General features: G+C 37.7%; 1 protein-coding gene across 1 annotated transcript; it reads left to right on the top strand.

Moving 5' to 3' along the window:
• The first annotated feature begins 19,215 nt into the window (after nucleotides 1-19,215).
• NAMPT (nicotinamide phosphoribosyltransferase) lies at nucleotides 19,216-57,548 on the top strand. The gene is made up of 11 exons (XM_043872262.1): nucleotides 19,216-19,605; nucleotides 29,251-29,407; nucleotides 30,930-31,033; nucleotides 33,076-33,204; nucleotides 38,104-38,262; nucleotides 38,742-38,878; nucleotides 42,228-42,453; nucleotides 43,963-44,082; nucleotides 47,664-47,804; nucleotides 50,364-50,498; nucleotides 54,628-57,548. Exons 1-11 carry the CDS (start codon nucleotides 19,549-19,551, stop codon nucleotides 54,736-54,738), a joined length of 1,476 nt encoding a protein of 491 aa, XP_043728197.1. The 5' UTR covers nucleotides 19,216-19,548; the 3' UTR covers nucleotides 54,739-57,548.
• Nucleotides 57,549-72,089: the final 14,541 nt, after the last annotated feature.

The following is a 72,089-nucleotide window of genomic DNA, read 5'->3' as shown; positions in this document are numbered from 1 at the left end:
GACTTACCTTATTGCTGTGAGGCTGTCACGGCTAACGCCATAGCAGGCAGCCTAGATTAGGAGTAGGCCTGGTTTCCCGGTGTAACATAATTATCAGGCCTCCTGGAGCCAGCCAATCAACATATGCCTAGCCAGAGAAAAGGGAACCTATCAGGGGAAAGCTGAAAGCCCCACGTTGGGCCAACAAAAATTACCTTGCAACTGTGTAACCAATCAGCTTGCGCCAACTACCCACTGTGTAACCAATCCGATTGCGCCAACTACCTGCTGCTTATTTTGACCTAATAAATACCGGAGAGAACTGGGGCTCGGGGCCTTTCGTCCTCACACACCTGGTGAGGGCGGGAGGCCCTGGCTTGAGTCAGTAATAAATTCCCCTATTGCGAGTTGCGTTGTTTCGAGGAGTCTTCTTTCCCGACCGGGACTCGGACTATGGGCAGAACAATTGCTATGGTCTGGAATGGGACCTACAGTATCCCTGAAGTATGCTATACTAGATTTAACAAGATTGACCCTCAGTTGACTGTTAAAGCTGGGTGATGGGAGCATCAAGTTTCGTTATGTCATCCTCTCTACTTTTTTATGTTTGAATTTCCCCATAATACAAAAGTTATTTTTTAAAAAACCCAACTATGAAAATGCACCAGGCCAAGTCCTTTCACAGAAGAATTCTAACAGGAAACTATTATGTTTTATAAACTTTCGAGAACATCAGAAAAGATGCAAAGCTTCTGAACTCCTTCTTGGAGACAAGTATAACTCTAATATAAGAAGCAGACAAGGATATAGTATTAAAAAAGAAAACTCTAGGCTAATATCATTCCTGAACATACAGGTGAAAGTCATGTATAGTGAAAGAATATACATGTATAAGAGTAGCAAATTGAATATGACAATGTATGAAAGAATAATGCAGCATGAACAAGGCAGGGTTTATTCTAGGTAAACATGGTCAGTTCAACATTGAGAAATCACTCTGTGTAATTTATAGCACTGAAAGATTAAAGGAGAAAATAGTATTTTAGCAAAGTCAATGCTCATTCATGTTAAAAAAAAAAAAAGTTTATAGCAAACCAGAACATAAGAATCAACTTACACTTTTTACCCTAGATACTTCTGAATTCTATAAATGTTTAAGATAACTTATATGTTCAATACTTGTTTGATTTTAAAAAGTTTGTCATGCACAAAAGTTACATGATCAAATTTATGACATAATTTTCCAGCGCTCCACTTTTATATTTCTAGCAACACAGCCTTTGTTGCAAGACCAAAAATAATATGAACTTCAATTAGATAAATAAGTATGATCTGTATAAATTTATTTCCTATTTTATTTTTAACACACATCCATATACTAATTAGAATTCAAGGACCATGGGACATGTACGTCCTCCCAGATTATGTAAGTCATCATGTTTCAGTAGATTCACACACATCATTAATTAGTTTGAATGATTTCATTGAGAAGAACCTTGTGAATTCTTAGTAGTAAATGTAATGGTTCTGGCACACAGCTTTAAAGTCATTCTTAAAACTTAAATGTTGTTGGCTCATGAAGGACTACACTTCAATAACAAGAATGTGGAAGTAGAATATGGAAAAAGTCATCTTCTGAAAGTGAAAATAGAATGTTATTATAGCACAATAGCTGAAGAGACAGCTTACAAATGTGCTGTTAGTAGAATTGGAAAATGACCAATCTCTGTGTCAGGAAGACATGGTTCAAATGCCACTAATGTAAAATGAAACTGTCCTTTCTCTCCAGCAGCATTGTAGCTTGCCTGGCACATTGAAATGGTACCTGTGGAATTTGTCACTGTTTTCTGATTCTCTCCAAGAGGAGACTGTGTTGATTCTAGAAAACCAAATGCTCTAATCTGGATAAATAAATATCCCCAGAATAAAGAAAGCTACTGTCCCAGACTTAGATGACTTAATGGAGACATCTTTTGAGAGCTTCTAACACTCTGTGTCCTATTCTGTATCAATATTATAAATATGTAAGCTGGTATTCAGAGGGAACTTACTGTGCTGATAACAGGATCCCATTGTCAAGTCAGGTTTATTTCATATGGTACTTTATTAAATTTTCCCTTGAGGAGACCAATCTATTGTTTGTCAGTTTAGTTAGTGTTTCACAGTCCTCTGTAGGTTGATCATCTTTGAGCAGCCTGATGGTACTATTGCTGGACCAGCTCTAGTGTTAACCCCATACCTGTAAGCTATTTTTCACATGAAGAAAATAGTAGCTTCTCTTTTGCCTCTCTTTTCATTTGCAATAGATATATATTCTCAAAATAAAAAAATCAATAATAAATATCCAGCTTACTAATATTTATTTAAGCCTTTGACTGTGTGGAGCACAATAAACTGGAAAATTCTGAAAGAGATGGGAGTACCAGACCACCTGACCTGCCTCTTGAAAAATCTGTATGCAGATCAGGAAGCAACAGTTAGAACTGGACGTGGAGCAACGGACTAGTTCCAAATAGGAAAAGGAGTACGTCAAGGCTGTATATTGTCACCCTGCTTATTTAACTTATATGCAGAGTACATCATGAGAAACGCTGGGCTGGAGGAAGCACAAGTTGGAATCAAGATTGCCAGGAGAAATATCAATAGCCTCAGATATGCAGATGACACCACCCTTATGGCAGAAAGTGAAGAAGAACTAAAGAGTCTCTTGATGAAAGTGAAAGAAGAGAGTGAAAATGTTGGGTTAAAGCTCAACATTCAGAAAACTAAGATCATGACATCTGGTCCCATCACTTCATGGGAAATAGATGGGGAAACAGTGGAAACAGTGGCTGACTTTATTTTTCTGGGCTCCAAAATCACTGCAGATGGTGATTGCAGCCATGAAATTAAAAGACGTTTACTCCTTGGAAGGAAAGTTATGACCAACCTAGACAGCATATTAAAAAGCAGAGACGTTACTTTGCCAACAAAGGTCCGTCTAGTCAAGGCTATGGTTTTTCCAGTAGTCGTGTACGGATGTGAGAGTTGGACTATAAAGAAAGCTGAGCGCTAAAGAATTGATGCTTTGAACTGTGGTGTTGGAGAAGACTCTTGAGAGTCCCTTGGGCTGCAAGGAGATCTAACCAGTCCATCCTAAAGGAGATCAGTCCTGAGTGTTTATTGGAAGGACTGATGTTGAAGCTGAAACTCCAATACTTTGGCCACCTGATGCGAAGAGCTGACTCATTTGAAAAGACCCTGATGCTGGGGAAGATTGAAGGCAGGAGAAGAAGGGGATGACACAGGGTGAGATGGTTGGGTGGCATCACCGACTTAATGGACATGAGTTTGAGTCAACTCCGGGAGTTGGTAATGGACAGGCAGGCCTGGCATGCTACAGTCCATACCGTTGCAAAGAGTCAGACACAACTGAGCAACTGAACTAAACTGAACTGAATATTTACTTAGTGTTTGGCCATTTTCTCAAAATGCATTTTATTTCTTCAGGTATCCCAATAAATGGACAACACCAAAAGGACAAAATTATAAGAGACAACTTTGTAAGAATGGAAAGAAATTGTTCCATTTGAAAAAATGATTTGTCTATTCCCAATGGTTTGATTTGTGTAGACTTCATCCCAAGTTATCCTGTGACTGTAGAAACAGAGGATCAGAACTTACTCTGAGGACAGGAAACCAGACAGGATGAAGCTAGGGAAACTGAAACCTATGAAGACTGATCTGAAACAAATGGCCAGGAAATCTCAGAAACAAAACTGAAGAGTGGATAGCAACACAATTTTTTTCTAATTATGGAAGTATTTGGGGACCAGGTATCCTTGCAGGCATCAGGACACAGGAAGGAGAAATCCAGATAGTAGTCAAAACTCAGTATCAAGAAGGTCATCTCATAATTGTCTGTGTGTGCTAGTCACTCAGTTGTGTCCAACTCTTTGCAACCCTATGGACTACAGCCCACCAGACTCCTCTGTCCATGGGATTTTCCAGGCAAGAATACTGGAGTGGGTTGCTATTCCCTTCTCTAGGGGATCTTCCTGACCCAGGGATCAAACCCAGGTCTCCTGCATTGCAGACAGATTCTTTACCATCTGAACTACCAGGGAAGCCCCATAATTGTCTAATCTCAAGCTTAAACTGCCCAAATTGAACTCATTAATTTGATACCCAAAACTCTTTTTCTGAAGTTGTCCACAGTTCCTTAATGGAACCACCCAGCAGCGAAAGCCAAAGTCTAAGAAAATCATCACTGATGCTACTCTTCTCCATGCAACCCTTAAGAATCTCCTCCTCTCTTGCACACACATCTTATGTCTGGACAAGGCCTGTTAACTCTATTTCCAGATATCTCTGATCTCCCCATTTCTTTCTCTTTCCACTCCTGTCACCTTAGTCCAAGCTATTAATACTCCCACCTCTCACATAGACCACAGTGGTTGTTTAGCTGGGTTCCCCACTTACTCTCTTACCCCTTACAGTCGATTCTGCATATAGCAACCATTCAATGCCAAGTTGATGAGCAGAGTTGAAACAGCCAGTTGAGACCGTAGGATCAAAGCCTCATGTCAAGGATGACAAAGCAAATAGACAGAGCATGAATTCCTAAACCATTACCTAATTTCAGCACTGCTTATTCTCAGAGAAAGAAGTAAACTTAAATATTATTTAGGCCATTGTATTTTTGTTTGTTTGCTTCTTATTACAGTCAACTAAGCTGACTGCATCCTAATACAGATTTTATGTGAAAAAATGTACTTGAACATAGGACACAGTTTTAAGAGAGGTAATGTCTGTCCAGTGTTTCTCTGTCTTCCATGGTGGCCCCTGTACATGGCGTACCATCAGCCCACAGGGGACTGTAGCCTGTGTATCCTGGGTTCTAAGAACAGCAGGTAAGCAGTGATTCACGGTGAGATGTTAGAAGAGCAAGGCCAAAGTACAGTTTCTGAAGGGACATGAAATGTACTTCAGAAGGAGGGAAAAATAGTTCTTGGGTTTCCCCCTAATATTGTTTGCCCCTAGTAGGCAGAGATTCTATCATATAATTCTCTGTAAGCCCAACAAGATCTTAAGTATAGTTACGAAATGTTAAATGTATGCTCAAGAAATATTAATGAAATTGAATAAAAGCCTTTCTAAGATGCAGACAAACCTTTGAGCCCAGGCTGAGCTTGGCCTCCCTCTTTGTCAGTGAAAATTATGAGTATTTAACTCAATTATAATTCCTATATTTAATATTAAACCTCTAGGCAAAAGGTATTGCATCTTTCTATATAGCAGCTAGAATAGTACTACAAGAAATGCAGTGCTTAATAAATGTTTTGGAATGATAGTGCTAACAATTTATTGCGCAGAAGCTCTTAATTTTTTGAAGTCTCAGCATTAATGCATTGAAAAGCATCTAGATGGTACCTGAAAGCTATTATTGACAATATAACAGCCAATACTGTGTTAGATTCAGAATAATGATACAGTGAGCATGTAAGGTAAGTGTAAAATTGGAGAGTAGATGAATAAATGTAGGTGAGAGAAGTCATTGTATAGTGATTACTCCTCATAGATATTAATGATCACTATGGAAAAAAGTATAAACATTTTTGCTGTGCTTTGATCAGTTTTGTCCCACTCTTTCCAACCCCATGGACTGTAGCCTCTGCCAGGCTCCTCTGTCCATAGAATTCTCCAGGCAAGAATACTAGAGAGGGTTGCCATTTCCTACTCCAGGGATCTTCTTCTATCACGGATCAAACCTTCATCTCTTAAGCCTCCTACATTAGCAGATGGATTCTTTACCACTGTGCCACTTTTGCTACCCCACAATTTTTATGAGATTGCAAAGGAAGTAAACATGGCCTTTTTTTTTGGCTTAAAGTAGCAAAGTTGGGGATGGTGGGGGAAGGATGGGAGGAAAGGTGGCAGAAACAGGACTTTAACCTGCATATCCTGTTCAGGTTGATTCTGAGTACCAGGAAGGCAACTAGGAATTCTTTTTACTTAAGATTGCCTCGAGCTATTGGAAGAAATTATGAAGAGAACTTTGGGAATGATAGAACTACCTGGAATGCTGACATTATTACCCCCTATTAAGAAAAGAGACAGAAGGGGCCAAGTCTAGGTACAAATTCCTTCATGCAGACAGAGAATGAATTCTCTCTGATACAGGAGCCCCCTGAGGTACCTGATACGAAGATTATCATCTTCACTCATGCAACGGTCATTTAAAAAAAAAATTATTGGCATGTAGTTGATATATGATGTTGTGTTAGGTTCAGGTGTACAACAGAGTGATTCAGTTATACATATAAATAAATTTATCCATTCTGTTTTCAGATTCTTTTCTCATATAGGTTATCACAGAACATTGAGTAGGGTTTCCTGTGCTATGGAGTAGGTCCTTGTTGCCTATCTGTCTTATATATAGTAGTGTGTGTATGTTAACCCCAAGCTCCTGACTTATTCCTCCCCCACTACATTTCCCCTTTGGTAACCATACGTTTGTTTTTGATACTTGTAAATCTGTTTCTGTTTTGTAAATAAGTTCATTTGTACCATTTTTAAAATTAGATTTCACATATGAGTGATATCATATGCTATTTGTCTTTCTCTTTCTGACTCATTTCACTTAGTCTGATAATCTCCAGGTCCATCCATTTGCTACAAATGGCATTATTTCTCTCTTATTATGGCTGAGTAATATACCATTGTATATGTGTACCACATCTTCTTCAGTCATCTGTTGATGGACAGTTAGGTTCCTTCCCTTTCTGGGCTATTGTGATCAGTGCTACAATGAACATTGGGGTGCACATATCTTTTCTATTATGGTTTTCTCCAGAAAGCAACACTTAGAACTGGACATGGAACAACAGACTGGTTCTAAATAGGAAAAGGAGTATGTCAAGGCTGTATATTGTCACCCTGCTTATTTAACTTATATGCAGAATACATCATGAGAAATGCTGGGCTGGAGGAAGCACAAGCTGGAATCAAGATTGCCAGGAGAAATATCAATAGCCTCGGATATGCGGATGACACCACCCTTATGGCAGAAAGTGAAGAAGAACTAAAGAGCCTCTTGATGAAAGTGAAAGAGGAGAGTGAAAATGTTGGCTTAAAGCTCAACATTCAGAAAACTAAGATCATGACATCTGGTCCCATCACTTCATGGGAAATAGATGGGGAAACAGTGGAAACAGTGGCTGACTTTATTTTTCTGGGTTCCAAAATCACTGCAGATGGTGATTGCAGCCATGAAATTAAAAGACGTTTACTCCTTGGAAGAAACGTTATGACCATCCTAGACAGCATATTAAAAAACAGAGATATTACTTTGCCAACAAAGGTCCATCTAGTCAAGGCTATGATTTTTCCAGTAGTCATGTATGGATGTGAGAATTGGACTAAAAAGAAAGCTGAGTGTCGAAGAATTGATGCTTTTGAACTGTGGTGTTGGAGAAGACTCTTGAGAGTCCCTTGGGCTGCAAGGAGATCCAACCAGTCCATCCTAAAGGAGATCAGTCCTGAGTGTTCATTGGAAGGACTGATGTTGAAGCTGAAACTCCAATACTTTGGCCACCTGATGCGAAGAGCTGACTCATTTGAAAAGACCCTGATGCTGGGAAAGATTGAGGGCAGGAGGAGAAGGGGATGACAGAGGATGAGATGGTTGGATGGCATCACCAACTCAATGGACATGAGTTTGAGTCAACTCCAGCAGTTGGCGGTGGACAGGGAGGCCTGGCATGCTGCAGTCCATAGGGTCGCAAAGAGTCGGACTCAACTGAGTGACTGAACTGAACTGAACTTTCTCCAGATATATGCCCAGGAGTGGGATTGCTGGATCATATGATAGTTCCATTTCTAACCCCCTTCTTCCTTGATGGTGGAGCTTTCTTCCTATCCAGAAACTGAATATGCCAACATTCTTACCTTTTTATTCTCCCTTGCAGCTAGAGCCTGGGCATATATACAACTCTGGCCAGGAAGGCCCACAGAACGTCTTTTGGAGGTTTCTGGGAAAGGTTTTCCCATCTAATAAGAGAGAGGTGCACACGAAACAAAACCCCATTTTCTCTTCTTCCTTCTGCATGTTTTTGAGTGAGGTCATGATAATTAGAGCTATGGCAATCATCACGTGAACTTGTGTGACACAAACACTTCTTTAATAACATTGAGGATAATGGGGATGGGGAGAAAGAGCTAGAAATCTCTATATTTTTGAGTTACTGAACCCACTCTAAAAAATCCTACCCCAAGACTTCCTGTTGCAGATGAAATTAAACCCCTATTTCTTTTTTTTTTGTTTGTTTGTTTTTTTTTATTGTTGTTTTTTTTTAAACCCCTATTTCTTAAGCCACCTTTAAAGCAATTGTGTGACTCCTGCAACCGAAAGTACCCTACCTGAGAAGGTGAGGGGAGGTCTTTTTATTAAAACAGGATGGTACCATGCCAGCATCCTCTAGGTAAACCCTTGGAAAGTTGTTCCAAGTACTGAGATGAGAGGATGATGAAAGCCAGAATTCTTTTTAAAGGCATATTACAAGTTGTAATCATTAGTGGACCATAGCCTAACCCCATACTACCATTTATGGAAGTACAAAGCCATCACATGAGCACAACTACAGGACATGTGGCTGCAGAAGGGCAACAAGCAGGCTGGAAGAGGCTACTATTCATCAGAGCAAAGAGTAGAGAGAATGACCCCCAAACCCAAGAGTGATCAGTACACTGAAATGAGTCTCTTAGAAACCTTGGGAAGGGAGGAGCTGGGATAATTTGGAAGGGGAAGAGAAGACTGTAAATGGTAAACCATTTTGTTTCTTAAGTTGTTGATTATCCCACAAGGTTGGTGTGACTTGGAAAAACAAAAGGAAATCTAGAACAATGACTTCTCATACAAGTGTCCATTGTATCATAGGTGTGGCTCGGCAGAACAGAACATTTAAAAGTCTTGGCAAGAGCCATAGGCTTTAATTAAATTGGATTACTTTAATTAAATAACATAGAGACATGCTGCTCAGTTTTCAGGGTGGCACCCCTGTTCATTCTTACTGAGTCTAGATGAATTTGAAGAGCAGATCAATTTCCTTTTATGCAACTGAGAGTATGAAATATCTGTGGGGAATTCAGTCCATGTACCCAATTCAGAATTTTAGGTTTTAGAGCATATCACAACGAAAAATGGGGACAGACTCTTTGGGACTGATATTTGGCCCCAGGATTAACATCCTGGACAGTTCATTTAGCTCTTTAGTTCAAAGAGCCTCTTGATGAAAGTGAAAGAGAGTGAAAAAACTGTCTTAAAATTCAACATTAAGAAAACTAAAATCACGGCATCCAGTCCAATCACTTCATGGCAAATAGATGGGGAAACAATGGAAACAGTGACAGACTTTATTTTCTTGGGCTCCAAAATACTGCAGATGGTGACTGCAGCCATGAAATTAAAAGACATTTGCTGCCTCAAAGAAAAGGTATGACAAACCTAGACAGCGTATTAAAAAGCAGAGACATTACTTTTTCATTAAAGGCCCATCTAGTCAAAGCTATGGTTTTTCCAGTAGTCATGTATGGACGTGAGAGTTGGACCCTAAAGAAAGCTGAGCACCAAAGAATTGATGCTTTTGAACTGTGGTGTTGAAGAAAACTCTTGAGAGTCACTTGGATTGGAAGGAGATCAAATCAGTCAATCCTAAAGGAAATCAGTCTTGAATATTCATTGGAAGGACTGATGCTGAAGCTGAAACTCCAATACTTTGGCCACCTGATGCAAAAAACTAACTCATTGGAAAAGACTGTGATGCTGGAAAGATTGAAGGCAGGAGGAGAAGGGGATGACAGAGGATGAGATGGTTGGATGGCATCTCTGAATCGATGGACACGAGCTTGAGTAAGCTCTGGGAGTTGGTGATGGACAGGGAAGCCTGGTGTGCTGCAGTCCATGGGGTCACAAAGAGTCAGACACGACTGAGCAACTGAACTGAACTAAACATCCTGGACAAAGATGGAGTCCAAAATGTTTCCTAGCCTCTGATTAACGGGTGCTGTAGGTGAATGGAAAATTCACCATTGGGAAAGAAAGAGGTAACTAGTCCAGACTCAGATAAACTTTAAGGTAGATAACAGGTGGTTTCTTCCTGTTCCAAGGCAGATGGAACTGTGAGATAATAGATTCGGACTTTCTTTGGAGAAAACACTCTCATTCTGGTGTCATGGGGAAAAACAAGAGGGATAATGGTTAAATGAAGAAAAGAAACTACATCTGTTTTTACTGGTGTTACTAGCCAACATTTGTGAAATATAACCATTGGGTCTCACAGTGTATCTGGCTGAGCTCTCAGTGCCACGTAGACTAAACAAGGTAGAGATGGGAGGTGTAGATCTCTTTTTCTGGAAAAGGAAGTTGGTCTTGTTGGTTTAGTTTTAAAATGGAAGGTACTGAATTAGGTTTGTATGCTAAGAAGTCAGCAGAAAGGAGGCATTTGAAAGTTTAGAAGAGAGAAAGGGTGATGACTAACAGGAATGGGACCTAAGGAGATGGGGGGCAGGGTGGTGAGGGGGAAGGGGTTGGGTCCAGAGCACAGGTTAGGGAGATTCACCTGGGGTAGGAGAGGCACCTCTTTCCTTGAGCCTAGAGAAAAAAGAAAAGATGTGTGGAAGTTTATATCTGTCAGGATCAACCTAGTTATGCTTCAGTAACAGCCTCCAAAATCATCACGGGTTTACAAAGAGAAAATGACTTCTCACTCCCACTACATATCCAGAACCTGTTCGCTCTGATTTGGTTCTGTGTCACTCACATTTCAGGATTTAGGCTTATGGCTCAGTGCCTGTCTAGAATCCTGCAGTATTTATGGCAGAAAGAAAAGAGAGAATGGCAACTACATCTGAGTTCTTAAAGCTTCTGCAGGGAAGTGGTGCACATCAACTCAGTCCACATTTCATGGCTAAAAACTCCTTTGGTCACGACTGAGTTTAATAGGATGAGAACAAAGAAGAGGGACTTTAAATAAGGGTGAACAATGCAATAACAAGAGGCTTTGAACATGGGCAAGTGATATAATCTACCACCCCATCCATCCTGCTTTTGTTGGTAATAGAAATAGCTCCATTCAGTCAGTAACTATTTACTAAATCCCTGCTATGTGCCTGGCACTACACATGGCTCTGAGAATAGAACTCTAAAATAAAACAGACCTCTTCTCTTAAAAGCTGTTATAGTCTAGGGGGTTCCTACTGATGGCTTGGTTTTTCTTACATAGGGAACTCTATCATCTGCTGAGAGGGAGAGAGTTGTTTGGGGTTAAGGAGTTTGAGGAGAGAGGTAAACATTTCCAAAAATGCTGAGCAAAATGGGAAAGAATGCTGAATGGGGGGAATAAAAGGATTGTCAGGCAGCATCACATTGTCCTGTCCTGTTCATAGATTCATGGTGGTGTGATGTTTCCTACTGGTGCTCAGCAGCCTGAATACTCTAAGGGCAAAAACAGTAAGGTTCTGGGGGCCAGCTAGGAAATAAGGGAACCGGAGATGATATTGACAGTAGAAGGAATGGGCCAGATAAGGAGGAAAGTGAAGTCCTTTGGGGCAAATGCTGGGCAACAAAGCTCTAGGAGGAGGATTAGTGAGTGAACTAGAAAGGCAAGATATACTGACAGAGGAAACAAGGCTACAACTTAAGCTTTCACAGGTGGAGCTGTTCTTGGTACAGAAAAATTCCAGGGTGTGGACATTGGGTTGGGGCCAATTGATTTTTTTTTTTTTTTACATTTTAGTGTGATGGCTAAATGGGCCTCTTTTTTTTTTTTCAATTGGAGTATAGTTACTTTGCAATGTTGTGTTAGTTTCTGCTGTTCAGCAAAGTGACTCAGCAATGGGGCTGGTTGATCTTTATCCAGGCCTTCATTGTTCCCCAGAAATTGTTCCTGCACTTAAGAGTCATATCCATATGCAATTTTATCTTGATGTAACAATCCAATGCTTAATATACTGGGGATAATGAATTAACTACCTATATCATTTTATTTTCCCAACTCCAGAACCCAGTCATTTCATAGCTGCTTTGGAAAAGAACAAAGGAAAATGTGACATTTCCTTTTGAAGTCTTCATACTTCTTCGTACATAACTATGTATACATGCTGTGCTTAGTCACTCAGTCGTGTCCGACTCTTTGTGACCCCATGGACTGTAGCCTGCCAGGCTCATCTGTCCATGGGGATTGTCCAGGCAAGAATACTGGAGTGGGTTGCCATGCCCTCCTCCAGGAGATCTTCCCAACCCAGGGATCAAACTCAAGTCTCCAGCATTGCAGGCCGATGCCTAACCAATTGAGCCACCAGGGAAGCCTAGTGTTTATATATTCTTATTTAATTTAATCCTATTGGAACTGATTCCTTCTCCTGCTTCCTACTCAATAGCAAAAAACTTCCTTTGACATCAAGTTTCTATAAATGTTCAGCAAATTCAACAACTATCCTTTCTTTTTTTTAAAAAAAGTTTTTATTGGAGTAGAGCTGATTTACGATATTGTGTTAGCCTCAGGTGTACAGCGAAGTGAATCAGTTATCCATATACACATATTCACTCTTTTTTAGATTCTTTCCCCATATAGGTCATTACAGAGTATTGACTAGAGTTCTCTGTATTACACAGTAGGCCTTTATTAGTTATCTATTTTATCTATAGTAGTATGACTATGTCTATTCCAAACTCCCAATTTATCCCTCCCTCCTCCTTTTCCCCCAGTTACCATAAGTTTATTTTCTAAGTCTGTGACTCTATTGCTGTTTTGTAAATAGATTTCTTTGTACAAATTTTTTTAAGAAACCACATATAAGTGATATCATATGTTATTTGTGTTTGTCTGACTTCCTTCACTCAATATGATAATATCTAGGTCCTTCCATGTTGCTGCAAGTGGCATTATTTCATTCTTTTTTATGACTGAGTAATGTTTGATTGTATGTGTGTACCACATCTTCTTCATCCATTCCTCTGTCCGTGGACATTTAGGTTGCTTCTATGTCTTGGCTATTATAAATAGTGCAGCAATGAATATTGAGGTACATGTATCCTTTCAAATTATGGATTTCTTCAGGTATATGCCCAAGATTGAGATTGCTAGATCATATGGCAGTTCTTTATGTAGTTTTTTAAGGAATATTCATACTGTTTTCCTTAGTGGTTGTACCAATTTACATTCCCATCAACACTGTAGGAGAGTTCCCTTTTCTTTACCCTCTCCAGCATTTATTGTTCATAGATATTTTTGATGATGGCCATTCTAACTGGTAATAAGGTGGTACTTTATTGTAATTTTGATTTGCATTTCTCTAATAATTAGTGGTGCTGAGCTTTTTGGCTTTTTTTTTTTTTTTGAGCTTTCATGGGCTTTTTGGCCATCTGTATGTCTTCTTTGGAGAAATGTCTACTTAGGTCTTCTGCCCATTTTTTGATTGGGTTGTTTGTTTTTTTTATTGAGCTGCATAAGATGTATAGTTTGGAGATGAATACTCTTTGTCACTTCATTTGTAAATATTTTCTCCCATTCTGTGGGTTGTCTTTTTATTTTATGGTTTCCTTTGTTGTACAAAACTTTTTAAGTTTAATTAGGTTCCATTTGTTTATTTTTGGTTTTATTTTTATTGTTCTAGGAGGTGGATCAAAAATGATATTGCTGCAATTTACATCAGAGAGTATTATATTTTTTCCTCTAGGAGTTTGATAGTGTCCAGTATTACATTTAGGTCTTTAATACATTTTGTGTTTATTTTTGTCTATGGTGTTAGAGAATGTTCTACTTTCATTCTTCTTAATGTAGCTATCCATTTCTCCCAGCACCACTTATTGAAGAGACTGTTTTTTTCTGCATTCTATATTCTCACTTCCTTTGTCATAGATTAGTTGACCATAGGTGCATGGATTTATCTCTGGATTTTCTCTCCTGTTACATTGGTCTATGTTTCTGTTTTTGTGCCAGTACCATAATGTTTTGATTACTATAGCTTTGTAACATAGTCTGAAATTGGGATACCTGATTCCTCCCACTCTGTTTTTCTTTTCAAGATTGCTTCGGCTATTTGAGTCTTTTGTGTTTCCATACAAATTCTGAAATTTTTTTGTCCTAGCAACTATCCTTTCTCTAAGGAGAGCAAAATGGTGCTTATCTCCCAATTCTGTAAAGTAAAATGGGAACATGGAAATAGAAACATAAGAAAACAAAATGGGAAAAAGAGAGAGGAAATATTTTAAATGACTTGAACAAAACCTGTCTTTAGTTTTCTTGAAGTACAACTTATATACAATAAAATTCATCACTTTTATGATGAATTCAATTAATTCACCACAGAATTCAATTAATTCTGACATATGTAAACCATTATATAATTATTACCACACATGTCATTTCCTTCACCCCAAAAAGTTTCCTTATGCCCCTTTGCAGTTGACTTCCTTAGCCTCAGGCTCTGACAAGAACTGATCTGCTCTCTTTCACACTAGTTTTGCCTTTCCTTGAGTTTTATATAAATGGAATCATATAGCATGTAGCCTTTCAAATTTAACTTCAAGAAAACCTTATATATGAAAACAGCTGATAGGTTAAGAAAGGCAAGAAAAACAACAAATTTCACCAGTCCAAGTGCCTATTGACTTTAGCTTCATCCTAAGTAATAATTTCCAAGAAACAAATTGATTTATACTAGTACTATTACTATGTACTAGTTATATTTTGCTAAAACTCATTAAAGATAAATACATAATAACTGACATAAAAATGCATATCTGATTACCACTAATATGCACCTCATATTGCCATCAGTGATAAACCTTTCTTAGGAAAGTGCTGCATGGAAGGATCTCAACAGTCTAATTCTAACAGTCTTATTCTCTCAATCACTGATTTTGGCCATTGAGTCTGAAAGTGACCATCAGCAAAATTTATAAATAGTTATGATATCCAAATTCACACACGTAGTATTATAACATGTACACATTTTCCTTACTTTGTCCAGGCAAATAGTTGGTTACAAGAGTGTAGTACAGTCAGATCACAAGCATACAATAGAAAGTATACCAGAACACTTTGTAATGGAAGGTCTATGAACAATCCATGTATGTGTGTTAATTCTTCTTGTACGTGACTTACACTTACTCTTAACATTTCTATCCTTGTAGACTAAGACTCAGCAGCTTTGTGTGTGTCTTTATGTGATTGTAGCAGATCCAACAAACAGTCATTAAAGAGTGCTTCAGGAGTTGACAGCACTGATAATCAGATTCATGAAAACCCATGTGTTTCTGTAGATAATGCATTTTCCTTATGAAATTAGAACTCTGAGGTGTCCCCAAAGGGCCACAGAAGTTTGAATAAGAAAAGGTCTAAGTTTAATTTAAAATTTCATCTTTAACATTTTTAACAACTGTTGTGGCTTGTAAGGCTGGAGAAAGTTATGAAGCGTGACAGATAACCATTGTCAGGAGTTCCAGGTGAGTGCATCCCACACCTACTTCTCCACTGTTTTACTTAGGTGAACTCAGGTCTGATTAGAATACCTGAGGCAACTTTGAAATACACAAGTGTGCCAAGGCTGAATGGAGGGGTGTGTGGAAATAGGAGGGGTGCAGGAACACCCACCTTGATCAAATGCATGAGTTGCAGGCTTTTATAACATTTAGAAGGAAATAAACAAGGAGCTGGATGCCCAATTTAACCTGCTTCGACTAGCTATTTGGTAGGAATAGTAGATTAATCCTGGGTTTTGAACAAAGTCAGGGGCCCATTTGAGTCTTTGTTTTTATCATTATTTGTCATGTTGTGGAGACCTATGAGAAACAGTTTTTCAGATCTCCTATGCTACTTGTTTTGATTTAGGTCTTACCTGAATGGTCTAGTGGTTTTCCCCACTTTCTTCAATTTAAGTTTGAATTTGGCAATAAGGAGTTCATGATCTGAGCCACAGTCAGCTTCCAGTCTTGTTTTTGCTGACTGTATAGAGCTTCTCCATCTTTGGCTGCAAAGGACATAATCAATCTGATTTCGGTGTTGACCATCTAGAGATGAAAGAGATGGGAATACCAGACCACCTGACCTGCCTCTTGAGAAACCTATATGCAGGTCAGGAAGCAACAGTTAGAACTGGACATGGAACAACAGACTGCTTCCAAATAGGAAAAGGAGCACGTTAAGGCTGTATATTGTCACCCTGCTTATTTAACTTATATACAGAGAACATCATGAGAAACGCTGGGCTGGAGGAAGCACAAGCTGGAATCAAGATTGCCAGGAGAAATATCAATAAGCTCAGATATGCAGATGACACCACCCTTATGGCAGAAAGTGAAGAAGAACTAAAGAGCCTCTTGATGAAAGTGAAAGAGGAGAGTGAAAATGTTGGCTTAAAGCTCAACATTCAGAAAACTAAAATCGTGGCATCCAGTCCCATCACTTCATGGGAAATAGATGGGGAAACAGTGGCTGACTATTTTTCTGGGCTCCAAGATTGCTGCAGAAGGTGATTGCAGCCATGAAATTAAAAGATGCTTACTCCTTGGAAGGAAAGTTATGACCAACCTAGATAGCATATTAAAAAGCAGAGACGTTACTTTGCCAACAAAGGTCCATCTAGTCAAGGTCATGTTTTTTCCAGTAGTCGTGTATGGATATGAGAGTTGGACTATAAAGAAAGCTGAGTGTCGAAGAATTGATGCTTTTGAACTGTGGTGTTGGAGAAGATTCCTGAGAGTCCCTTGGACGGCAAGGAGATCCAACCAGTCCATCCTAAAGGAGATCAGTCATGCGTGTTCATTGGAGGGACTGATGCTGAAGCTGAAACTCCAGTACTTTGGCCACCTGATGTGGAGAGCTGACTCATTTGAAAATACCCTGATGCTAGGAAAGATTGAGGGCAGGAGGAGAAGGGGACAACAGAGGATGAGATGGTTGGATGGCATCACTGACACAATGGACATGGGTTTGGGTGGACTCTGGGAGTTGGTGATGGACAGGGAGGCCTGGTATGCTGTGGTTCATGGGGTCACAAAGAGTCGGACACAACTGAGTGACTGAACTGACTGACTGACTGATGCTACTTGATAAATATACTAAATGCTAGCTATTAAATTGTCTTTCAAGGAAAGCCACTTGAAAATGAAATCTCTACTTTGTATTTTGTGATAATGTCATAGTTCTAAATCCTAATTAACTAAAAATTGGTCCTGCTTAACCATGTAGTTACGTATTTGTTGTTGTTTAGTCACTAAGTTGTGTCCAACTCTTTGTGACCCCCGGGACTGTAGCCAACCAGGTTCCTCTGTCCATGGAATTTCCCAGGCAAGAATACTGGAGTGGGTTGCCGTTTCCTTCTCCAGGGGATCTTTCCGACCCTGGGACTGAACCCACATTTCCTGCATTAGCAGTCTGATACTGCTGATGCCTAATTCTACCTTAGACAAAAGGAGATTTTTCTATTGGTAACATGACTTCATTTTCCTCTTATCCTGTGGAGACTGCGCTGTGTTCAAGTTGCTGCTGTGAGTGCAGGCCTTATGACTGTTTCTGCATTTAACAAGCAATGTTAATTGCATATTTACTTGCACTGATATTAAGCCTTTTCACCTTAAAACTGTAAATTCAATTCAAAGACTGAAGCTTAAATTGTATGCTACCACAAACAAAGCCCACTTTGTAATCAGAATTCTATTCCCCCCCACACACATACATAGAACAATGATCAGTTATACATACATGGATTCCAGGAAGCTAAGCAAAAAGCATTTGTCATTTATATAAATAGGTTATAGAAATTTTAAATGAATGAAGGAAAAAAGATCCAAATTAAGAGCAAAACGGATCATTTTTCTTCTCTGAATTGTACTCTTTAATGTATTAATAACAATCTCCCCAAATAAAATTTTTAGTATTTTAATTTAATATTAATTTAGTTTTGAAAGTAATTTTCCCTAATAAACATGAGTTAGGTCAACCAAAAAAAGCCTCGTTTGTTTTAAACCTTGTTGTTGAAATAATTCTAAATGCATTAGTATTATTCATTACCTTGGTGAGTGCCTAGGGATATCTCACCAGTCTGTAATCTTTGCCTTTACTGAATCTCCCTATAGATGTAGGCGATTGTCAGGAATCTATACTAACTCCGAGACATAGTCTGGACTGAAGTTGGTTTTAATTGAAGAGGCCTCAGTGTTCGGACGATGAATCTCTCTCAATTCACAGCCTCTACCCCCATCCTCCATAAAATGAGACTTCCACTAACTTGAATGACAATTGCAAAGTTCATGTACCAGTTTTTATTAAGTTGGTTTTCCCCTGGTAACCTGTGTCTTGTAAAACCTAAATCTTAAAAAAAAAAAAAACTGTTAATCATGGGGACAAAGGAAATCAGTTTTACGCAAAAATGCAACCGCGTATGAGAACTACGCAAACGGATGGTCCACGTTTGGCTGAAGTCATCCGACGTCGTTTCATTTGCTTTTGTATCTCCAGGTTGCCAACCCGTTTCCCAAAATTGAGCGATTACAGCGATGACACAAGTCTCGCACCCTGTCAAAGATTGTGGCCCGCTGCCGATTACTCCTCGGCAAACTAGACTTACTGGGTCTTGTCCTCTGATTTATCTGTCAGGACTAAATTCAACACCCGAATTTGGGCGCAGGCTATTTTCTCGGGAAAAGTCAAAACACCCTCAAAGGATCAAAGAGCTCAGTCACAGAGGTGGAGGAAAGTGGAGTCGATTCCTCAGGTTAAGCAGACCCCTCAGCCCTTATTCCTCAGCAAGCTCTTCAGATTTTCAAGAGGGTTAGGAGGACCAGGAGAGACCGAGGGATGAAGGCAAAAGGCTCGATCCTGAATCCGAGCCAGAGACAAAGGTGAGGAACTGCGCGAGGGGGACGGGGAGACGGACAGAGGGAGGCTCCTCAGCCCCCAGCCAGTGGCGTGACTTCAGGAGGACTCAGAAAACCGGCCAGGACTGGGTAAGGATAGGAAGGTGCCAGCGGGGCGGGCGAACCGGCTAATCGCAGGAGTGGCGAGGCTGGGAACGCCCCCCACCCCGGCCCCGCCCCCGCCCCGCTGCCTAGGGCCGGGAAATGAAAGCCAGGCGGGCGCACGGGTCACAGGCCGGGGCGGCCCCTCAGCCTCCGGCTTCCCGGTGTGGGCGTCTCCGAGAAAAGCGCGTGCCTCACGTCCTTCCCCACGCCCCCCCCCCGCCCCCTGCGATCTGCGCACGCGCGCCCTCACCCCGCCCCTCGCGTCCCCAGCGGAGCGATGGGACAGGGGCGGGCAGCCGGGGTGAGGAGGCCGCCGGGAGTCCCTAGATTGCCAGCGCGCTCCGCCTCCGCCGCCGCTCCACCGCCGCCGCTTCCCTCGCCGCGTCACGGCTCCCGGGACCTCCCTCCTCTGGCCCCGCCTACTCGCTCCCTTTCCCCCTCCTCTTACCCTCCCCCTCCGACCGATCGGTGACTTAAGCAACGGAGCGCGGTGAAGCCCATTTTTCTCCTTCCTCGCAGCCGCGCCGGGCACTCCGCGGCGCGCGGCCCCCACACTCCCGCCCGAGATGAATGCTGCGGCAGAAACCGAGTTCAATATCCTCTTGGCCACCGACTCATACAAGGTAGAGGCTCGGGGAGGAAGAGGGTGCGTCGGGGAACAGCGCGAGGCTGCGGGCCGGGGGCGGCCGGGCTGGGGTCGTGGCGCTGGGGAAGCCCCGAGGGAAGGCGCGGCGGCGGCGGCGGGCGGCGGGCGGCGGGCGGCGGGCGGGATGGGGCAGGTGAGGCTGGCGCCGCAGTTGGGGAGGAGGCTGATGGAGCAGGGATGGAGGGATGGACGGCAGGAGGCGGGGCCTGGGGGGTGCGTGGTGGGGCGGTGCGGCGAGGGGTTGAGGCGGGCCCGAACCGGTTCCCCGCACTCGCCGCCCGGGGCTCGGGGCAGCTCAGCGGGCCGACGGCCGGGGCGTCACTGGGTGAGCTCACGCCTTCCCCAGGAGTGCGGCCTTTTGGCCCTGGGCCCGGCAGGGCCGGCCTTGGTTAGGGCTTGCCTGAGGAGAGCAGGTCAGTTAGGTAACGGCCCCTGGGATTCCGCCGTGGAAAGAGGGAGTCAGGTTTGAAAAGTGGGGTTTCCCCCGCGGAGCTGAGTCAAGCAAGCTCACCCCTTAGTCGGCAGATGTGTCCCTCCTCGAGGAAGGGGTGGGCGAGGTCTAGTAGGGCTGCCGGAGCAGCCAGCCACGTTCCTCTGCCGGTGGCCCGGGTGCGGAGGACCCTTATCTATCTGTTCCGGGGAGCCCTGCTCGACTTCCCCGTCCCATTCCATTGGGCTCGGTTTCAAACTCCTTTGCCTCTGGTGATCACTCACACTCCTCATCCCCTGTTGCAAAGGCCGATCTGCCTTTATTCCATTAGAACCACTTTGTGATTTCTGTGAAAAGGAAAGTGAAACACAAGAAGTTTAAAAAACTGTAGCTAACCTAGAGAACTCGTTGAGAGGACACAGCGTTCTGTTACTATGGCTATTGGACGCTTGCTTGTATAGGTGTCCCGATCATTTTATTTGAAACTCACATACATAAATAAAGGGAAGAGTGATTAAAGGGAAATTTGAGAAATATCCCCTCCCTCAGTTTCCACATTATATGAAGTAAACTGGATTATACTTTGCTAACAAACTTTGTTATCCAGGACACCTAAAAAATGACATGTCACTCTGAAAACACCACTTTCACAAAATAAGTTTCAGTTTTTACTTGAGCAGCATGGTAGTTTGGAGTATAGCGATTAAAGCATAATGTTTTCAGATTTGTTGTTGTTGTTGCTTTTAGTTTTTTCTCTTAAATATTCCAGTAAAGTATTTTGGAGAATCCCATTTTACTTAAGTTCTCTGTTGAAATTTTTTTCCTAGCTGGTTTAAGATTCTACTTTTGATAATTACGGTGGGTTATTATTTAAAGTAGAACCAAGTTTCGTTAAGGAGTGGTCTTTTAAATGGAACTTAAAAATGGAAATCTACACAGTTGCAAGGAGATCATAGTGCTATCAGGGATGGTTGACTTGTGCTACTCTTGTGGTTACTTAGTTCATGGTATTTTGAGTGTTTTTAATAGTGATTTTAGAAGGGTGTCATTCACAGTTTTCTAAAACTCTATCCCCTTAACTAAATCTTTAAAATAATTTTCAAGTTTTTTAATGTATTAATAACAAGAAAGGAAAGTTTTAACTTTTAAAAACAAAACAGTGTGCAAGCTTCTTTAGTTTGTGGCTCCTCTAGCTATTATATATAAGGAATGTAAAATTGCTTTAACATCAGTTTCCTGGGATGAAAGGTAAGAGTGGTTACCCTAAAGTTTTCTAATCTGCTAGCTAGGCATACTTAACAGCACTATTAGAATTTGTACCTATTTAATAAAGTTTATTCCTGTCCATTTCAAGTCAGACTGGTTGGTGTATTTATCCCCTTCCTAATATAAAACCTTTTAAGAAGATTATCATCTTAGTAACTAACATATTTCATTTCCCACTCTCCCTCCCAAGAAAACTCTCAAGAGGATTCAATTAGGTTAATGTTTTATTATACCAGTGGTTTGCAGCAGTCAGTAAAATAAATTGTGTATTTTACACTTGGCAATTTAGTTTTTAAGTTTCATTTTCCTTACATTTTTGCTGGTACTTATAGCCTGTTTATCATTTTTGGTTTTTTTATTTTCTTGGATGAAGAAGAGACAGCAATGGTAATCTTGAGTCTAGAAACAGTGAAATTACACTTTTAGTTGGAAATTACCTGAGAAGATTATTTACACATCATTATCAGTACTTACATACTGTTGGCCAGTTAAAGTAGGGAGCTAGCAGCTTTGGTTGTATTGGTGGAATAGAACAGAACAAACCAAATTGTTGATTTGGTTTTTTTTTTGGGGGGGGGGGGGTTGCGGGGACTGAAGTAAGGATAATTGACTGTCTGGGCACCCTAGAAAGGTATTTTGCAAGTAGATAGAATAATGTCCAAGCACATGACAACATGCAGAAATATTGTTTTTGCTTGTATCCTTTCCAGAAAGTTCAGGACAATTTGTACTAAAGGGGCATTTAAAATATATATTCATTTCTGTAATCTCTTACTTCATTATACATAATGATGAACGAAGGAAATAGATGAATGTGGTTGTTTCTTCTGTTTTCATCCTGGGTTCTTGTTACAAATGAAAAGGACACTTAATCCTAAGTGCTAACCACTTATATTTTCAAAATGGTTTAAAGCAAAATTATCTACTGGGTTATATTTACATTGTGCTAATAAGCCAGCTAAGGAAAGGTGCACTGGGGCTGGCCTTAGCCATTGCCGTGCTTAAAAAAGTATTTGGAACATTTTTTTGTAAAGGAAACAAGTCATTTTTTTTCCCACTTATTTCTGGGATAGCCATTGATCAGTTTCCAACTAAATGAATCAATAAAAGATTCACTTCTACTCCATTCTTCTTCCCCTTCTGTATAGATAATGTCTGTAACAAACTATAGCAGAGAGTAGTTTTAACATTTCTGAACATTCTACCTGTTAGCAGGTTGAAATGGAAGAAGTTGTCAATTCAGACTTAGTTGGAAAAAATAAAAATGCAGCACAAGAAAGAAATCTGTAAGCAATTTACAGTTTAAGCCACGTCAGACACATAAGTTATGAAATGTGCTGTCCAGTGTGGGTTGCTTCTCAAAAGATCATTTTAAACTGGTTATCTTGAACTCGGCACATTTTCATTCATTAATTTAATAAATATTAGAGACCCATTGGGTATTATAATGGGTCCAATCACTTCATGATAAATAGATGGGGAAGCAATGGAACAGTGACAGACTTTATTTTGGGGGGCTCCAAAATCACTGTAGATGGTGACTGCAGCCATGAAATTAAAAGACACTTGCTCCTTGGAAGAAAAGTTATGACCAACCTAGACAGCATATTAAATAAGCAGAGACATTACTTTGCCAACAAATGTCCGTCTAGTCAAAGCTGTAGTTTTTCCAGTAGTCATATGTATGGATGTGAGAGTTGGACTATAATGAAAGCTGAGCGCCAAAGAATTGATGCTTTTGAACTGTGGTGTTGGAGAAGACTCTTGAGAGTCCCTTGGACTGAAATGAGGTCCAACCAGTCCATCCTAAAAGAAATCAGTCCTGAATATTCATTGAAAGGACTGATGCCAAAGCTGAAACTCCAATGCTTTGGCCAGTGATTCGAAGAACTGACTCAGTTGAAAAGACCCTGATCCTGGCACAGATTTAAGGCAGGAGGAGAAGGGGACGACAGAGGATCACATGGTTGGATGGCATCACAGACTCAATGGACATGAGTTTGTGTAAGCTCCGGGAGTTAGTGATGAACAGGGGGGCCTGGCGTGCTTCAGCCCATGGAGTCGCAAAGAGTCGGATAGGACTGAGCAACTGAGGTATTATAAAAGACAAAAGATGCCCATTATAACCTAAGATGGGTGAAAGTTGATTTTAGAAAAGTTTCAAAAGGCTGTATGATTTATGTATGGTGATTAAGCACCCAAAGTAACTTTTTGAAAAACAGCTTTGCTTCCTCATTAGTGGCAGAATAACAAATCTTATTTGGGCATTTTGGGGTTAAAAGATTTGGGGCCAGATGACAGTCATTCTTATGGGTAAGTTAGTCCTGCCTCAGACTTGAGCTACCCAGTGTCTTCCTCTGAGTTGTTCCCTGTTTTTCAAAGTTGCTTCTCCTTCACCAATTCTGGACACTTAAGTATGGTTAAAACAGCTCCAGCGGCAGCCTCAGCCCTGTGAGAAGTGTGGTCCTGCTGCAGTTTGTATGTCAGAGAGCACCTGTGCATTCTTAGGATAGAGTTTTTCCAGTAAGTTTTATATTATGAATTACAGGAAAAACCCAGGCAACAGAAATAAAATCCTATATGTAAATCATGAATATACTTCATAGAAAGACTGGATAAGGCCAATAATAATTGTAGAGTATCTTGCAAAACAAAAATACTAGAAACTGATAGCCTTTTTGTCAGTTTATGAAATCTCTCTTAAAGGTGTGCCAAGAAAAGGTGCAAGTTGCTAGGAATTCTACCAGATTCAAGGGAAGAGGCAACATAATGATAATGGCCAGTTTTACAATTTCTCCCCTTCACTAAAATAATATAATCCCCAAATCCTTAAATTGTATTTTGATGTTAGTAGAGCTTCCAAAGCCAAATAGTAATGAATCATTTTCTGGAGCAACAGAAGGACAGGGCTTGAGAAATCCTGAATAATATTGAAAAGAAGAAAAAATTCGTTATGATTTTTGCTGTTTCTGGCTCCTTACCTTTGAAAAGGTAGAGAGTCTTAGCCAATAATAAATGCCTCTTATGAGTGCCCTTAGATATTACACAGGTAACATAGCTTAGTTTGTGACTTTGAGTCTGTTACTCCATATGCTCTTATATACACATGGTGGTGTTGAAATGTTGGCTTGTGATTATTTCTTAGTGATTATAACTGAAAGTAGGTTAGCAGTAGATACCTTTGGTCATGTGATACCAATGTGGGAGGAAAGCTCTTGGAAATATATTATGTCAACCTTATAGGAAATCTAGAGAAGCTCAGGAGAAAAGTATACTTTGCTGTCACAGAAAAACTCTATGCAACTGAAATACTTCTCATATTTCTCTTGAACTGTTATACATGGTTAATTGACACTGGGAGTGCAGTTTTTAGAAGCTTATTTTTTCATGTAGTAAAATCAACCATATAACTGAAATTCAGATTTATTAGAAGAGCTACATTTTCCCCTGTGTCTCTGTTCTTCATCACATATATTTATGTGCTGGCGGGATTCTGTTAGTTGCAGGAAGGCTATGTCAGTTTAGGAAACATTTTTAGGGGTAGTCTCTGGAGGATATTAAGAGAAATTTGTTATTTTCTCATCTTATAAATAATTTTAAATTTATTGTACAGCCATGTTTTCAAGTGGTGGAAGTTCAAAGCAGTGCTGAAAAACAATATGATTTAAGAGCTCTCTTTTGGCGGGTCACTTAATTTTGAATATTAATGAAGATTTTTGTTAGTGTTTACTTACCATACTTAAAACTAAGCTCTTGATTTCCCTACCCAGTCCTTCCATGCCTTTCCTCGTCGCAGCAAATGGCACCATTATTCACTCAGTTGCTCAAGTGAAAAATCTAGGAGACATCATTAAATTCTCCCCCTCTTTATTCCCAAATCTAATCTATCAGCCTGCTTCTTCAAAAATATTGAGTCATCTCTCACCTAATCTGAGTTTTGGCAATACCCTGTTAACTGATGCTCCTGCATCCACTCAGTAACCCTGTAATCTACTCTCCACCTCTGCCAGGCTGATTCTTGTTAAATGTGAATCAGATCATAATCACTCTAGCCTAAAGCATACTAGTGGCTTCCCCACTTGAGGTAGCCTGTGAGTCTTACGTGATTTTGTCCCTGCATCTCTCTGACTTCATGTACTTCCTCCTCATTCTCTAAGCACCAACCACAGTGGTCTTCATTTCTTTTCTGACCCTGAAGTCAAAATATTTCCTATTTCCTTGTCATTTTGATCTTGTTCACATGTCACTATCTCAGGAGAAGCCTTCCTGGGCTCCTATTTAGTTTCCCATGCCTCTTCTAGGCCATTATTTTAATTTTTCAGAGCATCTATCTAGCTCTGAAATTATTTTATGACCTCTCAGCCCTCACTAGCCCAGTGAGACTAGGGACTATGTCAGTCTATTTTACTTCCCCATGCTTAGCATCTGAACCAGTGCCTAATTACACAGCAGGTAGCGTATATATTTGTGAATGAACTGTTTATTAAATAAAAATTTATTGATAGGAGTTTCTGCTATATCATCTCATTTTCTGATAAAAGTTCCAACAGGCTCAGGATGACAAGTTTAGCAGAAAGTAAAATGAAGAGGACAGTAAACTTAGCACAACTAAAATTAGCTATTTTAGAAGCTATATTTACCAAGAAGCTCTGTTAAAAAAATTTTTTCCCATTTAAACAATGTATATGCCAGTATATAAACAGATCTGAATATACTATTGTATTTGATTCTTCTTCAAATATATTGGGTGTTAGTAAGTGGTTGATAGTAAATTGTTTCATAGTTAATTGCCAGAGAGTTTGCTGACTCTTTAGCTGAATTCTAAAACAGTTCTCTTAAGTTTCTCCAAAGATTTTAGAAGTCATACTTCATTTCTAACTAAGCCTAGACAACTTTGTATTTTTAATGTTTGTTTTCAGAGAGACATTCTGAATACTTCTGCAAAGGTTTTAAGTACCATAATTAAAGAAAACAACTGAAGTAAAGCTTTAAAATTATATAAACATATTTCATTATTGTCCATAACAAGAACTGTATTTGTAGGATGGAAAATCTTTAGTACACTTTTAGACCAAGGTAGAATTAAATAGCTTAGGTACATTTCCATTTAGCTTTTGACTGCTTGGTCTACTCAGAAGAAGAAAATAATTCATTTGCCTTCTGATACTTTTAAATCTGATATAGAAAAAGTAAACTTTTAAAGGTGCTCCATTAAGTATGTGTACTGTGAAGAAAGTCCTAACTATTGAGTCACAACTGTGAATCTTTGTTCAAATTTTACTTCATCAGAGCTGACTTTTCTCCCACCTCACTGCTTATTCCCACTAAGGAAATTGGAGTTATTTAGATTGTAAACTGGACATTTTCATTTTTATATACATCTTGTGTACATTTTCAAGTGGTGATATCTTTTTCTAACCAGTTTCTTAAGTTGTAATCATTTATTACTGTGATTATCCTGCCTATATATACATATGCATGTTTTTGCACTTTAATGAATCAGCTAATAGACTTAATTGCTCTGGATTCTGTATTAGCTTGGAGCAGGAAATGGCAATCCACTGCAGTACTCTTGCCTAGAGAATCCTGTGGTCAGAGGAGCCTGGTGGGCTGCTGTCCATAGGGTTGCACAAAGTCGGACACAACTGAAGCGACTTAGCATGCATGCATGCATTGGAGAAGGAAATGGCAACCCACTCCAGTGTTCTTGCCTGGAGAATCCCAGGGACAGAGGAGCCTGGTGGGCTGCCATCTATGGGGTCGCACAGAGTTGGACACGACTGAAGCGACTTAGCAGCAGCAGCAGCTGTATTAGCTACTTCACTGAACTACTTTTTAAATCTTAAATTTACACTGGCATCAGCCCCTGAGTTCTAACTTTAGAAAACTGACAAGTACTTCTAGGTTTTTTTGTTTTTGTTTTGGCCTCGCCATGCAGCATGCAGGCTTTCCTGATGGCTCAGACGGTGAAGAATCTGCCTGCAGTGCAGGAGACCCAGGTTCAATCCCCAGTTTGGGAAGATCCCTGGAGAAGGAAATGGCACCACACTCCAGTTTCTTGCCTGGAGAAGTCCGTGGATTGCAGAGTCAGACGTGACTGAGTGACTGAAACACGCAGCACGAGGTCCCCATCGGGGTCAAGCCCAGGCCTCCTGTGGTGGAAGCACCGCTGGGGAGGGCCCTATGCTAGGTTTTGATGAAGCCTCCATATACCTTGTAATATATAGATAATTGTCTGTGTGTGTTCAGTCCAACTCTTTGAGACCCCATGAGCCTGCCAGCCTCCTCTATCCATGGAATTTTCTAGGTAGGAATACTGGAGCGGGTTGCCATTTCCATCTCCAGGGGATCTTCCTGATCCGGAGATCTAACCTGCGTCTCTTGCAGCTCCTGCATTGGCAAGGGGTTTCTTTATACCACTGCATCACCTGGGAAGCATAGATGAGCAAAACAGAAAGTTCCCACTCTTACCTGATTTAGGCAACAGACCACATATTAACAATAAAGATTCACCTCCAAGATTACCTGTAAGCAGCATCAGGGGGTTATTAGACAGGGTTGTGAGTTGCTTCAATTAGAAAGGAAACATATTTTAAACATTTGTGACTTTTTTTTCTCTGTGTATTCATTTTAGAGTTTTTGTGTTAAGCCACAAAGATTCTTTAGGTTAAAGCCAAGTTTTACTTGGATTGAGATTGTGGAGCCAAACAGGGAAAACATTAGTTTTCCTGAAACTTGAGATCAGAAGTAAACAGGGAAAATGGTTTATGTCCACAGCAGTCGTCCATGAAACTCATCTGCAAAGATTTATTACACCATTACCCTGACTCACCACCCTATCTGTAAGCTTTAAGGCATTATTATTCCTATTTTTTCAAATGGGAAAATAGACACTATTCTTCCAGTGGTTTTTTATTGGTAAAATATTGTAACCATATTAAAATGTAATAAATTCAGATTATAATGAACACAGAAAACAAAAACAAATTTTCAACAGTGGCTCTTAACCTAAATTCATGGAAAAGAAATTTGTAATAATACCTCTTCATATCATTAAATTCACAAGGATTTAATGTTGCAATTGTATAGACATTTATTTCGCAATTCAGAGGTGGTTTGAGAAAAGATTACAGAATAGGGTATTTTTTCCCACTGCTGCTGCTGTTGCTTTCATCCAGGTTTCACAGTGTCACTATGAAGACTAGAAGAGATCATTTCCAGTACCTCGTTACACAGATGGAGAGCCTTAAGAAGTCATTGACTGTTGACTTGTTGAGCGTTCCACACTTAAATAGTAACAGTACCAAATTCTGCTTTCAGTTCATTCTTTTATGTTGTATGTCCCCCCCAGGCAGCTGCTTCGCTTTCCGAAATGAAGACTGTTCACCAAGAGTAAACGAGATACCTTTTTTTTGTATTTTTCTCCCCAAGTGTCCAGTTCTGTAGAGGCTGTGTACTTCCTTAAATCAAGTCTGTTTGTAAAAATTATACTCGCCTGTGATTTTTAATTTAAGATACCGAAGTATTAAAAGTATCTTAATAATAACGGGGCTTCCCTGGTGGCTCAGTGCTAAAGGACCCACCTGCCAATGCAGGAGATATGGATTCAGTCCCTGGATGGAGAAGATCCCCTGGAGAAGGAAATAGCAACCCACTCCAGTATTCTTGCCTGGGAAATCCCATGGATGGAGGAGCCTGGCGGGCTGCAGTCCATGGGGCTGCAAAAGAGCCGGACGTGACTTGGCAACTAAACAACAGCAATAAGCACTATACTTACTGTTTATCTTTTGTCTCCAGAAAAGGGGCTCATCAAGAGCAAATCAGTATAGTTTAACTAGTGTTTTACATACTTTCAAGTTCTTTTTGTTGTAATTTACATTCTGTTCTTATGGTATTTTCTAATTGAAGTATTTCTCTTTCATATAGGTTACTCACTATAAACAGTACCCACCCAACACAAGCAAAGTTTATTCCTACTTTGAATGCCGTGAAAAGAAGACAGAAAACTCGAAAATAAGGAAGGTGAAATATGAGGAAACAGTATTTTATGGATTGCAGTACATTCTTCATAAGTATTTAAAAGGTATTACTTTTCCTAATATGTTTAAAATACATATTTTAACCTTTTATATACCTCTTTTTTTTTTCATATACCTCTTCATAGTTGTTCTCTTATACTGTCATATTTTATTATTTGAACTAACTTTTTGAAGAGTCTAATTTTGATATTAATTACATTAGGGGTTCTTTTGAAATTTTTAGAAATCTGTTAATTTGAAAGCATTAAATTTTAGTTTGTATGTACTTGATATTCTAAATATGAGAGAGATTTTCTGAAACTAATAAGTTTGGAAATAAATTTAGAGAAGTGAATAATTTTCTGAGAGTAATCTGGTTTGTTGGTAGACTTTAGTCACTAATTCAAAATAAAGGATTTGTGACTGACCTGGAAACTCATTTTGAGTTGTGATGGCAGTTATAATTAGAATATCTTTATGCTAGTGAGTTTTACCTTAAAGGCCTATTTTTCAAAACTACTTGTAACTGTAGACTTAGTCTCAAATTCATTTTAAAGAAGCAGAATCCCCAAAATAATTTCTGTACTTTATTACTTAGAAGTCCATTTGGAGGGTGGGGAAATAGTTCCCAAGGTTTCTATACATTTTGGAAAGCTTCATTTTTACCTTTTCAAATAAAAGTAATCTCAGAATTGAATACAGATTAAGTTGAATTTTATGCAGATAATTTTTTCTGTAACATTGGCAGTTTTAAGATCAGATAGTTAAGATATGTTATGCTATTGAAAATATACTTGGATATCAAACGTACTTCATTGCAACACAATTACCCAAGATATTTTATTTTATTTATTTATTTTTTTTACCCAAGATATTTTAAATAAGTTTACTAGTGATCTTATTTAGAGAGTTACTAAAGACTAATGTTACACTTCAATTTCCTTCAGCTTAAAAGCTTTATAAAGTGTCATTTATTATTAATTACAGCTAAAATGTATGGTTTGTTATAGGCCAGCATTCTAAGAACTTTTATTCAGATGTCATAACTCATTCAATTCTCACAACCACGCTATAAGTAGGTATTATCCTCATTTTATAGATGAAGTTAGCTAAAGGTGTATTGGGGGGGGCAACAACTTAGGAACTGTGAAAATTATTGGATTGTCAGCCTCCAAAGATATACTTTATGAATAAAGTAAACAGGTTCACCTGGAAACCACATATCAAAGGCTTACTGTCAAATCTGAAGACTGTATAAATTAACACAGGTTTTTTAAAAATCTCCGTAGAAGTGAATTTGTTACTGTGATTTAAAATATATATACATACACACATATAATAATCTCTTCTACTGCAAATTTGTTTTTCACATAATAAATGAACTTTTATGCTTCTGCTTATGAGTGGTTGGAAGTGCAGATTCCTTTTCTGACTCTGCTCTTGACTCTAGGTAAATCATTTAACCTCTCAGTTCTTGTCTTTTAATCCATAGAATGTGTGAAATAGCTAGAGACATTAATCCTATGACAACTCAGCAATTCACAGCATGCCTTCAGAAATGTAAACAGGAGATATTTATTTTTTTAGGTAAAGTAGTGACCAAAGAGAAGATCCAAGAAGCCAAAGAGGTATACAGAGAGCATTTCCAAGATGATGTCTTTAACGAAAAGGGATGGAACTACATTCTTGAGGTAAAAAATATGTATTTTTGATCTGTATATTTGGTTTTTTAGTTCAAAATTTTTTTGCCGTGGAATTTGAGTAGAAGATTAGGCTATACAGTTGATCTTTGAAAACCAGGTTTTAGTTGCACGGGTCCACTTCTGTGTGGAGTTTCTTTCAGTAGTAAATACTACAGCACTGCATAGCCTGCAGTTGGTGAATCTGCAGATGCAGAACCACAGATACAGAGGAGCTGCCGTTACAGATGCTGACTGTAAGGAATACCTGGAGTTTTTACTGTTGGCAGGGGGTGCCTCTAACCCCCACATTGTTCAAGGATCAGCTGTAATTACAGCTCTTGTCTGTCTGGGAACCTATAACTAATATCTATTTAGATATTCTTGTGAGAAGTTAAAGGTACGTTTGTTTTTCCTGATGATTAGTATCAAGAATCTATAGCATGTCTAAGCGATTTGATACAATATGTATTACAGTTTAAAATAACTAGCAAATCAGAAAGGTGATTTAATCCTTTATCTGAAAATACATTATGATTAAGAAAGAGCATGGGGCAACTTGAAAATTTAAGCCTATTTTCTGGACTGTAGAATACCTAAGAAAATAGATGGTGTGAATCTAGGACATTTCCTTTACTGAATAGTTAGAATGGTTTGGTACAGATCTGTGAAATGAATTTTCATTCTTTATTATACTGTAATATTCCTGTCTAACACATTTGGATTCCTTGCTTAAACTTTTGGGCATCCAAAGACATGGAAATTGAGTTATAAGTTGAATTGTCCCCTGGCTGTTTTCTTTATTACATAGATAGGTGGGGAATGGTATCTACTGACATCTTTCCATGTTAATTATCTCTAAAATGAATGTCTTTTTCATTGTAAACTACCAAACACAAAGTGATAAATACTTTCACTTTCATGCCTATATTGTAATACTGAATTTTACTAATTTTGGCTCCTTGAAGAAGTTGGGTAAGCACTCTGCTAGTTTTCCATATCTTAAGTAAAGTCAGTAAAATCTGTTGGCTAACTGCCACATTTAACTCATTTGATTTATTTTGAGGATAACAGTTATGGTTAAGTTAGATGCTGTGCTCAGTAATATAATTCTCAGTCATCAAGGTGGTAAATCTTTTCATTTTATATTCAGAGAATCTTAGGGATTCATAGATTCTCTACAAATAATCTTGTGTAATCCGATTTTATAAGCATAGAGTCTGAGACGTCTAGAATCGTGAATTTTTTTTTTTTTTATCTAGTTATCTTGTCCCAAATCACATAAACTGTTAGGATTTCTGAAACAATCTACCTTACTAAAGTTAACCACAGCTTTTAACTTTAAAAAAGGGGAGGCTTAATTAAGTATCTAGTAACATGTCATGTAGCCACTATCAGTTCAGTTCAGTCTCTCAGTCGTGTCTGACTCTTTGCGACCTATATCCTCAGCCTAATCTGGGAGAGACTTGTTGCACTTGGATGTTGATTGCGAGAGTTCTAGAAACTATACTTAACAGTTAGCCTGTCTACTACGAAAATAGTGTCAGGTCTACTACCAGTATAGAGAAAACCTATTCAAGATTCTTCTACTGGCAGAGAGTTCTTTTCTTTTTTAGTTTGTTCATTTAATTTTGCTCTCTAACAGCAGCTCATTATTTTATCTTCCAGTCATTAGCCTTTCTTTTATGGAAAAGAAGACTACTTAGAAGAAATATAGTGCTCTTAGAATATGTTGGAATAAACTCTTTGAAGGGGAAAGAAGAGGAAAACAACTTTGTTTTGGAATTATCTTCAAGTGATAAATTTTCTTAGCAAAAGTACTTTGATAGCATAAAATTCTAAAAATTAGTAATACTAAACTGTTAATCATAATAGTTAATTTTATTTCAGGAGGATAAGCATATTCTGACCATATTACTAGCAATATAGTAAGATCTACAATTGTAATTTCTCTGACAGTAAGTTTAGCTTCTGTAAAATATAAAGAACCTTATTTAAACAGGTAATGGTGTACCATCTGTTGAATGAATAATTTCACTATTGTCTTTTACCAGAAATATGATGGGCATCTTCCAATAGAAGTAAAAGCTGTTCCTGAGGGCTCTGTCATTCCTAGAGGAAATGTTCTCTTCACAGTGGAAAACACAGATCCAGAATGTTACTGGCTTACAAACTGGATTGAGGTGAATTGTTTTTTGTTTTGCTTTTCATTCTTAACATTAATTGTAGACGTAAAAACCATTCAATTCAACTGGGATTCTAGTTTAAAAATTGCTACTAATAAAATTATGTAACCTCCTACCACCTCCTAAAGCTTTTCAGGCCTCAGTTTCCTCACCTGTAAAATGACAGTTGGACTAAATAATCTTTAAATTACCTTCCAGTAAAATCTAATCTTAAATTGTAAAGAATCATTACAGTTAAAGTTCAGCTGGCTTCCATCTTATTTGTTGCAATCCTAAATATACACCACCATAGAGAAAGATTACAAAAACAGCACAGGTACATCTTTAGTAACTTGAGACATTTTAGTAATCGTTTTCTTTGTTCCTATCTAATCAGTTTAGGGCCTAGACTCTACCACCTGGTATTTCTCATCTAAATACATTCAAGGTTCACTGTAGAAATTTCACCCTATTATCTGAGACTTGTTTACTTGGTGCTTTGTATGCTCTATCTCACTAATTTATTCATTAAACTAATTTGCTGTTATAAAATAATACATTTGGGATTCATTTATAAAGACTAGAAACAGTTTAGAAAAACTTTTAATAGCCTAACAGGCTCTGAAACAATGAACAATTAACTAAAATAAAGATTTTAAATAGTTCACTGCTATGTGTTAAAACTGAATTGTGAACTCAGAGTAAAAGGAAACATATTAATAATTCTCATACTCCTTTACTGACAGATACTTTATTTTGAGGGGATGGAATTATAAAAAAGAATAGAAGAGTTATTAAAGAACCACATCATCTAGTGTATCTTTGACCTTCAGTGCCAAAAGATCCCAAACAAATAAATCTTACTTTGAAAATCATCATTTGTTAATCACCTTTTTTCACTTTTTTTCATTTTAGTTTTCTAGTTGAGGATTTAGTCAATAAGCACTCTTCCCCCGTGTTGAATGGGAGCCTCATAAAGCAGGTGTTTGTGGGCACAGAACTAGCTTCAAGTCTACCTTGCTTTTCAAGTATGTTTTCCTTTAGAAAGTGAAAAATACTAGCCTTGAAAAAAATTTTAAGTACCTGTTATAATTATCATTATTTAGATGTATTTCACTAAAAAAAAAAAAAAAGTTGATGTTTTTATAAATTGTGGACATCTTAGTAGTAGTTTGTTAGCAAACATAAAGATATTTTTAAAGATTATTAAATGTAAAATCCAATATGAGATTTAGATTTTGAAGGGAAAAAAGTTCCCTATTTTCATCTGCTTATCAAGTTTACCTTCTATTCTAATATATATTATTTAAATAATTTCAGTCCTTGGTATGTATTTTTATCCAAGGCACAAAAATACATGGTCTGAAACAATTCTTTTCTGAAAAATCCTATGGTTTTTTTTTTGTGTGTGTGTTTAAATACCATGTCTTCAGAAAACACTTTCTCACAATGACTTTGCCTCTTCTGTGGGTTAGAGGATAGAGGAGGTTCATCTTTCTCTTAGCCATCTCCCACCCAAGTTTACTACCTTGTAAATGCAATCTGTTACCAAATCCAAAAAGCTTGTTATTTAAAAACTTGAGGTTTTCTTCAGGAAATCCTTAATTTAAAACATTTAAAATAATAGTGCTTAGTAGTATTCTTTCTATTTCTCCCTCCCAGTATGTGCAAAGTTTTTTTGTGGTGTTTATTTTTTGGCCTCACTGCACAGTTTGCAGGATCTTAGTTCCCCAACCAGGAGGTGAACCAGAGCAGTCAAAGTGCCAAGTCCTAACCACTGGACCACCAGGGAATTCCTTGTGCAGAGTTATTAATAACATTCTTTTATTCACCATACACTGAATTTTAAAACCCACTAAAATTATTGAATTGCTTTATCAATTTTAATATCGGTGCTAGAAGAAATCTTAGTCCTCAAATCAGATTTCAAAATGTATTTAGGAGAGCTTAAGAGTTCTTCAGAGGTATCTCAGACTTAAGAGGGGCTGAAGAATGAGCATGTTGGGCTAAACTTAACAGTTTCTTCCAACCAAAAAAACAAAACACCTTTTTGCTGTTAAAAATCAAAGGTGACTTTATAAACTATCACACTGATCAAATGCCCTCATTTCACAGATGAGGAAATTGAGCCCTGAAGGGTGAAGGGACTAGTTAACAAAGTAGGTCCAGTACCCTTTCTACTATACCATACCGTGTCTCATTTTTTGAAATTCTTTATTCTGCACAGTAATGATATAATGAACTTATATCATTTATATCTTAAATAAAACTTTCAGGTTCTTTTACTTTAGTCTTAGTTTTCAGCTAAAAATTTTATCTTGATTTGTGTGGGCAAATTGCTGTTTTGGAGAAGTTTCCAACAAGGCCTACTTTATTAGACCTTGGATTAACCCAAACTAACTTGCCTTTTTTTCCCTTGCTTACATCTACAGTGATCTTTTTTAAAGGGGAGTGATTTTATTAAGAGTATAATTTAAGCTGATTTTGTTGGACTATGGAAAGGAAATGGTGATGTGAAGGATCACTGTGTCTCATAGTTATTTCTCTCCTTCCCTGGCATTTTTCGAGGGGTAAGGTCAATCTTCTACCTTTATAACTCAACTAGAGTTTTTCACATTATGTTTTCTATCTTTCTCATACTCCTAGATAATATCATTCTAAGTTAAATTAAAATTATGAGTGGATTGAATTAAAGCAGCAAATGAATATTGATTACTAGTTATATACCCCAGAAATGCTGGGCACAGATATTAGAGTAAGGTATCTGTTACTTAATGGCCTTTGGAGGAGGAGCAATTTATTCTTAACTAAACAATAATACAAGTAAGAATGCTAAATTGGTAGCAGAAGTAGTGAATTCTGTGTATGGGGGAAAAAAAAACTTTCCCATTTCATGAAGGTATTCTTCATGAAAGAATGAAGAGTTGAGGTATTCTTAGGATGGCAAGTAGCTCAAGGGAGACTATAGCAAAAAAGTGGAATATATCATAAGCAATAAACCTTTAGATGGTAAATAAGGCAAGATTGCAGAAGGCCTCAGGTTTCAACATGAATTGGCCTTCTTCCTCTGTGGAATAGATAGCCATTAAAGGATTTTAAGGAATGACACAATCTGAATAAAATTCTGCTTTAGAAGGATAACCAGTGGCAGTATAAAGAGGAAGAGAAGCTAAAGATTAATTAGAAGTAGGATACTCATAGGCTGGGGCAGTGGAATCACTGAAATTATGAAAGAAGAATTTCAGAAGCAGAATGCCTAGGTAAGAGGTGATTTGTCATAGAGTTCAAATTAGGAGTTGCATCAGTTTTCTACTGTTACATAACAAACTACCCCCCCACCCCCTCAAAAAAAGGCTGTTATTTCTCATGATTCTGCAGTTGACTGAATGGTTCTCTGATCTTGCTTGTACTTACATGTCTGCATTCAGGGAGGGGTTCAGCTCAGATAAGGGACAGTCTAAAATGGCCTTACTCCCATGTCTGGACCTCAGCTTAGGCAGCTGGGACTGCTGGACCTCTTTTCTTAACTTAGGCTTCTTCACAACAGGGCAGTCTCAAGGTTCTAAGAAAATGAGAGTAGAAGCTATAAAACCTCTTGAAACAGAAGCTTGGAAGTTATAAATATGGCTTCTGCTACATTCTGTTGGTCAAAAGCAAATCATAGGAACATCCCAGAATCAGGGATGAAGAGATAGATTACACCTCTTGATGGAAGAAGCTGCAAAGAAGTTAATCACAAGAGTCTTTAACGCTGCAGTTTTTGTTTTTAGGGGACTGAGTTGGGAAGTCCAAGAATAAATAATCTTTTTATTTTTACTTATTTTATTTATTGGTCACTTATCTGGTATTCAGTAAAAGCTTGTTTTGTAAACTTTAGAAAGTAAGTAGCTTTTTGATTGAGCACAGACATGTTGTCATCTTAGCAGCTCTTTCTAAAACTTGAAGCTGCTGTAATAGCAGGCTATCTGGTTTACAAAAAGAATAGGAAATTATGATCCCAAGATGGAGGAGTGAATTCCTAAGTCATAAAAATTAATGTAGTTGCTGTGATTAGCCGTTTTTTGTAGTTGCCTGGAAGCTAAGGAAAAGGGGAGAAAACCAAGAGACATTTCTTATCAGGAAGTAGCAAGTCTTAGCATTAAAACGTAGCAATTCTTTCATTTCCTCATTTGGAAAACTATATAATAGGAACTGAATTACAAAATAGGGACCTCAGAAGTAAACAGTGTATGCAGAAATGTTTCATGTGCCTCTTTTATAATGACTTTTGATAAATGCCAAGGACATAAAACATAACTCAGTGAATAGAATTGTCTAGTACTAAAGTATCTCACATATATAACCTACCAGTAGTCATATTAGATCCAAGGAAAAATTAGATCCAGTACTAGAGGAGTGAAAAAATAACTTCTCTAGATGTACACTATTCAAGGTGCAGTCTGTGGACCAGTGCTGGTCCATGAACTCTTCGATGCAAGTCTGCATGAAATAAAGAAATCAAGGATAAGCATTTAGAAACTTTTATGGCAATTGCCTTAGCATCCAAGTGTGAATATAGTTTGTAAAACTATTGATCCATGATAGATTGAAAATAAAGAAATACATCGGTCATTCATCACAGATAGTTTTCATAAATATTTGCTTCTTTGGAGCTTTGGATGGAAAAATAGATAATTCAACATTCTCTACGGTTTAGGGTCTAGTTTGCTTATCGCTCCTTTTGCGGCTTTGAGAGCTGAGCTCGGCAGTGTATCTGAAATACATGTGGTAGGCTTCCCACCATACAGCTGAAATGTCCAATTGGTATTTCTACTAGTATGGAAGTCCAGGACATACCTCCAGAGAAAGCTAGGATTTTCCTCAGAAAGAATCCAATTTTTTATGTATTAATGTTTGTGGTTAATTTTATTACTACAGACTATTCTTGTTCAGTCCTGGTATCCAATCACAGTGGCCACAAATTCTAGAGAGCAGAAGAAAATACTGGCCAAATACTTGTTAGAAACGTCTGGTAACTTAGATGGTCTGGAATACAAGTTACATGATTTTGGCTACAGAGGAGTCTCTTCCCAAGAGGTAAGAAACTGAAGGGAACCTCAATTAATAAAATAAATATTGTTGGTTAGGTTACTAGTGTACAGTTTTAGGAAGTTATTTTGGAAGTAGGTCACATTTTGAAATTCCAGAAATTCAGTCAAGGATATTAAATACCTAATATTTGTCAGCCTCTGTTAAAGATACCTGAAATAATAGTCTTTAGTAAACATCTCTGTCCTTTATATATTTGATGGATGGATGTACAGATGACTAAATATATGTAATAAACATGGCAGATGTCAGATAATACTACAGAGAAGCACAAGACAGTAGTGGGAAAGAGGATGATGGGAAGTACGGGTAGATCACTATTAATTAAGTAGGTCTCTTTGAGGAGGTAACAGTTGACTTCTCTTTAAAAATAATTGAAGACAGTAACTCCTTTGGGGGCTATGGTCTGTACTTCAAGTATAGGTCTTTTTCTTTTTTTGGATTTTGGTTTATGGTTTATTTTGCAGACTGCTGGCATAGGAGCGTCTGCTCATTTGGTTAACTTCAAAGGAACAGATACAGTAGCAGGAATTGCTTTAATAAAAAAATACTATGGAACAAAAGATCCTGTTCCAGGCTATTCTGTTCCAGCAGCAGAACACAGGTAAAATTTCTGTTTTCATCCTTTTATTATCTCACATTGGTTTTCCATAAATAAGCTTCTTCATTTTTGTAACTCAGTCATGTTTTGTTTAACTACACAGCTAGGTACTACAGTAAATCTTCTTTATACTCTGTATAAAAACTGTTATCTGGGAGGTAGACAAAACTTTTAACTGTCCTAATAGAAACAATTTAGGAGTTCTTTTTCTAACTTTTATATTGCTCTATACATTTTATTGTTTAAAAAGTTTTAGCTTCTCTATTGCCATATGCAGATAGGTCGTATACTTGAAGTCTAGAAGCACTCATTGTGAAACTTGGTCAGTGTTGTCGCTCTCCCTGCTCTTCTACATAACTTCACTTATCTTTGCTCTGGAAATTATGTTCTGAACCCAGTACCCTCAATTGTAGAGGAGCAAGTTATCCCTTTTGATGAAAGGAAGAGTATTCACATTCTTCTTATGTTTGCTTGTCTGATTTTACTAAACCATTCAAGTTAAACTAGAAGACATTATAATCCAGGCTACAGCTGCTCTGGTTCTAGTTAATTTTACTGAAAGTTAGGAGTTTTTAAAATGTTTGCCAATCCTTATTGCTGATTCATACAACAAAAATAATGTAATTAGTTTGGGAGAGGAGGCTTATTAAATTCTACTTACTTGAATATTGCACAGTGCTAAAACCAGCAATGAGTAAAGCTGAGCTTTGATCCTAGCAATCTACTGGATCCTGCAAGGGATGAAAAGATATAAAGAATTAATCCTATCTTTTGGATAAAAGTACACTAGCAACATTCTGCTCTGTTAAAGTGCTCTTAAAATGATACAGTTAAAGTACTGCAGCAGTGCAAAGGAAGGAGAAGTAGGGTCATATTCCACTGGTAGGATCAAGAAAGGCTTTATAGAGATAGTGTATAAATATTGACTTCTTGAATGATTGGTAAAATTTAATGGCAGACATTAGGGGATTCTTTATTCTCTGAATAAATATTTATTACATATCATGTGTTAAGCATTGTCATGAAAGAGGCAAATATGGATGTGCTTAAGGCATAAGGACTGAAATGTATTTTGTACAGACATTTTGTAAGGAATGTCAGGTGGGCTGGAAAGACAGGTTAATAAGTAAAACCCCTCAAATGTATTTTCACATTGAATGTGCTGGGTTATTCTAATTCCATTTTCAAATGAGGTTGGGCATTGAAGTTTTTGAGCAAAGTAGTGGTCTCAGAGAAATGTTGTAGAATGATCACTTTGATAGTGGGCTATCTTATGAATTTAAAAATAGAGAAAAATGAGAAGTTAGGATTTATAGGAAACTGTTGCAATACTTTTGAGAGATGATGAGGTTCAGAACCAAGTGGCTAAATAAATGGAAAGAAGGGGATAAACATGGGCAGTGGCTTGGGAGATGAAATTGCTAAAATGATGATTTGAACTGGGGCTCAGTAGAAAGTGGATTGAGGTAACATTTACTAGCATTGCTCTCTTAGTAGGGACTTGAATATTTTCACATATAAGTTTCAAAACTAGTGAAATTAGGAAAATAAGAGTGACATTAACAGCTCAAGATTTAAGGGTTGCAGTATTTTAATTTTTGGTCTTAGATACATGTACATCTTTTAAAAACTTACTAATACAGTACACCTAGATGAGACTGTTTATTAATAGTTTTGTTTCAAAGTAATAACATCATGAGTGTGATACTATAAATCTGAGAATAAAGATATTTTCTTCAGGACTTTCATGTTAATACAAGGTGAAAATCTCCTGTATTTTTATAGCCTCATAATATTTATTACATCTACAAATCTGACTCCTTAATATATCAGCTGTTCTTAAATAGACAAGTCTTTTTAAACAACAGCATAGTATAGTGAAAAGAGCTCTAGACTGAAAGTTGGGAAATATGAGTGACCTTAACAGCTGACATACTGGGTGGCCTTGGGCAAGTCATTTATCTCTCTGTTCTTCATTTCCTCCATCCAAGCCAACAAAAGGAGGAACAAAAATTTTTGCATTTCCAACATCAGAAGGTCATTGAGGAAAAATGAACCAACATCTAAGATAACTTTAAAATAAGAAAATGCAAAGCTCTCCAGTGCTAGTATTCTTTGAGCTTAATTCTCTCCCTTACAGAGAAGACCATAGCAATTCTTGATTTGAAGAAAGGGCTTTCTTTATCCATGTCTTAATTTTCCTTTCAACCTGCAGATGCTTGCATGAAGTGGAGAGTAGGCATCATAGCTACTTTGTTCACTATAAAATAAATTTTATATAAATATGCTCTCTCTCCATTTCAGTAGTTCTGGATAGCGAAGTCTATATCCCTGAAGTATATATCCTCTGCTGTCCCCAGCATATCTTTGACAGCTTGAGAGAAGTTGTTTACTTTAGTTCTTTAGAGGAAAAAAGAAAACAGTTTCAGAAGGAGTATGACACTCTAAATAGTTTGGAGATGAATGGATTGTTACACTATCCATTATTTTACTTTGGAAAATGAAGTAGAGGCAAAAATTAATAAATTAGGGAGAAAGTAAAATTACTGGGCATGAGAAAATTGTAACAATTCTAAAATTCATTATTAGGTTCTCATTAAGAATTTGTTATTTATATTATATATTAGTTAACCAGCAAGTACTTTAGTTAAACGCTGTTAATCTGTTCAAAAAGAACCACCATTATTGAGGACAGTATAAAAATCACTGTAATCATTCTTGCCTAATAGAAACTCTCACACTATTTCCCATCTTAATTATGTTTAGTTCAAACTAAATACTGTAATTCTTACTTCCTGGGCATATGTTAGTTAATAGATTATGTTGAGTATATCTATGCATGATACAGTATAAGTAATTGCCTAAGTAATTGTCTTTTAGGTGTAAGGTTTGGATAGTAAGAGATAAAATATATGTCCTTATTATTATTGGTATATGGTTTTGAAAATTCACAAAAGGGAACTGCATTGCTTAGTGAAATAATGGGAGTATGTGTTCATTCTTTCTAACATCTCAGCATAATGTATAGAGTGTATTTAACAGGTGCTTTTTTAGCTCACTCATTTTAGGTTCAGGAATACTAAAAAAGAAAATAACATAGTTTATCCTTTGGTTGAATATGACTTAAGAGTTTGAATAACTATTGGAGAGACTACAAGTAGTCTTAAAAATTGGCCAAAGTGTGGTTTGGTTTGGCTCAGATATTCAACTAACCTCTTGATGTGCATTCATTAAGCTAAATCACTCAACTTCTCTGCAGTGTTGATGGTGTAGTATAGTAAACATGAGATATAATTCAGGAACAGATAATGTGTCTACCTAAGTAAATCTGTATTTTCATTTTGTTTTCTAGTACCATAACAGCTTGGGGGAAGGACCATGAAAAAGATGCTTTTGAACATATAGTAACACAATTTTCATCAGTGCCTGTATCTGTGGTCAGCGATAGCTATGACATTTATAATGCGTGTGAGAAAACATGGGGTGAAGATCTAAGACATTTAATAGTATCAAGAAGTACAGAGGCACCACTAATAATCAGACCTGATTCTGGAAATCCTCTTGACACTGTATTAAAGGTAAATTTTAATACATAACTTGATTATTAAAAGTGCCAGTAGACCAGCTGCATCAACACTACTTTTAACTTCATTCATATACACACCATTTCAGAACTATCTGGACCAGTCCCCTTATTTTAGAGGTGCAGCCCAGAGAGAGTAATAGATTTGCCCAAGGTCACACATTAATAACAGAGGAACTATTTCCAGAGGGAAGGGTCATTTATTAATATGTAGCTATCAAATAGACAAGTACGGTTGACTATTGAATAGATATTTTCTTTTCTACTTACCTTCAAGATTAATAAATACCATTACCATTTTAACCAGTCCTGTGATTTGGTTACCAAGTTTGTGGTTTCTTTCTCTGCCTTTATCACAAGTTATTGCTGTACCTTTGAAGGTTTTAGTGCAAAAGAAGTATGTGCAAGGTAATGTGGAACAAAAGTAATTCGAAAATACTTTTCAAGTAGAGATTCTTTAGTGATACTACCAGTCCTCAATGTAGCCTTGCTGTCTTTTTTTTCCTTCCTTTTTTAAATCTTTAGGACTTGGTTTACCTTCTTTGAAAAGCACTAATAGAAACAGGTTATTGATGCTTACTACTAGAAAAATAGTGTTACATGCTTTGCTTAATTGTGTCATTGAATCTCCAAAAACCTTATGGTCCATATTACAACTCTTTTTTATAGACAAAGAAACCAGCTTAGATTAAAATTCACTTCCTCAAGTTCAGACAACATGTAATAAAATAAGCCAAGTAGCCAACATAGGTCTTTATGACTATCACCGTCTCTCTTTACCACAGTTTCCCAGCTGATGATTAGGTGATGAATTACTCTTTAAAACAGTGGGGTGTAGAATCAAGGAGGTTTTTTCCTATCCTAAGTAATAGACCAGTCTGATGGTTTTATCTTAGCCTGAAATGTGAACTGATTTGGTTTTAGCAAACTGAACAGGTTTCATGTTTTTTCTGTTACCTAATGAAAATATACAAACCTAGTTTCAAGAATCAACTAAGTTATCATACGGAATTCTGTCATTGTTAGAATATTAAACCAGCTTATTTAGGAAAAGGGAGTGTTTGTTGGGTAAAACCTTTGAATCTCTGAGGAAGCTTTGTGATAAATCTTCAGTCAGTGTTGAAGTATTTCAGCTGCTACCAAACTTTCAATAGTTAGTGAATGAGTTGCACAACTTGCATATTAAACAATTTGGCTTAAAAAAAAATTGGTGTCATTGTTAAGTGAGAAAGACTTCAGAAAATTCAGCTGGATTCATGTTTGAGTTACATCAGATTAAATTATTGGCACAAGCAGAAAAAAAATCCAAGTCAAAAGTGTTATCATAAGTTTTTTAAATGATGTTTTATATACCTTTTAAAAATATTATATTTACCATTGTAAGTTTCTAATGTTAAAGGATTTTTTTCCTGAATCTAATTTGAAAAATGTGAGGGAAAAATATGTTTTTACACTCTTTTTCAGTCTTAGTTATTTTGTGTTGGATGTGTATTTTTCCAAACAGGTTTTGGATATTTTAGGTAAGAAGTTCCCTGTTACTGAGAACTCGAAGGGCTACAAGTTGCTACCACCTTATCTTAGAGTTATTCAAGGAGATGGAGTAGATATTAATACCTTACAAGAGGTATGTATTTTACATTAAAGAGTTTCAATAAGGTAATTCTTATAATTAGACTGTTTACTAATTTGATAACAGTAACATTAATAATTTAAGTACAATTGTTATTCTTTTAGTAAGATAGTGTATGTCTTTTCTGTTAAATGCTTAAAATTTATGGATAATAGTAACTTAAAATATAGACGTACCAGCCAAACCACACTCCCAGTCCTCATTGGCCACCGTGATGATGAGCCCAAAGAAGTGTCACTAGGAAACAAGAAAATGCCGAAGAGTACTCTTTATATGTAAAACAAAAAGTCTTAACACTGCACAAATAGGTCTCAGTTTCAATAGAATGGAACTTCACATACTCTAATAATGTGAAACCTGAATGATACTAGTCTTTTTGATACTGTGCTTTTTCAGATTTATAGAATGGTTTGTTACCTCCTCTAAATTTAGCATTGACTGTTATCACTATTATTGTTAGAGTTAGCCAATCAGTGTAAGTTTTATAATATCTTAAACCTTTTTCCTCTTTTGTTTCTCAAATGAGTTTCTAAAGAACTATAATTTTAATACTTAAAGTACTCCATAACAATTAAGACTATCACTGATACCATGATGTAGATTGTCAACTATTATAAAGCACTGATATTTTAATGTATACTAGTTTCAGATGATATCCACTTGTATAACTCAAGTTACCAAAAGAATTTTCTGTTTGAAAGGGTTGGTGTGAAGGGTTAGAGGAAGGTCAGTACTCCAGTTATGAACAGTTTGTTTTCTAAAGATTCATTTAAAAGAAATAACTATTGCATATAACTCTGAGTACTCCTGTGGTGATATGTATTTAGAGTTCCAAATGACGTCTGAAATAGATCTCTTAAAATAACAGAAATGAGGTTTCTTCCACCAGCTCTTCCAAACCGCCTTGCCTAAGATAAGTGGAAACTTCCCCAGCTCTTCTAAGACATTTGCTGTTGGGGCATTAGGGGCTTTGATGTACAAAGGAAGAAATAGAAGAAAAGTCTGCAGCAAAGAGGAGGACCTGAACATAGAAATCTCAGTTGGCATATTTAATTGCTGTTGTCTTCTAGCTCAGGTGAATTGAAGGTTTCTGACTTGGTGTCAGTTAAGAACTAGTACCCAAGCCTCCGTTTTAGCAGGTCCCTTTCAGATGAAGAAACCTGGGCAAGGTACTGTATGACAGAATATCTACTAGCCCAGTGCTCTTCCCATTGCGTATCCCTGTCCTTCCTTGTTCTTAGGGGCAGCTCTTTAAGTTCGGTTGTTCCATTGGGTATTTGAACTTCTCTTTAAAAACTGAAGCTCTTTGGCTTTTCTTTTCTTTTTTTTTTTTTTTTCATTTTTCTAAATAAAGTTTGAAAATGTACATGCATTTTTAAAGTTGAGAATCAGTTCAGAACTTGAACCTTTTTTTAAAAAATAACTCCATAAACAAAAAGTTAAATCCCAAGACACATATTCTCTGGCATTGGTAAAACCTTAAACAGAATGGTCAGAGAATGAGTAGTTTGTGTTAATACATGCACTCATTACCTAAAGGATAATACCTGCTCTCTCTTCATATAAGAGAGTCAAAATAAGTTTTTAGAAGCAAGGAAAGGAATTTATATAGACTTTTTGTCTAGTCAGGTTTCCTTGTGTAAAATTTTTTTAAAGTAATATTTCCTCTAATTCTATAACATCCAGTAACATTAATAGAAAAATTCACATAAACTTTAAATTGTCTAAATTTCACAACTTGTGATGGTGAAGCTATATGGGAAGAACACCTTAAAGAAATTGGTCCTAAATGACAGAATATGACATTAGGTGGTACTGTTTTTTTGTGAATTCCTCATTCTTGTGTTTCTGAGGTGTACCTAAAATCAGGTGACAGGTCTGAAACTATTTTCTCTGTATTTTACCCAGATCTCCTTACCCTCTGTCTGTCTGTCTCCGTGTCTTTTACTCCCTTTTTCTCTTCTACTCCTTGTGTTTCTTCTATGTTGAAATTCACTTATTAATTTCACATTGTTTTATAAGGTTTTCATTATTGTTTTAGTTATACTTGGTTTACAGTTAGTTCAGTGAAAAAATTCAGAGCCCTTGAGTGTTTTGAGTTCAAGTGTAATAATAAAAAGACATGAGAATTACTTTAAAATTGCATATGTCTCCATCTTGATTACTGACATACAGCAGGGGAGTTAGACTGAGATTTAAAAAGAAAGTTGCATTTCTAAATGTGGATTTGTTAAAAGATGTAGGTCCTTGAAGTTTAATTTTGTATCTTAAAATGTTGAAAATGGGGCTTCCCTGGTGGCTCAGTGGTAAAGAATCTGCCTGCCAATGCAGGAGACGTGGGTTCAAGACCTGGATCAGGAAGATCCCCTGGAGAAGGAAATGGCAGCCTACTCCAGTATTATTGCCTGGGAAATCCCATGGACAGAAAAACCTGTTGGGCTGCTGTTCATAGGTCAGGCATGACTTAGTGAATAAACAACAGCAACTATTCCTCATATAGATAAGAGGTCAGTTTGAGACTCTTGGTATTGGGAAGTATATAACAAATCTGTACGAATAATTCACATAAACCTATTAAACTTGATTTTGATTTTCTAATCCCTTCTGAAAATTCTGTTTAAATTTAAAAACCCCATACTTTCTAATTACTTCCTTTTGACTGGTATGAAATTAAAAGAATGGTTATTAAACTTTATCTGCTACCTTCTACCATAAAAGTGATTGAGTATGTTACATAAGAAGATAGACACTAGTTAACTAAGTCCTGCCTGGGAAAAAGAAATGCAAATGAGATTGATAACAGAGTAATAAATTAATGTAAATTTTAAATTATGTGTCCCTTGAAAGAAATAGTCTAGTTGTTAGAAGTCTGTGTTTACATTGGTCTCTCTGACTTTTTAGATAAGCATTCTGCCAAAAAATGATCCAGTGATAAATCTTAGCTCCCAATCAGTTCATAGCTTTGCTTATGGCACTAGAGTACCAGCCAGGGTCAGAGGACTGCCAGTGCCTCAACTCTTAAATTAGAGGGAGTATTTTACACTTTTTTTTAAATCACTAATATCTGTTGATTTTAAGCGCCCCATTACATGACTTGCACTGTGACATGTGACAACATGTATTGAAATTTATTAGTGATGAGTAGAGTCATAGAATCTAGTAATTTGGGACAAATGTCTGGGCCTCATTGCTTGTGCTACTGGCATCTGGGCAATAAATTAAAGATGTAGATGAGAGTTTACTCAAGTAACCTTGTCTATTGATAGCCATTTTTTTCTACCTCTCATTCCCTTTATTCCCCCAACCTAAACCACAATCACCGATAACAGTACAAATTCAGGAACTTTGAATGAAATCCCCTCTTTCTACACTTATTCCTTCGGCTTCCCTCTTTGAGGTGGGTGGATCTTTTAAAAGAAAAAAAGTGGGATGTAACTTCATGTAGGCCTTATTCTTAGCCCATTATTTACTGTGTTATAAACAGCTTTAGATGGTTTATTCATCAGTGTGGCCCATGGAAAAATAACTTCTTTCCACTTCCAAATTACCTGACTTTTTTCTATTTTCTTCTTTAGATTGTGGAAGGCATGAAGCAAAAAAAATGGAGTATTGAAAATGTTTCCTTCGGTTCTGGTGGAGCCTTGCTACAGAAGTTAACAAGAGATCTCTTGAATTGTTCCTTCAAATGTAGTTATGTTGTAACCAATGGCCTTGGGGTATGTCCTGCAACTTCTGCTCTTGTGTTGTTGCTATCTTCTTTATGTGTAGGCCTAGAATATGCCTAGAATGTATGTATTGAATGCAGTAGTTGAAGGATAATATGGTCCTAAACTGTTACTATATTGTACCCCTGACAATACTCAGAAACAGGGGAAAAATAAGAGATAGTAGGTGATAATTTGACTTCAGAAAAGAAGAAAGATTTAGAAAAAAGAGGAAAAGTGAGAGATAATTTGAGAGAGATGATGCAGGTCAATTCATTTCTACTACTTTAGTATATACCTTTGAATCAAGAAGTTGAGCAAATTTGAGTGAGAATGTCAGCTCACCTGGGCTTCCCAGGTGGTGCTAGTGGTAAAGAACCTGTCTGCCAATACAGAAGATACAAGAGACTCGGGTTTGATCCCTGGGTCGGGGAGATCCCCTGGAGGAGGGCATGGAAACCCACTGCAGTATTCTTGCCTGGAGAATCCCAATGGACAGAGGAGCCTGGCAGACTACAGTCCGTGGGGTCACAAAGAGTCAGACATGACTGAAGCGACTTTGCATGCACACACAATCACATCAGCTCACCTAGCCATCATGCATTAAAGATAAGCAAATACGTAAACACTGTCAATGTTTTAGGAAGGTGAACTATGAGGTTCGAGTTGTGACACTAGAATCATTTTCTGGTAGTCTTAGAAGGAGGAACCCAAGATGCAGGCAGCTCAACAACCAACTCCCTAGTAGCTCTTCACAAGCTGTTGGGAGTCTCTGTATCAAAGGGTGTGTTCAGTTCAGTTGCTAAGTCGTGTCTGACTCTTTGCGACCCCATGGACTTCAGTACACCAGGCTTCCCTGTCCATCACCAACTCCCAGAGCTTACTCAAATTCATGTCCATCAAGTCAGTGATGCCATCTCATCCTCTGTTGTCCCCTTCTCCCCCGCCTTCAGTCTTTCCAGCATCAGGGTCTTTTCCAGTGAATCAGTTCTTCGCATCAGGTGGCCAAAGTTTTGGAGTTTCAGCTTCAACATCAGTCCTTCCAATGATATTCAGGACTGATTTCGTCTAGGATGGACTGATTGGATCTCCATGCTGTCCAAGGGACTCTCAAGAGTCTTCTCCAACACCACAGTTCAAAAGCATCAATTCTTCAGCGTTCAGCTTTCTTTATAGTTCAACTCTCACATCCATACATGACTACTGGAAAAACCATAGCTTTGACTAGACAGACTTTTGTTGGCAAAGTAATGTGTCTGCTTTTTAATATGCTATCTAGGTTGGTCATAACTTTTCTTCCAGGGAGCAAGCATCTTTTTAATTTCATGGCTGCAATCACCATCTGCAGTGATTTTGGAGCCCCAAAAAATAGTCTGTCACTGTTTCCATTGTTTCCCCATCTATTTGCCATGAAGTGATGGGACCAGATGCCATGATCTTAGTTTTCTGAATGTTGAGCTTTAAGCCAACATTTTCACTCTCCTCTTTCACTTTCATCAAGAGGCTCTTTAGTTCTTCTTCACTTTCTGCCATAAGGGTGGTGTCATCTGCATATCTGAGGTTATTGATATTTCTCCCAGCAGTCTTGATTCCAGCTTGTGCTTCCTCCAGCCCAGCATTTCTCATGATGTACTGTGCATATAAGTTAAATAAGCAGACTGACAGTATGCAGCCTTGACCTACTCCTTTCCCAATTTGGAACCCAGTCTGTTGTTCCATGTCCAGTTCTAACTGTTGCTTCTTGACCTGCATACAGGTTTCTCAGGAGGCAGGTCAGGTGTTCTGGTATTCCCATCTCTTGAAGAATTTTCCACAGTTTGTTGTGATCCACACAAAGGCTTTGGCATAGTCAGTAAAGCAGAAGTAGATATTTTTCTGGAACTCTCTCGCTTTTTTGATGATGTGTGTAGGGGATCCTAAAGACACATGGGTTGGTTCCCTACCTTAGTTCACCTCCATCATTCTTTGGCGAGTTCTAGGTTTGCTTCTTCCACTTCTTCAGTTGCCTTCTACCTTTCTGATCCTAAAGCACTATGCTCTAGGTCTCTAGGTTCTCAAGGTTGTCTTTGCTTCTTATGGTAACAAGATATCACTAATAGAATAAAAAGTAACAAAAGGGAAAAAGTTATGAAGTGGGCAAGCCTTTACTGTAGTAAAATCCTACTACCCTTGCCACAGATTATAGAGTTGACATGGATTTATTTTTCAGTAACATGCATGTGCTATACTTAAGTCAGTTTAAGAGCAATGCATAATAGAAAAGGGGATACTTTAAGGGTCACATTGTTGACCTCAGAGACTTACTACAGATGGAGTTGTTAGTATTCTGCACTAGTAAGAAAGGATTTCAAAGACTTGGATTTGGTTCATACCTTTTTCCTGACAGAGGACTCTGTCCTCCGCAACAGGCTAGAGTTGTATTTCTTAAGAGCTAGATGCAGATTGGCTTAGTTACACCTGCAAAGTACCTTTAAATTTATATAAATTTGATACATACTTTTTTTAATGTGAGTTGAGTGAACATTTCTGATGATTAGTCTTCTATTTCTCTAACTTTAATTTGGATTCCAGATTAACGTCTTCAAGGATCCAGTGGCTGATCCCAACAAAAGGTCCAAAAAGGGCCGATTATCTTTACATAGGACACCAGCAGGAAATTTTGTTACACTTGAGGAAGGAAAAGGAGACCTTGAAGAATATGGTCATGTATGTATCTATGCTGATTGGGGTTTGTTTTGTTTTTTAAACAGTAATAAGTTCACTTTTCAAATTAAGAAAGGAGGCTTTTGTGTTTAAAATTATTTTCAGAAAAGTTCTTTTCTTGGAGGACAAGAGTTTTATTGTAAAATGTTTACAATTGCTGACCTAGCCTACCAAAATAAGATGAAAAATAAGAAATGGCTAGATAATAAATATGAGGCCTTTATATTGAGTGAAATATTTTATAAGGAAAAAAAATGCTGTTCCATATAGTTACCAGAAGAGAGTGATTGATGAGCTTCAATAAGTGTGTGTACTTGATCTTACTCCTAATTGCCAGTTAGCAGTGAATCATTTCTGAACAGGAATGGTTAGGAATACTTAAAGGATGCTGGTCTTAGACTATTCATAGCTGTTTATGTTACAGTAAAACTGTGGTAATTTTAGTAGATAAAAGAAGGGCTTTCCAAATTCCAAGATGTTGTTAAAGATGATTCCATTTTTTCAAAACAATAGAATCCAGTTCAGATGGTTTTCTTTAGTCTCATTTAATTCTCACCGCAACATCTATGGGCTAAAAATGCAAATTATATCATCTTAATAGTGTAAGATATAAAAACAGTGAGGCTTGACTCAGATTATAACTAATAAATGAACCAAGTTTTCTGATTTAAGTCAACCAAGCTAGAAATATTCATAGTATGCTTAGTCTGTATGCTCATTGACTTAGAAAATTACACTTATATTCAACTTCTAGTTTTTATTAGTAAGCCACTGGATTGAACAAGAAAATACTCCTTTTTTAGAAGGGAACTACTCATAATTGATAAAAATTATAAAAATTTTATTTTTATTGATTATATAATAAAATTGATTATATTTTTTAACTTTTGAATATTATACTACATATATTCTGCTTATGCTACTTTTATATTCTTTTAAGATTTTAAGCCATAATTATTACAGTAAGAGTTTTCTGTTATCTTTAATGAGAAATATGTGCAAGTTCCTAAAGCTTTTAGAATTAGATTTGTTTATATATAGCCTATTACACAGCCTTCATTTAACTCTTCTACTACCGAGACTTTGCTGTATTAGTTTACCCCAGATGGACAAAATTTACTTTAGACGTGGTCATAACTGTGACTAAAACAAGGCATTGGTTTTAATAGCATGTGGATGATACTCTAGAACGTTTGAGTCAGTAAGCCATTTATAATCATCTAGACATTTTGATTTAATAGGAACCACCCTTCCTCAATAGATTATGAATTTAACTTTGAAAATTTAAATATAAAGAAAATGCCACAGCAAGAGCAGTGTGATTGGAAACAACACAGGGATAGGTAAGATTGTTTCAAGATGGTGGAGTAGGAAGACCATGAACTCAACTCCTCTTATGGGCATGCCAAAATTATAACTATTTACAGAACAAATATTGATGAGAAAGAGCAGAATCTACCAGGAAAGATCTACAACTAAAGCCTAAAGAAGGAACTATGACAAGGCAAGAGGGGCAGAACCACCATATAGTCAAGACCCATATCCCCAGGTGGGCAACCCATAGGAGAATAATTACAGAGGTTCTTCCAAAGAAACAAGGGGTCTGAGCCCCACCTCAGCCTCTCCAACCTGGGGGGCCTTGCATTCCAGAGAGCCCCAAAAGAATCACATTCAAAGAGGACGACGCCAAGACACACGGTAATTAAAATGGCAAAAATTAAAGAGAATATTAAAAGCAGTGCGGGAAAAGGAACAACTTACATACATGGGAACTGTCATAAGGTTGTAATCTGACTTTTCAGCAGAAATTCTGCTGGTGAGACGGATGGTACAATGTATTTAAAGTGATGACAGAGTAAAACCTACAACCAAGAATATTCTTACCTGATAAGACTTCCATTTAGATTTGATGAAGAGATCAAAAGGTGAGCTGAACTTCTAAGCAGGGGAGAAAAATGCTGTAACTAGAAACAGTAATTACAAAAGGAAAAACCTTGTCAGTAAAGGCAAATGTATATTAAAGGTAGCAAATCAACTGTGTTTACTGAGCAAGTTTAGAAGACAGTAAAGTCATCTACATCTGCAATAAGCAGTTCAGTGATACACAAAATGAGATGTAAAATACGTCAAAAGCAGTGATGAACCTAAATGTAAGACATGATTCCATGAAACTCCTAGAAAAGAACATGTAAAACACTCCTCAATGTAAATCATAGAAATGTTTTCTTAGATCAGTCTCCCAAGGCAAAATCAATAAAAGCAAAAATATACAAATGCAATCTAATCAAAAGCTTTGGTACAGCAAAGGAAACCTACCAAAACAAAAAGACAACCTACAGAATGGGAAAGTATTTGCAAATATGACCAACAATATCCAAAATATCCAAGGAGCTCATATAACTTAATATCAAAAAGCAGTCAAAAAGTGGGCAGAAGAACTGAATAGACTTTTTTTCCAAAGAAGTTATACAGATGGCTAACAACCGTGTGAAAAGATGCTCAGCATCGCTGACAGAGAGATGCACACCAGAACCACAAAAAGGTATCACCTCACACCTGTCAGAATAACAGCTGTCATCCAAAAGTCTACACATAACAACTGTTGGACAGGATTTGAAGAAAAGAGAACCCTCATACACTGTTGGTGGGAATGTTAACAGATACAGCCACTATGGAGATTCCTCCAAAAACTAAAAATGGAACTATGATATGATTTAGCAATTCCATTTCTGGGTATATATCCAAAGAAAATGAAAACACTTATTTGAAATGTGCATGAAATAATAAACCCACACATGAAATAATCGCACCATTATTTACAATAATCCAAAATATGGAAGCAACCTAAGTGTCCGTCAACAAATGAATGGGTAAAGAAAATGTGGCGTGTGCACACACACAATGAAATATTACTCAGCAGTTAAAAGTGAAATTTTGTCACTTGAAACAACATCAATGGACCTGGAGGGTATCATGCTATGTGAAATAAGTCAGAGAAAGACAAATACTGAATGTTATTACTTGTACATTGAATCTAAAAAATAAATGAATGTAATGAAACAGAAGCAGTGTCACAGATACAGACAACAAATTAGTGTTTGTGGGGAAAGGGAAGCAGGGAGGGGTGAGGCAGGGGGTAGGAGGTACAAACTTACATGTACAAAATAAATGAGGTGCAAAGACATACTGTACAGCACAGGGAATATAGCCAATATTTCATAATAATTTTAAATGTTTATAATCTAAAATAGTAAATCATTACATTGTATACCTGAAACTAATATTGTAAATCAACTGTATTTCAATAGCAAAAGAATAAAAAGGAAACGACATAGTGACAAAAATACTAGATAATGTTATATGCTCACCTTCAGATGAGATGAAAAACTCTGGCACAGTAGATTACTTCTATGGATTTTTCAAGAAAAAACTAGAGGCAGATAATTCCTTACTAAGACAGGAATGCTTTGCCAGACCCAAAGGGAATTTAGTCCTAATTCTCTTAATTTGTCTTTGTTATTCTTGCGTAAATCAAATGGATTGCATGTTATCAGTGACTTCTGGAATACACAGTCTTTAAAATCAGTGACTATGTATTAATCAAGAAATCAATATCTACTAATATTTCTGTTTGGGTTTGGTTTCTTGTTTTTAGGGTTGACTTTTGTTTGTTTAAGGCAAAAACTTCTGATTAGTAAGTTTAGTAAATTCCAGGTTGATAAGTTTAATCTGTGTTGAGTCTCTTGGCTTAGGAACAGGGACGGTCTGGCAGGCTTTCCTTGCTGATCTGTCCGTCATGATTATCAGCAATTGCCATAGTGCTTCTGGGCAGCCAAAGCAGTAAGCATCTACTAGATTTGTTTTGCCGTTAAGGAAGACTGTTTTAAGAATGTAATACTTGAATCATTCCTTTTCAGAAAGTTAAACATGTCTACATTCCATTTTAGATCCGGGTCTTGCCTCCTCTGCCTGCTCCGTCAGCATCCTTTGTATATAAAATCATTTCATAATTTGAACATTATCAGCATCTCTGTATTTGACTATTCAGTCTAATCCATCTAATCATTACTGAAAAATTTTGTTTGATAGCCTAATATAACCATTAAATTTCAATATTGTTATATTTGTGCAGGATCTTCTTCACACTGTCTTCAAGAATGGGAAGGTGACAAAAAGCTATTCTTTTGATGAAGTAAGAAAAAATGCACAGCTGAATATCGAACTGGAAGCAGCACCTCATTAGGATTTGTTTTATGACTGGGTGTGTGTGTGTGTGCCTGCGTATGCGTGTGTGTGTGTTTACGTGCATGCACACACGTGTACCCCTGTGTGTGTGAGTATGTAATACATAATGTTTATTGTACAGATGTGTGGGGGTTGTGTTTTATGATACATTACAGCCAAATTATTTGTTGGTTTATGGACATACTGCCCTTTTCATTTTTTCTTTTTTCCAGTGTTTAGGTGATCTTAAATTAGGAAATGCTCTTAACCATGTAAAAGATAATTGCTAAAGTAAGCTTTTTAGGGCCCTTTGCCAATAGATAGTAATTCAATCTGGTATTGATCTTTTCACAACCAACCAAGAAACTTTTATATATAACTGAAGATCACATAAAAACAGATTTGCATAAAATTATCATGATTGCTTTATGTTTATATTTAACTTGTATTTTTGTACAAACAGATTGTGTAAGATATATTTAAAGTTTCAGTGATTTAACAGTCTTTCCAACTTTTCATGATTTTTATGAGCACAGACTTTCAAGAAAATACTTGAAAATACATTGCCTTTTGTCCATTAATCAGCAAATAAAACATGGCCTTAACAAAGTTGTTTGTGTTATTGTACAATTTGAAATTATGTCAGGACATACCCAACAGAATTACTAAACCTCACTGCCCCTTGTAGACTATGTATTAATCATTCTACATTAAAGAAAATAATGGTTCTTACTGGAATGTCTAGGCACTGTACAGTGATTATACAAGTTGGTCATTGGTACCAGTGAGATGCCAAATTGACAGGCCTGTACTGCAGTTTTATATGTCAGATATTGCCTGTGGCTCTGCACCTCAAGATTTTAAGGCGATTTTTAGAGAGAATTTCTGCTTACACTATAGAATATATACATAAATGTAAAATATTGACAAATACGGAAGTAGTTATTTTAAAGTAATTACACTTCTGAATTTATTTTTCCTATTCTATAGTTGCTATGACTGAAATGAATTAGTGGAATGGGTAGTGAGTGTACTTATTTTAGATGTTTTGATTGTTGTATTTTTCATTAAGTTTTTCAAAAATTAAATCAGATATTCAATTTTATGGACATCACTTACTAATTTTAAACTGAATCCCTCAATAAATAATGCTCAAGCAAGTACTTACTTAAATGAAGATAAATTATCCCAAAGGAAAAATAAGATGACATGAGTTTGAAAAGAAGAATCTGAACTCACAGTGGTAATTTGGCTGAATTCGAAGTGTTCAACATTGACATGTTCTAGAGTGATTAAACTGCTCGATTCTGAGTCAGTCATCACACCTGACTAGAGACCAGGGTTTTGTAGATTCCTTTCTGTTATAAGGCTGTGACTAGCAGGCCAAATTCAGACTATTTTTTTTGTGAATGCATATTGTCTATGACTGCTTTCTCAACAACAGTAGAAGTTGAATCATTGCAATAGTGATCCTGCAACCCACAAAGCCTGAAATGTTTATTATCCGGCCCTTTATAGAAAAGTATGTTAACCCCTGTTGTAAGAAAAAGAGTGTGCCTTGATATGTAGAGTTCTTCTCTTTTGTCTTCTCTTTTTTCATTGAAGAGTCTGATATTAGAAGACTATTTAGAAAAGCTTTAACAATACGAAGTTAAAGTAAAATTTTACAAATTGAAAAGCCATATATTATTTGTCCTAAACAGTTACATGAGAAGGTATTTTATCACTAGAGTAATCTAATTAGAGATGAGTTATCTTTATTAAGCATCTTTTATAAGCATTATTAAAAAGAAGATGGGTTTTAGAGATGATTCTAACCACTTGTCTAATGAGAACAGTAGGCATCAGCCACACTCCTAGGAAAAGTTTTCCCCCTGTAATCCCATCCCTGGTAGGAAATAACTTTAAAGTGATTACTGTTTTTTTAAATGTATCCAAGTGAAGAGTGATAGTAAGAAAAACACATCGTTCTTGATAAATTGTGCTAAGGGGCTTATAGCAAAGGGAAGGAAACTTACCAATAACAACTTTGATAACCACTCATAATTTTGATTTTATTAAACATTGGAATTACACTATAGACAGTCTTTGTACACTGAATTTCAGCAATTGCAGAGTATCTAGAGGGGTTTTATTTTAGTACTTTTCACTGAAAGCTAAATTCTGTACATTTGTACATGGTCAATGATTGGGGGGATGGAATGATTAATTGTGTTAGTTTTCAACCACTTGGAATTGATTAATCCCAAATCTCCATCACGTAAGCACTTAGTATTTTGGCCATCTCCATTCTGAGAAGTAACTGGCTAACTTGGATACCAAGTAGAGCTCTATTGTGTCACCCATAAATCAGCCTAATCTTTCAGACAAAAGCAAATGGCATGTATGAGTTTGCTCTAAATCATTAGATTTGCAGGTAGCAATTAATCCCCCTCAATTCATAATATCATGAAGTATTTGTATTTTAAATAGAAGATAGGAGTTCTGCATTAAGACTCTTTATTTGTACTCTATACTTAAAATGGTTTTAATGATTATCCCTTATTTTTTTTCTTGAAATAAATTGTTATGAAAATTTTATAAGGAAATCCATCTTGGAAAACTAGAAAGAGAAAACGGCAAGGTAATTATTGTTCTGTTTGCCATAATTTAGAATTCAAACTTAAACAAGTATTTTGTAGTTTTACATTCCTTTTTAACCCATTCAGTGGAGAATGTCAGCTTTTCTCCCAAGTTGTATGTTAAATCAATCTAATATGTATTCAGCATCGAAGATAAACATGTAATAAACATGGAAATAAAGTTTAGCTCTATTAGTGAAATGTTAAATTTGACTGTGTGCTTCAAATAATGGCATTTCCAGAGTTATCTTTTTTAGTTATTCTTCCAGTTCAAAGAATTAAGAGAATGAAAGAGTGAGAAATTTCTAGGATGAATCTTACTTTCAGTCTTGTGTAGCATATGGCAGTGCCTTTTAGTAAAGACACTGGAGGGAGATCAGATTGGGGACCAAAGAGCACAATTCATCAGATAAGATTTGAGATGCCTGCTCAGACATTTAAATGTGGGTTTTAGGTAGTTGGAGAGACAGATTTGGACATGAATGTGATGTATAGATGGTCAATGGAGACATAAGCGGATATGTCTCTAGGCAGAGTGTAGAGTATGCCAAAAACAAACCACAGGCTATAGGCCAAATCCAGCCCACCATCTGTTTTCTAAATAAAGTTTTATTGGAACACAACTACATCAATTAATTATTGTTCATGGCTGTTTTCATTCCACAATGGCAGAGTTGATTAGTTGTGACAGACTTTATGCCCTGCAAAACCTAAAATACGGGCCCTTAAAACAAAAATGCATGAATCTCCGCTATAAAGAAAAGAGGGCTTAGGGCAAAAGCCTAAGTATTGTCAATAGTTGAGTGGCAGATAAGCCAGCAAAGGAGACTGACAAGCAGTAGCTAAAGAGGTTAAAGCCAGGAGGAGAAAGTCATGAAAGCCCAGGGGAGGGGCATTTTCCTGCACAAGTGTTCAGTACTACTGAGAGATCACGTTCAGTGAGGGATGTGAAAGCAGCTATTGGATTTGACCTCCTGGTAGCAATAGGCAGCTTAGAGACATTCTCTCCCAGTAGTAGAGGAGGTAGAGGTCAGAAGGAAGCTACCTTACACAACTCCTGAGTGCTGGATGTGTAGAGGAGGAGCAAATGAGGCAACAGCATGTCTTCCTTTCCCTTTATAGCTACTACTTTATCTCTGAGAAGGATGTGGGAAAGCAGGAAAAGTTGAAGACCAGAGTTAAAGAGATCAGTATGGTATTGGGTTCCAAAAAAGGTGGAGGACCATGGAGTCCAAAGCACAGGTGAAAAGATTGACTAGATGTCTACGAGTGTTTGTAATCTAGAAGATAAAGCAGAAGAAGCCAGGCTGTATGCAGGCTTTGGTTTTCTCTGAAATTTGAGACCAGAGCAGATTAAAATGAATGTTTTAAAACAATTCTTACGGAGAGTCAAGTGGCCAGAGGTACCAGAGAACTATAGAATGGTGACAACTTGGAGTGAAATCTGCCGCTTGTGGTTTTACTTTTGTTCCTCTCCTTAGTAACACCCTGATGCCTAGGTACGGAGAGAGAAAATAGAGAGATGTGGGATTTTTCCAGGTAAGTCTAATAGAACAAAGAACAATAATTGAATAATTACTAAAATTGAGTTGTTGAAAAATGGGCCTGTGGTATCTAAATGGAATAGGTTAAGGATGTGAAGGCAACATACAGTGTCGTGAAGACAGCAGAGTCTGATGGCGCTCTGATCTACTGGGAGTTGTTAAGCAAGTCGGGAAGGACAAAAAACCCTCGCCTGATCTGAGGAGCAAGTTTATAGTGTGAACAGTCTAAGGAATGGCCTTGCAGTGGCTAAGTGAGAGAAAGATTACTGGAGACAAAAGGTCACAAAACCTAGAGATAAGTGGGTTCGATGGGTGGACATTATAATTATCCAGAGTTGTAGTGGAGAGGAAAACTAAGTCAGGTGCCAACGTGCTCACAGAACAAAGGGAAGGGGCCAGGAGGTCAGCAGGAGGCAGCAACAAGGAGGGGTGTGAACCTCAAAGGGTCAGGCAGTAGAGACCACTGACTGACCCAGGCAAGCCTGCAAGAGGAGGAGCTCAGCCTCTTGGAAGGGCTCAGACAGGTGTGGACAAGTGAAAAATTGATTAAGAAGTGCTCTGTGTGTTGCCAGAGTCAATGTCATTTACCAGGTGCTCAAGCAATATTTGAGTTAGTGAATGGACAGAAGGAAGAAATAATCTAGATTTTGAATTTCTTGGTTTTAGTAGCTTGCCACAACATCCCTTTCACTGCCACTAGTCCCAAGTGTTCCACCCTTTAAATACATTTCTTGAATTTTTGTTGTTTTTAATGTTTTAAGATTTACATTTTTAAAGAAACCATCTGAAGCATTCCGCACCAGTTAAAATCAGTCACCTCTTATTCAGGTTCTTCCCACCTCATTTTTTATTTTATTCAGAAGTTTCTCTAATTTGTTCCCCCCAGAGACAAGTCTATCTTAATTGGTTCACAGTTCTTCATTCCATTAAATTGTATTAAAATACTTATTTGTTCTTCAGCAATGAGAAATACATTCTTGAATGGAATTTTAGAATCATTTGAATTAACAACTTTACCAAAATTTTAAATTTTAAACTAACATGAAAATGAGTCCTTGGTAATTAGGAATTTTCCTTGCATCCTCTCACATGGGCTGGTTGACCCCTCACCTCACTGGTATATAGAATTTTTGGTGACTTAATGGGTATATTAACAAGGGACCTGAGGCTTTTACCACTCTTCAGGGCTCATGCTCTCTTGGTGAGTAGAGTAAGCTGCCAATTGACTTTTCTACCAGTTTATAGCATAATCTCTGCAGAAAAATATAATTTTGGTTTACACTGATAAATGTTCACCCCAGGAAAAAGAAGCATCTTTAGTTGACAACAAAATATAATTAAACATACTGTTATCCCGAGGGCTTCCCTCATAGCTCAGTTGGTAAAGAAATCTGCAATGCAAGAGACCGGGGTTCGATACCTGGGTTGGGAAGATCCCCAGGAGAAGGAAATGGCAACCCATTCCAGTATTCTTGCCTGGAGAATCCCATGGACAGAGGAGCCTGGCAGGCTACAGTCCGTAGGGTCGCAAGAGTCAGACACGACTTAGTGACTAAACCACCACCACCACCGTTATCCTGACTTACTTTTTTTTTTTTTTTAATTCTGTAATTGCCTTCTGAGCTGTTACTTCTTTGAGTTAAACTAGAGAAGATGTTCCATAGTTTTTACCCACATGGATCAGCTATTGTACTGAGGTGCTGTCCCGAGGGACTGACTTCAAGTTTAATTCATTTAGGTCTTCCTGAATAGCCTGAAGATTTCTACCAGATCTCTTAGCCTGGGGAAAAAAACAACATTTATCTTCAACCTCTCCCTTTCTATTCCTTTCTCCTCAGCCAATAAAGAAACATGTTCCTATTTCTCCCATCCTTTCAGAAAAAAAGGAACTCTCTTAATAACAGCACCACCTGTCTCCCTCTCCCATTCACATCCAGACTGTGTGTACATTTCCTCTCCATTAACCGCCTCACTTCCTGTTCATCTCCCATCTGGTTCCCATCCCTCATTAAATAAAACAGAGGCCTCTTGATTGTCAAACAAATATGTTTAGTTATCAGGGGATCTCTCTCATATTTGCCACTGTTAATAATTCATTCCTTGAAACTGCTTCATCTTGTATGTTGTAACACCTTGGGCTCCTTCTCTCTCTGGGGCTCTTGACACATTTACCTTTTCAGTGTTGCCACATACCACACCATTTCCCTACTTCTCTCCTTGCTTATGCTGCCTGTGGCTTACTCGTTTTAGGTGCTAGGTGATAATGCCCCCCAAGAATCAGGCAACGATTCTGTCATCTGCCATTCTCACCCCATGCCATGTGCCCTCCCTCTGGCTTCCATAGATACTGACTGTATTTCTAAAACAGCTCTTAAGAGTATGCTCATATATTAATATCTTTTTTGGAAAATCCTTAACAGTAAATTCATGAAGTAAAATGTTTCATCAAAGTATAGGTTAAAGACCTTAACATGTAAAGAGGCTAAATTGACTATACTACCCAAAGCAATCTATAGATTCAATGCAATCCCTATCAAGCTACCAATGGTATTTTTCACAGAACTAGAACAAATAATTACACAATTTGTGTGGAAATACAAAAAACCTCGAATAGCCAAAGTAATCTTGAGAAAGAAGAATGGAACTGGAGGAATCAACCTGCCTGACTTCAGACTCTACTACAAAGCCACAGTCATCAAGACAGTATGGTACTGGCACAAAGACAGAAATATAGATCAATGGAACAGAATAGAAAGCCCAGAGATAAATCCACAAACCTATGGACACCTTATCTTCGACAAAGGAGGCAAAGATATACAATGGAAAAAAAGACAACCTCTTTAACAAGTGGTGCTGGGAAAACTGGTCAACCACTTGTAAAAGAACGAAACTAGAACACTTTCTAACACCATACACAAAAATAAACTCAAAATGGGTTAAAGACCTAAATGTAAGACCAGAGATTATAAAACTCCTAGAGGAGAACATAGGCAAAACACTCTCCGACATAAATCACAGCAAGATCCTCTATGACCCACCTCCCAGAATATTGGAAATAAAAGCAAAACTAAACAAATGGGACCTAGTGAAACTTAAAAGCTTTTGCACTACAAAAGAAACTATAAGTAAGGTGAAAAGACAGCCGTCAGATTGGGAGAAAATAATAGCAAATGAAGAAACAGACAAAGGATTAATCTCAAAAATATACAAGCAACTCCTGCAGCTCAATTCCACAAAAATAAATGACCCAATCAAAAAATGGGCCAGAGAACTAAACAGACATTTCTCCAAAGAAGACATACAGATGGCTAACAAACACATGAAAAGGTGCTCAACATCACTCATTATTAGAGAAATGCAAATCAAAACCACAATGAGGTACCATTACACACCAGTCAGGATGGCTGCTATCCAAAAGTCTACAAGCAATAAATGCTGGAGAGGGTGTGGAGAAAAGGGAACCCTCTTACACTGTTGGTGGGAATGCAAACTAGTACAGCCACTATGGAAAACAGTGTGGAGATTCCTTAAAAAACTGGAAATAGACCTGCCATATGACCCAGCAATACCACTTCTGGGCATACACACTGAGGAAACCAGATCTGAAAGAGACACATGCACCCCAATGTTCATCGCAGCACTGTTTATAATAGCCAGGACATGGAAGCAACCTAGATGCCCATCAGCAGATGAATGGATAAGGAAGCTGTGGTACATATACACCATGGAATTTTACTCAGCCGTCAAAAAGAATTCATTTGAACCAGTCCTAATGAGATGGATGAAACTGGAGCCCCTTATACAGAGTGAAGTACGCCAGAAAGATAAAGAACATTACAGCATACTAACACATATATATGGAATTTAGAAAGATGGTAACGATAACCCTATATGCAAAACAGAAAAAGAGACACAGAAATACAGAACAGACTTTTGAACTCTGTGGGAGAAGGTGAGGGTGGGATGTTTCAAAAGAACAGCATGTATACTATCTATGGTGAAACAGATCACCAGCCCAGGTGGGATGCATGAGACAAGTGCTCCAGCCTGGTGCACTGGGAAGACCCAGAGGAATCGGGTGGAGAGGGAGATGGGAAGGGGGATCGGGATGGGGAATAAGTGTAAATCTATGGCTGATTCATATCAATGTATGACAAAACCCACTGAAATGTTGTGAAGCAATTAGCCTCCAACTAATAAAAAAATTAAAAAAAAAAAAAAAAGAGTATGCTCATATATTAATATCTTTTTTGGAAAATCCTTAACAGTAAATTCATGAAGTAAAATGTTTCATCAAAGTATAGGTTAAAGACCTTAACATGTAAAGAGGCTAAATTGACTATACTACCCAAAGCAATCTATAGATTCAATGCAATCCCTATCAAGCTACCAATGGTATTTTTCACAGAACTAGAACAAATAATTTCACAATTTGTGTGGAAATACAAAAAACCTCAAATAGCCAAAGTAATCTTGAGAAAGAAGAATGGAACTGGAGGAATCAACCTGCCTGACTTCAGACTCTACTACAAAGCCACAGTCATCAAGACAGTATGGTACTGGCACAAAGACAGAAATATAGATCAATGGAACAGAATAGAAAGCCCAGAGATAAATCCACAAACCTATGGACACCTTATCTTCGACAAAGGAGGCAAAGATATACAATGGAAAAAAAGACAACCTCTTTAACAAGTGGTGCTGGGAAAACTGGTCAACCACTTGTAAAAGAACGAAACTAGAACACTTTCTAACACCATACACAAAAATAAACTCAAAATGGGTTAAAGACCTAAATGTAAGACCAGAGACTATAAAACTCCTAGAGGAGAACATAGGCAAAACACTCTCTGACATAAATCACAGCAGGATCCTCTATGACCCACCTCCCAGAATATTGGAAATAAAAGCAAAAATAAACAAATGGGACCTAGTGAAACTTAAAAGCTTTTGCACTACAAAGGAAACTATAAGCAAGGTGAAAAGACAGCCGTCAGATTGGGAGAAAATAATAGCAAATGAAGAAACAGACAAAGGATTAATCTCAAAAATATACAAGCAACTCCTGCAGCTCAATTCCACAAAAATAAATGATCCAATCAAAAAATGGGCCAAAGAACTAAACAGACATTTCTCCAAAGAAGACATACAGATGGCTAACAAACACATGAAAAGATGCTCAACATCACTCATTATCAGAGAAATGTAAATCAAAACCACAATGAGGTACCATTACACGCCAGTCAGGATGGCTGCTATCCAAAAGTCTACAAGTAATAAATGCTGGAGAGGGTGTGGAGAAAAGGGAACCCTCTTACAGTGTTGGTGGGAATGCAAACTAGTACAGCCGCTATGGAGAACAGTGTGGAAATTCCTTAAAAAACTAGAAATAGAACTGCCATATGACCCAGCAATCCCACTTCTGGGCATACACACCAAGGAAACCAGATCTGAAAGAGACACGTGCACCCCAATGTTCATCGCAGCACTGTTTATAATAGCCAGGACATGGAAGCAACCTAGATGCCCATCAGCAGACGAATGGATAAGGAAGCTGTGGTACATATACACCATGGAATAGTACTCAGCCATTATAAAGAATTCATTTGAATTAGTTCTAATGAAATGGATGGAACTGGAGCCCATTATACAGAGTGAAGTAAGCCAGAAAGATAAAGACCAATACAGTATACTAACGCATATATATGGAATTTAGAAAGATGGTAACGATAACCCTATATGCAAAACAGAAAAAGAAACACAGATGTACAGAACAGACTTTTGGACTCTGTGAGAGAAGGCGAGGGTGGGATGTTCTGAGAGAACAGCATTGAAACATGTATATTATCTATGGTGAAACAGATCACCAGCCCAGGTTGCATGCATGAGACAAGTGCTCGGGCCTGGTGCACTGGGAAGACCCAGAGGGATCGGGTAGAGAGGGAGGTGGGAGGGGGAATCAGGATGGGGAATACATGTAAATCCATGGCTGATTCATGTCAATGTATGGCAAAAACCACTACAATATTGCAAGTAGCCTCCAACTAATAAATGGAAAAAAAAAAAAAACTTAACATGTAAAGAGGATAAATTATTGGCCTAAGATTTCCTTGTATGTACTTAAGTAGTTCATAACCTTCCTTGGATCTTGGACCCCTGAGAATGTACTCTGAGCTATGGACCTTCTTTTGCAAATAAAACTGTCTACATATAACTTAAAAGGGGGTTGCTACACACACTCCGCACTGACTCCTAGTTACAAGCAGACCTCAAAGACACTGTAGGTTCTGTCCTGCTGCTGCTAAGTCGCTTTAGTCGTGTCTGACTCTGTGCAACCCCATAGACGGCAGCCCACCAGGCTCCAACATCCCTGGGATTCACCAGGCAAGAACACTGCAGTGGGTTGCCATTTCCTTCTCCAGGCATGAAAGTGAAGAGTGAAGTCACTCAGTCATGTCTGACTCTTAGCAATGCCATGGACTGCAGCCCACCAGGCTCCTCCATCCATGGGATTTTCCAGGAAAGAGTACTGGAGTGGGGTGCCATTGCCTTCTCCATCCTAGACCACTTCAAAATAAACATCACGATAAAGTGAGTCACATGAAGTTTTGACTTTCCCAGTACCTATAAAAGTTAGGTTCACACTATACTATCATCAATTAAGTATGCAATAGCATGTCTAAAAAGACAATGTACATACCTTAATTTTAAAATATTTTATTTTTAATAAATTCTAAGCATCATTAACCATGCAGGGTTGCCACAAACCTTTAATTTGTAAATAATAATAATAATAATAAAGCAAGTGCAATAAAATGAGGCTGCCTGTAACTGCCGGGCAGAGATTAAGGGTGCACTCTACCAAATGCCTTTCCTTCTTTATTTGAGCTTCTAGTGGTACTGTTAAAAATTTTAAGATTTTAATCACTGTAAATTGTTCTTAGAATAAGGCAGAGTAATTAAATACAATTTTAATTCAGCTCTCAATGGTTCTACAGACTTCATTGATGCAGATCCCAAAATTGGTGGCTATTTTAAATGCCTTTTTTACAGATGGAGAAACAGAATTTTCTGTGTAAACCAACGACACCAAAATTTTGACAAATGCTCTCGGTATTTTTATAACTAGACGATTCTGTTTCCAGAAATGTAAACAGACTAGGTAATTCTGACCACTGTCCCACTGAAAACAACAAAAATGAACAGGTAACTTTTTTTTTTTTTTTTTTGGTATTGAACTAACAGGACAATAAGAAATTACTAGGTCAAAATCCAAGTAAAAGGAGACCTGGAATAGAGAGTCAAGCCCTGAAGGTACCTTTGTCCTTGGGTATCTATCAAGCCTGTGGACTGTGAGCTTCAGTTTGTAGGGCCTGACAGGAAATGTGAATAGAAATCAAAGACACTCTACAAAGCAAAGAGCTACTTCAGGATGATGAACTAGCAGTAAACCAACCCCCACACCAAGAGGGCCCTGCAAGAAAAACTGCTTTAGCTCTAGGCAGACCGAGTTTAAAAAAACCTCTAAGAAGATGTCACTGCAAGCTAGCCCATGCACCTAGTTGCAATCCAAATTCATACCCCTACGTGTTACAGAAACTTCAAGCTGTAAATTTAGATTAAATTGGACTGGTAGAATTCTCTAAATGCCTGACAATGCAAATTCTCTTCTGAAAGGATCCAATTTCATCCTAAGCCTCAAAGAATTCCCAAAATAATGTTCTAAGGAAAATGAGCTACGCACAAAGAAATCACACAAGGAAACAGGACACCATGAATGACAGTGACAGAAAAAGAATCCAGAAGTTTTAGATATGGAAATTACGGGCTATTATAAAACATGCATGTTTTCTTTAATGAAATTGCTTGAAAATACCTGCATGGAATAGTAAAGTTTTTTAATGACAAACGTGAAAAAGAGATTAACAGAATTTGTTTAAATAAAAAACACAGAACCTAAAATTATCAGATTAGACAGCTGCAGAGGGAACCAAAGGGAAGACAGAAGAAAGAAGACAGAATTATTCAGAATGCAACACAAAACAAATGGACAAAATCAGAAAGAAGCAACATGAAAGAGGGAAAGGGCCTAACATGTCTAATCAGAGCTATAAAACAAGAAAAAAAAAATGGGGTAGAAGCTATATTTCAAGAAATTAGGGTTCAGGATTTACCTGAACTGATAAGAAGCAACAAGTGAAAAGTTAAAGAAGCTCAATGAATCCCAGGCAAGACAAATTTTAAAAAACCACAAAGAGACATATTATAGTGAAGCTGCAAATAGCACAGAAAGTGTCTTAAAAAGCAAAAAAAAAAAAAAAAAAGCAGCCAGAGTAAAAAAGATTGTGGGAATTCCCCGGCGATCCAGTAGTTACATCTCTGTGCTCCCTCTGCCAAGGGCCCAAGTTGAATCCCTGGTCAGGGAACTAAGATCCTGGCAAACCAAGCTACGTGGCCAAAAACAAAAAAAAATGCATTCTAAGGACAGAGACCAACAACTGGACTCTGAGCAGTGGAAGCCAAGACACAACACACTGACCTAAAAGGAAATAATTGCCAACCTGGAACCCTACTCCCATAAAAAAACATTTTTTCGAGAATAAAAATAAAGACATTTTCAGATCACCTACCACTGAAATATTGCCACTAGCATACCGTCACTAAAGAAAATTCTAGGAGATAAAAGAATGAAGAGCAATAGAAGTAATAAATACATATGGGACAACTAAACAAAACTGATTATATGAAAAAACAATGATAATGTCTAACAAATTTAAATTGAACAATATTTAAAGTCTACAGGTATAGCCTAACTCAGGAGCCAGGTAAATGGAATTCAAAGTGTTCTAAGGCACTTGAATTGTCGGAATGAGATTAAACTTATTGACAGGTTTTAGACTTTGGTTAAATATGTTGAATTAATAGGAATAGGAACAAGGTGTGTTACTTTCAAACAGGAAAAGATCAAAATTTTTCAAAAGTTGGCCAAAAATGACGGAAAAGGAAACAAAAACAAGTAGGGCAAACAGAAAAATAATGGGATGTATGCTACATACATTCAATATATGTAACATGTATGTCAATGGTACATAAATATCCTACACAGACATACAGTGAAAAGAATTTTTTTAATACAACTATTTGCTACTTAGAAGAGACATGTCTAAAATATGCCAAAAGGATGAAAATATTTTTGAAATGAACAAATTTACTGAAAATAATTGCTGCTATTTTCCTTTAAATCAGAGGACTTGCTTGCTGGGGATTTCTGAACAAGGCAGGCTGAAACTACACATTGCATCACTAGTTCCCAGGAGGTGCCAACAAAGTGTGGCACTCACAAGGAACAGAGCTTCCAGCTCTGGGCTCAGAGCTTTATTTACCAGGCTTTGGGGATAGTATGTGCCTCTGGCAAACAGCCATCTCCCTTCAGATAATGGTGATGCCCAAGAAGCCACATTTAGGATTGTCAGGGGACACTTAACTGCAGGAAAAGATGTATCTGAGAAATAGTGCCTCCTGTTCCTTTTTTTTCCTGAAGCTTTTAGCTTCCAGTTCTTGTATTTTTTACCTCCACACTCTATATCTTTAAGCAGGGTTTACATGCATTCCCTTTTGTATCAGTAGGTGAAGTAGGAAAGGGATAGACTGAGAATTACCTGTGGGGCTTTTCTAAAACATATTGATACATTTATTCCTGAACATATGATACATTCTTTGATATGACAGCAAAAGGGGTCTGTGTAGTTGGGATAAGAGAATTCATAAATACCCATCATCTCTGGTAGAGAATCACTGTTCTGTATAAATCACTACTCAAATCCTGATGTGGGATTTTACTCCTAAGTGCTTTATAAACCTTATCACCTCCATCCTCAAACTTCACCAGCAGCACCCTCCCTTCTGCTTAGAGAACAAGGCACCGTGAAAGATGGCCAAGAATGGTTCCATTAGTTTTACACAACTTGTCACCACCCTAGCCTGCCTGAGGAAAGAAAGGTCACAGTATTTTTCCTACAGGGAAGAACGAGGGGAATGACTTAGCTCTGGGAAAAAGACACATTTCAAACTATTTCCAGGCTCTGCAAATCTAGTAACATGTCAAAACATGTCCTTTCACAAACAAATGGGACCTAATCAAACTTAGAAGCCTTTGCACAGCAATGGAAACAATAAACAAAACAAAAAGACAACCTATGGAAAGGGAGAAAATATTTTCACATGATGTGACCGAAAAGGGCTTAATTTCCAAAAATATACAAACAGCTCACACAACTCAACAACAAAAAACCAAACAACCCAATCAAACAATGGACAGAAGACCTAAGCAGACATTTCTCCAAAGAAGGCGTACAGATGGCCAATAGACACATGAAAATATGCTCGACGTTGTTAATTATTAGAGAAGTGAAATTCAAAACAACAATGAGGACTTCCCTGGTGGTCCCATGGTTAGGACTCTGAGGTCCCACTGCAGGGACCACAGGTTTGATCCCTGGTTGGGGAACAAAGATCCTTCATATTGCATGTTGTCAAATAAAAAAGACAATGAGGTACCCCCTTCACACCAGTCAGAATAGCCATCATTAAAAAGTCTACAAATAATAAAATGCTGGAAAGGATGTGGAGAAAAGGGAACCCACTACACTGTTGGTGACAAGGTAAGCTGGTGAAGCTACAGGGCAAAACAGTATGGAGGTTCTTTAAGAAAGTAAAAAGAGAGTTACCATATGATCCAGCAATCCCACTCCTGGGCATATATCTGGACAAAACTCTAATTCAAAAAGATACATATACCCCAGTGTTCACAGACGCACTATTTACAACAGCCAAGACATGAAAACAACCTAAATGTCCATCAACAGATGAATGGATAAAGAAGATGATGTTTCTGCGTGTATATATATAAATACATACATATGTACACACAGTGGATATTACTCAGTTATAAAAAAGACTGAAAGAATGCCATTTGTAGTCACATGGATAGACCTAGAGATGAACATACTAAGTGAAATAAATCAGACCAAGAAAGAGAAATACCATATGATATCACTTATATATGGAACCTAAAAATATGATAGAAATGAACTAATTTACAGAACAGAACCAGACTCACTGACATAGAAAGCAAATGTATTGTTACCAAAGGGTAAAGCGGGTTGGGGAGGGAAAAATTAGGAGCTTGGGATTAGCAGATATGAACTACTATACATAAAACAGATAAACAAGATCCCACTGCATAGCACCAGGAACTATACTCAGTATCTTGTAATAAACCATAACAGAAGAGAATTTGAAAAAGAATAGATACATATATATAAAACAATCACTTTGTTGTACACCTGAAACTAACAACAGTGTAAATTAGCTATACTTCAAATTTTAAAAAAATTTCCTTTCCTCTTCTCTTCACATGTGATAACCTGGAAAAAAAAAATAAACCTTGAAGGAGCCTTCTAGCAACAATTTCCATGTCCAAAAAGAGTTCTGAGTCTATACGTTTCTGTGTTATCTATGGTCACCATCAGGGGCAAGTATTATTGTTGTGATCAAGAAATAACAACAAGCATTTTTAATAAACAGAATTACAAGTGCTGACCTCATCAGCCAAGACCATGGGGTGCCCAGGACTCTTCTGGAAATGAATTTTCCCAAATGCTGGAGGAGGGTGAGATGAGCTTTCTGCTATCATGGGTCACTAGCCCATTGAAAAAACTGAGGATCACAAAACTCAAAAGCAATTTAATTTAGCACTGTGTACATATGTATACATGTGTGTGTGTGTGTGTACACAGAGAGGGAGAAACATGTCATTCCTCTCCCTCTCAGCTAGTTTTGAAACTAGGAACAGAAAACAAAATAATATATATACCACCAACCTAGATAGCATATTGAAAAGCAGAGACATTACTTTGTCAACAAAGGTCTGTCTAGTCAAGGCTATGGTTTTTCCAGTGGTCATGTATGGATGTGAGAGTTGGCCTATAAAGAAGTTGAGCACCAAAGAACTGATGCTTTTGAACTGTGGTGTTGGAGAAGACTCTTGAGAGTTCCTTGAACTGCAAGGAGATCCAACCAGTCATCCTAAAGGAAATCAGTCCTGAATATTCATTGGAAGGACTGATGCTGAAGCTGAAACTCCAATACGTTGGCCACCTCATGCAAAGAGCTGACTCATTTGAAAAGACCGTGATGCTGGGAAAGATTGAGGGCAGGAGAAAAACAGGATGACAGAGGATGAGATGGTTGGATGGCATCACCGACTCAATAGATCTGAGTTTGGGTAAACTCCGGGAGTTGGTGATGGACAGGGAGGCCTGGCGTGCTGCAGTTCATGGGGTCGCAAAGAATCAGACACGACTGAGCGACTGACTGAACTGAACAGTTGAAAAGCTAACTCAATCCCATGTTATATTCAGGGACACATTAAATTTTAATAGGTAAAAAATAGAAGTCACTGGATAAAACTACTACTTTGGTGGACCTTCATCTGTTTCTGCACCGAATGCTATGCTCTGTGAGGGCTGGAACAAGGCCTGACCTTTTAGCTGCACAGGCCTCAGGCCTAAGCTGGAGCCTCGCCCCTGGAAGACATTCTCCAGGTACCTGCTGAGCAAACGGCACTTCCTAATCCTATTTACAGTGCTCACGTCTCCCTCCCACCACCCCTCACCATCCTGCCTTATCTCATCCTCCACCTGCCTCTTCTTTCCCTACCCCCAGGTCCTTATTATCTACAGCCAAATACCGGTGCTTTTCAACTGGTCAACAATTCAAGTAGCCCTCATTCGCCTGCTTCTTGTGGGGAACTCCAGACTAGAACTTCCATCTGCTTTAGGCAAAAAATGGTCAAATTAGACTGTTCTCCAACAGAACTCCAAAGTACTACAAGTGGTACAAAGACCTCCTCAGGAATTCACAGGTCAGAAGGCCTGAACTCCCAGGGTACTCAGAACTCCCTAAACAAAATATCTGATTCTCCAGATCATAATTTTTACTTGTTTGTTTCTACATTTTGACCACAATCTTTAGTAAGAAACACCTTTCACACACTACATACATATGTTACCGAAACCCTGACTTGGTGCAGTCTTCTTACACTGCTGCATCTGTTGTTTGGGCCTATTCTAGTCTACTGTTTTGGGAATGCTGGTTCTAGGCCACAAAATTGGATGTCTTGAACCACTAGTGGTCATGATCTG

This window comes from Cervus elaphus, chromosome 18, assembly GCF_910594005.1.
Source record: "Cervus elaphus chromosome 18, mCerEla1.1, whole genome shotgun sequence".
In the NCBI taxonomy this organism is placed as follows: Eukaryota; Metazoa; Chordata; class Mammalia; order Artiodactyla; family Cervidae; genus Cervus; species Cervus elaphus.
Note: the sequence above shows the minus strand (reverse complement) of the source record. Positions and strands in the feature narration are given on the sequence as shown.

Coding starts and splice junctions, on each gene's coding strand:
- NAMPT (XM_043872262.1), top strand. CDS start 19,549: ATGAATGCTGCGGCAGAAACCGAGTTCAATATCCTCTTGGCCACCGAC. Junction 33,205..38,103: donor GGCTTACAAACTGGATTGAG/GTGAATTGTTTT, acceptor TTATTACTACAG/ACTATTCTTGTTCAGTCCTG. Junction 44,083..47,663: donor ATATTAATACCTTACAAGAG/GTATGTATTTTA, acceptor TTTCTTCTTTAG/ATTGTGGAAGGCATGAAGCA.